This window comes from Diadema antillarum, unplaced genomic scaffold (assembly GCF_040938485.1).
Source record: "Diadema antillarum isolate AM-2024a unplaced genomic scaffold, OU_Dant_1.0 seq00000945_RagTag, whole genome shotgun sequence".
Lineage (NCBI taxonomy): Eukaryota > Metazoa > Echinodermata > Echinoidea > Diadematoida > Diadematidae > Diadema > Diadema antillarum.
The window spans coordinates 92,400-164,488 of record NW_027271794.1 but is presented as its reverse complement, the minus strand read 5'-3'; the positions used below and the strand labels follow the sequence as shown (position 1 = coordinate 164,488).

At 38.9% G+C, this 72,089-nt stretch overlaps 3 protein-coding genes across 3 annotated transcripts in view; 1 reads left to right on the top strand and 2 right to left on the bottom strand.

Moving 5' to 3' along the window:
• Window positions 1-6,206, bottom strand: part of LOC139741680 (omega-amidase NIT2-like) — an 18,273-nt gene extending 12,067 nt beyond the window's left edge. The window contains exons 1-3 of the mRNA XM_071652259.1: window positions 6,191-6,206; window positions 2,739-2,857; window positions 54-174 (exon numbers count right to left, since the gene is read on the bottom strand). Coding sequence (XP_071508360.1) covers window positions 54-174; window positions 2,739-2,857; window positions 6,191-6,206 — 256 coding nt within the window. The remainder of the gene's footprint in view (window positions 1-53; window positions 175-2,738; window positions 2,858-6,190) is intronic.
• Window positions 6,207-12,880: 6,674 nt separating this feature from the next.
• LOC139741679 (transmembrane protein 98-like) lies at window positions 12,881-22,278 on the bottom strand. Its single transcript, XM_071652258.1, has 6 exons — window positions 22,145-22,278; window positions 21,094-21,228; window positions 20,239-20,388; window positions 18,677-18,736; window positions 15,525-15,645; window positions 12,881-14,767 (listed from the first exon to the last, which is right to left on the bottom strand). The coding sequence occupies exons 1-6, from the start codon at window positions 22,276-22,278 to the stop codon at window positions 14,639-14,641; spliced, it is 729 nt and encodes a 242-aa protein (XP_071508359.1). The 3' UTR covers window positions 12,881-14,638.
• A 37,995-nt stretch (window positions 22,279-60,273) lies between these two features.
• On the top strand, window positions 60,274-61,644 carry LOC139741672 (uncharacterized). The gene has a single exon (XM_071652252.1). The coding sequence runs from the start codon at window positions 60,274-60,276 to the stop codon at window positions 61,642-61,644; it is 1,371 nt and encodes a 456-aa protein (XP_071508353.1).
• The last annotated feature ends 10,445 nt before the right edge of the window (window positions 61,645-72,089 follow it).

The window sequence follows — 72,089 nt, the reverse complement described above, 5'->3', positions numbered from 1 at the left end:
CTTAGTGTTTTTTTCAAAGTCAAGTGTTCTGAAGACTTTCATACATAACTTGCCTCCAACTACAAATACACCATTCTCCTTGGCAGCTGCTGCTAGTGTCTGGGTGGAATTCCCTGGAATAGGCTCCGCATACTGCTTGAAGTACTGTGTGCCATACGGGCAGTTGAAGCACTCCTGTTAGATATATACACGTACAATCGTATAAAGTCATTTTGTAATTGACAGGGTTGCCTTTCACACAAAATATTCTCAAAATTATGAAAGGAGTCACCACACCAACAATATTACAAATTAATACAATGGATGCTTCAGCACATATAAAGAAGAAGAAGAAGAATGTATTTACCCGTTGAGGACGAGTCCCGAGTATACTCGGGCAGGTGTCTATGGGAAATGTGTGCTGTAGCAAAATCAGTCCCTCCTCAACGGGTTAAACTGAAGTTCTAGTGCAGATAAAACACTTGTCACTCTGTCACACTTGCAAAGTGTTACAGACAATGCAGTATGAGGATTCATGGGTGACCCGGTTTATTCCCTGCCCATTGGGGTGCATTTAAAAACCAGAAATAGGTCTGGTCAGTAAATATGTGCATCCCAGCATACACTCGGGTCTAGGGCATTTACCCCATGGACAATCACCCCAGACCGTTCCCCTGACCCTAATCCCAAATCCTAATTAAATCCTGAACCTAACCCTAACCCAAACTCTAACCCTAAACCTAATCTTTACTCTAACCTTATCACTAACCAGTACCGGTATTTAGCTGAGGGGGTAATTGCCCTGATATGCATACACTCATTGCTAAAGGTCGACTCCAGTCAAGATTCTTTGGCTGTGAGTGTACATTTAGTCATGACTGCACACTGACCCAATTTTTCTACTACCCTGTACTTTCATAGTCTGACCTGTCCGTCAGAGGGAGAGGTACAATTGCATGTGGTACCCAGCTTCTGCATTCTTTACTGGTCCATTCATGAAAAAGTTACTGGTCAGACAGCGATTTTTACTGGTCAGGGACCGTCCGGCCAGCGCCAATGTGCAGCGTTGGATTAGTGATAAAGCTGTGCACTTGTTTTCGTTAAGGGGATTATTATCAAATAATATTATATCCAAACTGGGCTAGCCTTCCCACTCTAGGGATTAGTGATAAAGCTGTGCACTTGTTTTCGTTAAGGGGATTCTCAAATATCATATCCAAACTGGGCTAGCCTTCCCACTCTACGTATAGTATCCCCACACTACTGGGCCTTTCACCTGTTGAGGATGAGCTGGTTTTGCTCTTACTACAAAGCCCAACACACATTTCCCCATCGAGACATCTGCCTGACTTTACTCAGGACCAGTCGTCAATGGGTTAAGTGTTGTATCAGGGGCAGATCCAGGAATTCCGTAAAGGGGGGAGGGGCGCAAACAATATTTCTGGTGCTACTTCCGGGTTTCATCTCATTTTTTTCTGTTTATTTCTTTTGTTTTAACAAAAAATAAAAAAGGGGGTATGCGCTTGGTGTGCCCCCCTCTGGATCCGCCACTGGTTGCCTATAGACTCAGTCAGAATTACATTCAATGTGGCTCAAGCCACTGACTGCTGTTTTCATTCAAATATTATGAGTATGATTGTGGGAAGACAAGCTACATGTGTACGTACAGTGTTTACTTACAGTCTCACAATAAACTGCATACTGTACAGTGAGGATTAAATGTTATACATTGCCTTTAAAAAAGCACCAATAATAAAGCCAATTGCTAGAAACACGCACCCATAGTATCCACTTGGGCAGTCTGATGACATTGAAAAACTCTTCATATGTAGCTTATCAAACAGCTTACAATGTATCTCCTTCAAATTCAACTAAACCTTCCAACACTCTGGAATAATCATACCCTTAGCAAATAATTTGTGTAGTGATATAATTTAGTACAATTAATAGTACCATGTGATAAGGGGGATGGCCTTTCTCTATGTTGACACTACGCACCTGGAGAGATTTCGTCTTGTAGCAACTGACAGGGTTTCTGGGATGAACACTGAACTAGGGCTTTCTATAGCTCACTTGGTAGAGCAACAGGCTAGCAATCCGGAGGTCTCGGGTTCGAATCCCGATGGAAGATCATTTTCTTTGCTCATTTTTCCACTAATTGATAAATATTCTAATACAAAGCTGGTCAACATGAGATGAAACAGCAAAGAAGACAAAAATACAAACACATTTTTGTTTTTTCTTTTCTCTTTCTCAACACCAAATCAGAAAATTTTTGCTAAATTTCTGCTCTTCTCAGGAACATGCTAATACCCTTAAAAGAAGCTTGGCGACAACTGGTACAATGTAGTTGGGGGTGAGGAGAGAGGGGGTGCATGGGAAGTGTTGTAGATACATGTGCAGACCATAAATCCCATATCCAATGTGAGGGCAAATACTGGTGACTCCCATTCTAATGAAGCATTCAGGACCATCAGTTTTCTTCCATCATATCGAAATTTCGTTACTGCCGAACAGAAAAGTATTTATAGAGATACATGATAATATGGGGGCCTGACTTTTCACTTCATAGCAACGAGAATTTCATTATAAGTGTAGCTGTGTTTGTTATGATGAAAGTGCACTGTATATATGAAGAGACATTGAGTACATGTAAGAGGGGGATGATGCCTTCACACACGAAACACAAGTTTGAAAAGTTATACGTGTACTGTACTTCATGTCAGATACATGATGATGCCACAGAGAAGTTTGCTTACTGGTAGACCGATGATGCTTGCCCCAGCCCGAGCTGCTTCACCTATCAATTTAACGGCCCGACTGAGGTTCTCCGCCTTGTTCCCAGACACGGCCATTTGGATAGACGCAAGCTTGAACACTGCAGTTTGAAAAGGGGGGGGGGGAGAATTCAAAACACATTACAAAAACACATGATTGATGGCCAACACCCATTTTCAAACTGAACAATATGCAGATAAGGCAGAGCTGCCAACATTGGAAACTAGTTTAGAGTGAGACTCCCATATAGGCCAATGCTACTTGTATATTAATTCAAGAGTCAAAATAAGTCAAGTGAGATCAATAGAAATGCATGCAAATGAAATAAAGTTTTGGAGTGAGAAAGGACCAAAATGAGTGAGTGTCTCACTCTCAGTGAGTGATGAGAGTTGGCAGCCCTGGATAAGGTCTCTTGAAACTTCAAGCACATGGTACTAGGTGTTTCAAAAAACATTTCCCACTTTTGATTCTTAATAATTCAAAAACTATATATCAGATAACACTGCCATTGATATGAGTGATAGCTGAATAGTGTACAATTTGGTTGAAGGTGGTTTAAATATGAAAGCATAAATAAGTTTCATGAAATCCATGATTAATTTCACAGTTAGGTTCCAGACTTTGCTCTATTTTCAACCCTCTGTACAAAATTTCACTTTGCACAGGGGTCAATGGGTGTGTATGGGAGTGTGTGGTTAACACCCCGACAATGGTCCTGAACAATGGCCAGGGTTTGAATGCTTCATTATTCATTCATGAGAAATTCCACTATCACAGCTAGTCTTTATTCAGCCTCTGGCAGTATCTGTGTAAAGTCAAACGCCTGTCGATACTGTCGTAGAGTCGCGTCAGTGCTCTCCCTACTTCTGAAAAACAAAATTACAATGAATACCTTCTGTTGTATCGTAAACGTGGTGACGGGAAGTAAAGAAAATCAATTAGAGTATATATATACACTTGTGTATATGGAGCCTTAAATAAATGTACTCTGAAACAAATCGCCCCAATGATAAATGCTGCTGAACTCTTTACCAAAAATGATCTCTTTTTATCGAAAAAGTGAAAAATTTGTCAGACTATTTAATTAGTAGACAGTTGTATTAAAATGAGGAACTTTAGATCATTCATGCTTATTTATGTCCCAAATTTAGTGATATGTCAGAAGCAAAATTTGAAAATGATTGCCAGCTGGAATGAAATGTGGTGTTTGCAAGCACTCTACCGTGCATGAATTCAGACTAGCAGTGCCCAGGGCAATCCACATGAATTATTGATTAAGCATTCATGTGCCAGGGAGCGCCAGACTGACGCCTAGTCAACAGGTAGTTCAGGCATGTCCATTGTTCAGGGCCATTGTCAGCACACACTCACATACACATCATTGGTTCCTGTGCGAAGTTCAATTTTTGTACAGAGGGTTAAAATTTGACCAAAATCTGAAACCTTACTTCAAAATCAATCTTAGATTTAATGAAACTGATTTATGATTTCACGTGCAAATTACCTTCAACCAAATTGTACACTATCCAGCTATTACTCATATCAATGACAGTTTTATCGAATGAAAAGTTTTTGAAATATTTATGATCAAAAGTGGGAAATGTTTTTTGAAACACCTAGTACTAGTACAAACCACTTACCCCATCATCCATGCCAACTCAGTTCGGGAAACCCACTCACAAGGGGGGCCCCTCCTTATAAGTAACCCGTCCCCCTTATAAGTAACCCCGTCCCCCTTCTTATAAGTAACCCCCGGGGCACCCCTTATAAGGAGTCTCCACGCTTTTTTGCAATGCAACGCGAAAATGAAAGGACTGCGGCAATTCGCTTGATTATGTCCATAAAGCTTCACAAGTTTCCTAGTTACTCACGAAATTTGAGCAAAATTTCCTAGCAAAGTTTCCTAGCTATAAAGCCACCTGAATGAACGAAAGTCTCCGTACTCAGTCGCCACGTCTGCACTCAAGCATTGCCGCGCCGCCGCGCCTGGCGACACTCACGCCAGTAATCGCTCGCATTTCAGCATTCGCATGGGTCGTTTGACATCGCATTTAAATCCATGATTTTAGATATGATGCCTCGAACCGATTTTGCTCAAATTTCGTAACTAGGAAACTTGTGAAGCTTTATGGACATAATCAAGCGAATTGCCGCAGTCCTTTCATTTTCGCGTTGCATTGCAAAAAAGCGCGGAGACTCCTTATAAGGGGTGCCCCCGGGGTTACTTATAAGGGGGACGGAGTTACTTATAAGGGGGACAGGTTACTTACAGAGGGGCCCCCCTTGTGAGTGGGTTTCCCGAACTGAACTAGAAGCAGTTACACACAACATAGAAATTAGAAATCATTATTGGAAATGAAGACTGGAGTGATGATTGTAATCCACACCACAGTCTGAATTGGACTTGGCCTCTATGGCAGCTACAGTATGCATCAACCCGCAGCATGTAACTATTTTAGTATTGAAACGTGTAGGTCTGGCACAAGGCTTACCTCTGCCAAGCCAAGGCCAAGGGAGGAGTTTATGTTTCCGTATACCATTTGTTTTTGTTTGTTCGTGTGCAAAATAATACCGGTAAAATCACAAAGTTAGTTGTGTACAGATCTAATAGGTTTGTAGATGAATTGAAAGTTGCAGGAAAGGTTGAGAATACATTTAACATATTTCTAGGTATTCTGGTAGGTAATCAACGGCCCTAAAAGTGAATGACTGCCTTTTGGTTAACCGCACCAGCGACAGACCCCAACACGTACCGTGTCTCTCATAGCGCCCCGTGCCACGCCGGGGTTAGAGGGTAATTGCCCTGGGCTCGGGGCCCGGGGTATTTGCCCCGAAATAAGTAGGGCCTACGGTAACCCCGTCGCGGGGCGCTGTAACACGGTACGTATTTGTCCGTATGGGGTCGCTGCTGCGGTTAGGCTAGCCCCGGAGACCGCGCCGCCAGGCGCGGTCCTGGCGGCTTCCCCGCAGTTTCGCTTATGTTATAGTTCAAGTATTCTGTGCGCTTGTGCAAGTGATTGTGAATTCTGTGAACATCGGTGAGCTGCTTATAAGACATCATTTTGTGCATCACAAGCAATGAAATGCATCAAACAGTCGCCGATGATAGTCATTTAGGTTTCATCGACCCATGTAAGTATTCCTAGTAGTTTCTGTTGAAAAATTAAGGAAATATAGCGCCGCAAAGGCACCCGTTTGTTCAACATGAAGATCTTTTATGGGAGCACGGCGCAGCCGCCACACTGTGGCGGCTGTCGCAGTTACGGTTAGGCCTACGGATGATGAGTCTATTCGGGTAGCTATCCTCCGTGAACTAAATGACGATCATGCGTTCATCTCATGCACTGATTTTACACATAATTTTGCATGGAGGTACAAAGCATGTAACAACAAGGTGGCATACGCAAATCTCACCGTATAACATTGTTATTACCTGATTTTGACGCCATTTTCGTGACTTCATCCGACTTGATTCCCACGTCGTAGCGGTGTACAGCAGAGCGAACGATCGATCAGCGTGTGTACCGTGTTATGGTGCACATACACATTTGTAACACATTTATCTGCAGCCTGTTTCGTTTAACGTGTGTGTATTGGTCCGTGATGGACTCATACACTGTATAAAATTATTTGTGTCAGTAGGTGCGTGTCAATTTTTTTTTTTTTTTTGGGGGGGGGGGGGGGGGGGGGGGCAACGCTCTTTGTGCAGTATGATGATTTTTACCTCGTTATTTTTAGACACAGCGTTTTTCCTTTCTTTATAAAAGTAAACCAATCAAACAAATAAAGACAAAAGAATAGCAACATCGTCAACTGTAGGTGAAATTAGCAAGCATATGATGAAATGGTTATTTCGGTGAATGAATGGTTATTCGCCTTGTAAGCTATCATGGTCCCCCCCCCCCCCAAGTTTAGCCAAAAACTAAAGAAAGACTTATACTTGCTGGATGAAAAATAGGCATATCTGTGTCCGGTATTGTTCTGCTGAGTGAACTATGAATATACTCAGCTTACGCCCTACTTTGCTCCTACTACATTGCACTTTTCATGTGCTATATGATTAGTGATCCATGTGGATTGAGGAGTGAGTGTAGTTCTGCTGCAACAAAGGAATTTCCCCCCTCTGTGGTATTCTTTTCATTCTACATAACATTGTTACAAATTGATTTTCTAAAGAAAAAAAAAAAATTTGAAGTATAAATAGCGATAATGTGCTAGCATCTCCATACTGCTGAATGTGTCTCATTGGCATCAAGGGGGCAGTGTTATATACAATCCCACGTAGGTTAGGATAAGTGAAGTAAATCATATTCGAGTAGTATTACTTCCTGAGAATTCAGTATATTGTCTTCCAGAATTGAAGACAGATCAAATGCCCCCCCCCCCCCAAAAAAAAAAAAAAAAAAAAATATATATATATATATATGTATATATTTATATTGGAATTTTCCACGTGTTGGACTTCGAATGTTGTAATTATTAGAAGAAAGAGTCTCAAGTACGCCATGGATCCAACGATTACAAAAACTTTTATTACAAAATTTTGGGTCTGCCTCAGACCTTCGTCAGTGCAAAGAAAATGCATTGACATTGTCAATGACATTGTCTTTGCACTGACGAAGGTCTGAGGCAGACCGAAAATTTTGTAATAAAAATTTTTGTAATCGTTGGATCCATGGCGTACTTGAGACTCTTTCTTTTTATATATTTATATATATATATATATATCATCTTGCCATAAAATGTCTAGGAAGCTGGCAACTTATAAATAATTCAAACTTGCAGAAATCATCTTTGTCAATTTCTTTACCGCACTCATCTGACAGACAGTACCAGTACTTCATTTGATTCTTCAACTCCAAGCAATCATGCATACAGTAAAACTTTCTGCATGTATGGATAGCAATGCAACACACAAATGAGAGCAAATTTTACCAAGTGAAGTGAAAGAGTTTTATTTCCATGAAGCCACTAAAAGGCAAAGTTGATAAAGACACTTGAACCACACAAAACATTAAGTACTGACTTGCATTGAACTTCTTTTTCCACCTTAAAAATACTTCCGTTCCAATATACTCTACTTTGCAGAGTGAGTGAAAAGATTGACATTGAGACCTTCTTTCTTAAAGATAACACATGACATTATGCATTCATCTACCAACAGAAAACATAACAAAACAAAGCAAAAGGAATCTGAGCAAATTTTGTAAAGGCGACTCTAAATGTTAGCTTTCCAATTTATTGTTAAATTTCTGAGTCAAACCTGTGCATCATATGAAATCAATTACCCAATACCATCACCACCACCACACTGCATGCATGCATTCTCTGTGACAGTCTGAGATTGTGAACCTCACAGGCCTAATTCGTCTCACTGTGAACTTGTCTTCATCTCTGCAGCATGACCTATGCTGTAGAACATTTTATCAGCCTACACATTTCCACGTTTCTTTCATCCTAGTAGGAGAAACTTGAATTCCCACTTCTCTTCAGTGACCTTTTGATAATTATTGCATTTACAAACAATTTAGTGCGCATTTTGAAATGCGTACAAGCAATGGACCTTTTGGAATAAATTTTAAGCCAAATCTTGTACTCCACCAATATGGTGAAACAGTAGATTATCCCTGCAGATAGGAAAATACAGCACTTTCAAATAATTATGTATCTGATTTTACAAATTAGAAGTTTTCTACCTATTCTCCTGAGTTAAACTCTTGTACACTACAAAAATATAGGATATCATCTGAGTGTTTTTGCTGTTACTGTCCAACTCCAGAAAGATATTGCATCAAACCTGGATCCATTTTGCACCAATACGGATTCTGCCCTTTCCACTTGCAGGTGTAAGTGCATGCACTGTATGTACAGAAGTTATGAATGTTTACCACACAAAATACACTGTCCCCACTACCCCATACAGTACAACAGGCTCATAATGTAAAAATTTAAAGGCCATATTCAAAGGCTTGTATTCACATTCTTGCCACACCACAATAACCCTTTGTGTGATAACACACAACGCAATGTTGTATGTATAGTTCTCATCACTTTTAAGTTCTTGAAAGATCACGAACAGATTAACATGATTTCATTTTTTTTTTCTTTTTTAACACAGAAATCAATGTACAGAATCATAACTGAGCAATACAGAGAACCAGGAAAGTAATGCTACACACTGTAGGCCTAGTAAGAAGTGCCAACATACCTTACCAACAGTACAGAAATAGAGACTGTGGAATGTAGGCATACAAAGAATAAAGACTATATTCAAATAAAGACTATTCAAATATATAGTGATACATTTTTACAAAGATGCCATTATCATGGACTACATAATCAAAATTCAGTGATAACAGTACAGTGTATGTTTTCAGAGTGATGTTGAACATCATGCACATTATACAATAACATTCATGTTTGCAATCACATCCACAAGACTTGTGGAAATGTGACTTTAAAAAAATTCAAATATTCATTTTTTGTCCCTGGGTCATCTCCTCCTGCTTTTTCTTCTCCTTTGAACATACTTTAGAAGTAACTTCTCAGCTGGAAAAAAAAAGTGTGAAACTAGTGGTATTCTGTGTCTAACGGAAGAGACTCTTATTTACTGTAAGTTTTACAAGGCATGCTGAAATCACATTACCTTCTATTATTATTTGCACATTGCCAATTACAGTTATTGTACCATGGATTTTCAATCGTGCTTGATTTCCCTTCAAACAGTGGTAACTTGCTTTGTTTATATTTCAAATGTTGCAATGAGTACTGTAAATTCAAGAGAATATTTAGTTCTTTGTCAAATGATGATCATCAAAAATAGTTAACAACAGCCAAATTACTCTTTGAATTGAACATAATCTAAGCTCCATTCTAGTATATATACATTAGTAAATTAGTGGCTCAGTTTATCACTAGCAAAATTTATCATTCAATGTAATGATCAACTTGTAATCAACATCTTATAATCTATGATATGATGAAATCTATCTTTTAAGTAGTGCTTTAAAGAGTGAGAACGGAATGTAAGAATATCGAATCAATACTGCTACTGAAGGTCATTTCCCACATGAATTCTCTACATGTATTTACAAAAGAAAGAAAGAAAAAAAGATAAGAAAAGAGCACATTTCAGTGGAAAATTGATCATTCTAATGACTTCCAATACCATCTCGCAAAAGATTGTAAAATAGTGCAGGGTAGAGTACATCATGAAACATTTCCAAGTGTTCATAAGATTATGTCCACGTTGTAACTCAGATCTCATGGAGATAGGTGGTACTTATCAACCAGAAAGCAGTGAAAGTATATTAAAGTGAATATGCATATACCAACATCCAACTGCTGCAAAAAAGAAAATAAAATCCTTTTCTCAATGCCTTTTACAAAGAATAATCTAGGATATATATAAATCTGTCTCTTCTCCAACAATAACTTCTCTTCATATAAAGTACTGTCAAATACATCAAGATTTTGCAGAAAAAATAGAAAACAAAACAAGAACAGAAAACAAAACAAAACAAACATGCCAACAAAACAAAAACATTGTACATTGGAAATGATATTCATTGAGTACTGGTGAGAATTAGTGTTGTTCTTGTGATACAGACATTCTCAACAGTTAGCAGCCAATATCAGAGAGCCACCTAAGCTAAAAGTGTCATCTATCAATTTTACTCATCTTCTGGTACATCCTCATCGTCCATCTACAAATTGTACACTTCATAGACATGCTCCCACAAGCCCAAGATATGTCTTGAAACTTATAATTCTAAAAATATTGGTACTTTTTCTTCTCCCTTTGAAATACTGCATGAAGGTATATCTATTCATGGCCATGATCATAACATCATTACCACTACCAATCCCATTAATGCCTGAGTAAGGATTGAATGTTTTCATTTCTAATACAAAAACTAATACAGTACTCACAACACCTTGCTAGAACAGGACTTTGACAACACAAAGTGTTTGAATGCAATTACCCACTTGAAAAATATTTGAATTATTTGTACTTCAAAGGGTTCAATGGGAATTCATGAAAGAAAGATATTAATCACTTTTAGCAAAAGCCAATGACGAATTGAAGGAACTAAAATAATAGGAATTATGCTAACCATCAACCAAACTTTACAGATGGACGACTTCAAAATAATCCTGTATTTACTCTTACTCATTTTGTGAATATACGTGTACAAGCTTTACCTTTGTGCAACATGAGCATGAATCTGAATAAGTTTTTGTTCTGACTAAAATGTTAAAAAAAAAGAAAAGGGAAAAAGCTTACAATACAGGACAAGAACGGTGTTGCGAAAACACACTAACACAAATGATACTGCTGAAATGGTACTTACTTTCTTACTTTGGAAGGGGAAAAAAGGGTGCTGAAAACTTATAACAATGAATTTGGCATACGTCTTTATAAAGATGAGTTTATGTATCATGGTAAAATGAAATATATTACACTTGTGCTTAAGAAGTGTTATTGGCACAATACATGTACAATGTACATAATGAAGATGTCTGAAAATAGACTACAATATTTTCATCGCTATGAAACTGACACAATGAAAGGACATCACTTTGCTCTTCATCAAATTACTGATTTAATTTTGGAAAATTGAAGCAGAGACTTGAAAAGAATATCATGGTGAAACAAATTAGACTTCTTTAAAAATGTCCTCTTTTTTTAGTCTCCTTATATATCACAATTGAAAAAGTTTGGACATCTCCTGACACCCAAAAAGTGATCATGATATGCAACCAAAGAAATGAAAAAAAAAAGGGAGGGGGGATTATTTGTTCAACAAGCAAACAACAGTGGCATGCAACTATCTTTCTCTGATGACCTATCTCCTCCCCATATGATATATATACATGATTTATAAAGATGTTGCTCCCCCACTCTGAAGGCAATATACAATCACCAATAGACACAGAACATGGAAAAATGATGAACAGCAAAATATCCCATACCAGTATTGAGAATAACATTTCATTCAATATCATTGCTCCAAACTAGAGAATATTAAAGGCAATCTTACCACAAAGTCTACTTGAACTCAAATCCTACATTATGAAGAACTCACAGGTGTATAAGCTTTCCCAAAGGGATGCTAAATGAAGGGTTAAACTGACTGACCCATAGACAGAGAGTTGTAACAAGGGGGGGGGGGGGGAGGTCACTTTATAAAAACGTTTATACTTGGCTGGTGCTGTAGCTGTATAAAGGTTATGTGCAATGTGTATTGCTCATTCTTATCATCATGTTTACAATGTAGATCTCTGATACAAACAAGGTCAATTCAGCAAAACAGAGGAACAGAGAGAGGCTAGGTTTCCAGCTGCCATCTCCATGGTCCTCCATATTTGCCTAAACGAGGAAAGTAAGAAGTACAAATCTACGGTAACACATCACAAGTGTTGCGAGCCATTTCACAGACCTTCTTTACAGCTATTTTGATCACTTTCACTCCTGATACTGCTAGTCCAAGATAGGAAAGTAAGAAGTAATCCTCCCCCCAGGTAAAGACTAATGCATCACAAGTGATTATGAGCCATTTCAAGGACCTTCTTTACAGCTATTTTGATCACTTTCAATCCTGATGCTGCTAGTTCAAGCCAGGAAATGCAAATTCATGTACTTTTAATTGTAAGTGTAGTTTGTTTTTTTCTTCCTTCACACAGGTGGAGTAGAGCTCTTGAGCAAAGTGCCACATTATACTTTGCACATTCAACTGACTGGTGAGAAAGAAAAGAAACGAAAGTGAAAATAAATGTGCTTGGAAAAGGGACACTTGGGCAGTGAAAGTTAATGCAACAGCATAATTGCATTGCATGCATTGCATGCGTCACATCTCCAGTATTAAGTACAAGATGGCAGTTCTCTTTGTTCAAATAGATATAATCTTTATAGAACATGTTGTTCTAGTTGTATTTCCTCCTTCACCCTTCTCCAAAAAATCCTCAGTTCAAGGGACTGCTTCAAGCTTTAATTAAGTGGTTTCTTCATGGCCTTACAGGGCTGCCAACAGGCACACATTACAAATCATGGAGGTTCAAATGAACTTTCAGGGAGAAACTTGTGTTGTACATGTATCTAATTCGCTATTTAACACACCTGGGTAAATTTCAAAATTCAAAACTCCAATGCTTGTGCCTGTTGGCATAGATTTGACATGTGCTTTTCAGAAAACCACATGCACTTTTCGCCTAGTCTGTGGATGGGCCTGCTGTGGGATGTTCCTGCATCTTGAGTTTCACCAGAAAATACAAGCAGGCATTCTAAATCCACTCCCTGTCAAAACTGACAAGATGGTTTCAACACACACTCAATGAAGAAAGAGGCTCCACAGCTCAAGAGTGTATGACAAAGGCAAATTTTGTTGCTGTTGCAGCGAAACAAGCATCATGTTTATCACACACTATGAATGCATTCCCTCTCATGTGAGTCTTGCACTGTGAGTTTTGCTCTCAAGAACTGGAGGGCATTGTAAAACACTTTACAAGGATTGACTCAACTGTCAAAAGATGGGCAAATGAAGTACATAATTGTACTTGTATTAAAGTATTAACTTCCCTTAGAAAATATCAAGGCACACTCTAGACTTTGGTCGTCCCTTCAACTATAATTCACTCATTATCAAAATCCATGCTTCTCAACTTCTTTTTTTTTTTTAAACCAGAGGACCACTTTGGCTCTTGCCATTTTTTTTTTTTTGAGGCCCAGTTAGATCAAATACAAATAATTTTTATTACATTTTTGGCCGACATCACGGCACACCTGAGAGAGCTTCAGTGGGTTGCAGCCCACCTGTTGAGAAGCACTGATCTAAATTACTGACAGAGAGAGAGAGAGAGTAGCACAACAAAAGAAATCAGGAAAACTCTTTCCCATTCCCAACTCTTAAAGCCAAAACATAGTTCTTGGAAGGGCTCAAAATTTATTTTCCACCATTTTGCTTGCCAACGTCTTGCTTGCAATGCATTGAAAGGGTCTACCAAGAAACTTTAAAACCTGGCTGACACGACTGGCCAGGATGATGAGTTGTGTTGGAGTATTTTGAGATCAAAAGTGCAGAGTAATTTTGATTGTTCATGACTTTTATTCCAGAAGGGCCCTCCCCGTTCAGCATTGTGGGGAGGTAAAATGTCACATGATGATCGATCATGCCCTCGCAATCGCAATCTGCATGTGATTCACTCTTGAGCGTGGAAGATCGCTGGATATTGCTGTGGCCCCATTTGCTGATTATTAATAATTATGACAAATAAAGTGCAGTAGCAACCACGATTGGGTAAGTTCTGAGATTGTCGGTCCAGCAAGCCTTATTTGCTGATACACATATTTCACATTTTCGTCACTACACAATCAAATTGTGTGGTAATATTACCGCATCACTTTACACATTTCTGATGCATGCAATTTGTATGTGTACATTTTGGAGCAATAATAAACATTTCTGCAGCCATACAAGAACAATGTTCTGGCTTTAAGTGCTGGCTACCTGTTACACCACTGACCTACAACCAAAACCTTGGAACTCCACAGATCAGAAAAATCCTGAAACACACATCAAGAATATGGACCAGAGGAGTCAAACAAGAGGGTGACCAGAACATTTGGTGTCTATGTTTATGCATTGGAAGACTCAAGGAATAGATGATGCAGTTCCACTTTTGTGGAAAACACACACCCCAACACATACAACTCAGTATGAATCTATGAATATGCAGGATAAAAATTGCCCCAACATCACTTGTTCCTATATGCACTGGTGTCGTGTTGATCCCTATGAGCATGTCTCTCCCCCATCTCCCTTCCCAACACTCCTCTAAGATGAAGATTGGACGAGGGAGAAGGATGCCTTTGACTGCCCAGTCAGACGTTGGAAGAAGAGAGGGGGGCGACATGTGGGGCGGGGCCGACCGCTCCGAGGATGACCGCCTGCAGTTGGTTCTCTGAGGATGACGTGGTCATTTCCCATGTGATGGACGCATCTCTTAACACCTGCAAAGAACCAAATGACCAGATGGATATTAAAGTGTGTGTGTGTGTGTGTGTGTGTGTGCTCTTGTGTATGTGTATGTACATGATGTAGATGGCTTGGAAGAACTGTCTTGTTACAGATCGAAATGTACTTCCATTTTTTTTTTTGGGTGGGTACAACATAATTGGCTGTACTATTGTCTTTCCATGTCAAATGAAATGTATGCCTCACATGCTACCTAAAAGAATTAGTTAATTGATGCATCAATACCATCTCAGTAAATTGATATAATTTCTCTTGTCATATGAATGAAAGCCAATATATATTGTTGAAAGAGAAATGTATAGTCTGTATGTACTTGCATATAATATTGACATAAATACAATGAAAATTTTGATAGTAAGATTTCAATGACAGCCTGATAAAGGACAGAGATTACATACCAGATAAAGAGATACAGAAAGAGAGAGAGAAAGACAGACAGACAGACAGTCAGACAGATACACAGACAGACATGCAATGAGTGCAAGGAAAGAGACAGACTGACACATATACATATGTACATGTACAGATGGGGTGTTTAACCTGGTGAAGTGGTCCCGCCTCATATCCAATTGGACCCCATGGAAGACCAGCTTTAATAGGCATAGCATAGCTGAATATGGGCTATCCAGCCATCTTCTCAGATGGAAAATGAACAAACAAACAAACAAACAGAATGACAGACAGAAATTGATGGGGGGGGGGGGGGGGGGAGAGAGAAGGGGAAGAGCTGACCTGCAGGTGAGATTCCATGCGCTGGATGGCCCCGTCGATCCACTCCACGTAGCTGGACATCTGGCATGCCTGCTTGGTTACCAAGACCAGATGTTGTAGGGACAGGAGAAGGGCAGCAGACCTGGACCAATCACACGCATTTATTGAAAACCAACTTTAGTGACATCATCTTGTCGATGCTCCTCCCCCAAACACTACAATGAATATGCAGATTGACGACTACTACTGATACAGGCAACTTCCATTACAATTAAGTCCTCAGGACCGGCATTTTTTTCTTTCATTACATCAAGATTCCAATTTAGCTCAAACAATCAAAAAGTACATATGAAGGAATAATGTTGGGACCCTAATGTTTACTCCCTTTTTTTCAATGAAATTTTGTTACTTTACAACTGTGTTTGTCATAGCAGGAGCGCACCGAATTACCATACCTACTAATAACAATGACAATTTGAAATGAAACAACTGTGATAAAAATACTGTTTACGATATAAAAAAAGGATAAAAAAATAACAATAAGGATAGGTTCGTAGACAATGAGGGGGATGGACATGATCATCACCATCATCAGTGGCAGATCCAGGCAGGGGGAGCACTGGGTGTGCCCCCCCCCTTTAATTTTGTAAAGGTGCCTCCCTTTACGGAATTCCTGTATCTACCCCTGATCATCTGCATCATTTTGATCACAACGTCTCACCAAAATTTCCTGTATCTGTCTTGAAACAGCTCAAAGTGCATGGTTTCTGGCAAGAATATCTACAGCAGTACACTTTTTCTTTTCATTCATTCTAAACAAAGATATGATTTTCATTGCTCAGACATGTCCATTTTAAATTGTGGGTATTTATTATGAAATGCACACTCAGAGCAGGTCTTGTAAAAAAATATGAAACAAAAAGAATATTCCATGGCTATACAAAGTCCAGGTACCCTAAATGTCCAAGTACAGCAATCCAATCTGTGTGAGAATGCAAGTTGTACTTGGAAGGACGTGGTGGGCATGATACCACATGCACAAGCTCTGAACGGATATTTCTGGCTTGTCGTAAAATATGGGGGCAAACTTTGAACTGTGTGGAGGACAAGGTTAACTCGTAAAATGAACTTGCACAACATGCATGTTCATACAAACAGGCTGCCTGAGACTTTGGAATCAAACAAATCATATATATCCACTAAAACTGATGAGTAAGCATGATTGAAAGAGTACAGTAACAGAAAAGGCTATAAGATTGTATGCCTAGTCTACGAAAAGTAACATAAACTCTGACTGCGTGACATACAAATACACTCTGACTGACTCATATGACTGAGAACAGGAGCAAAATGAGAGAAATAACATTTATTTCCAATCAAGTTCTGGTTGTTCATTACTGCAAACTAATTGAAAAATTACCCGTCATCAATGTAAATGAGCACCAATCATTCAGTGTTTTTATGGTGTAATCATTATACTACAACACTGAACAATTAGCACTTATTTACGTCGATGAAGGGCAATTGTGACCCGCTACAACAAAATGATCCTAAAGTCGGGCGAGGTCGATTATTTGAAAATTGCATGACACAATTACCTAATTTTTCTGCTTTAAATTGATATATAACACATCTTATAAAAAATAATCGGCTGCGGAGATATCGATGTTTAAAAGAGAGCATGTCAAGACGTCTGGGAAATCACAGTTTCGAGAAAAGCGCCCTAAAAGTTCTCCTTGCGACGGAATCACGATCACGTTACACGCAGTCAGTATTCACCTCCGGACAATAGAAGGTAAGCCCTAGCAACCCCCGAAATGCTTATTCCAACACAGCGTCGGCGGTCTCCTCACCGACCAATCAGTGACCAGGATGCCAGGAGAAGCGGCTGGGCCGGCTGGGCATACTGCGCACCCCGCCAGCACGCACCAGTCGACTGGGCAGTGTGCGAGCTTCACGCTTCGGTTAGCGGCAAGCGGCAAACTGACCAATGAGATCACGCTGGTCGTTGTTAGGGGTGGAGCCTTTGTGTGGCGCTCAATCCAAATGTTCGAACCAGTTTCTGCTTCGTTGAAACGCCAAAAAACATGGCCCAGAAAAAAGCTATTTTTTGGTCTTTCCTTTCATCATTTTGCTTCAAAATTTCGATAGAGGATAGAAGACATGTCAGACTCTAATGATATGTCAAATTCAGAAAATCGTAAGTTTTGACTAATTTTGATGCTCTGACTTCAAACTTGATTTTCACGGCTTCGACCGTGCGCGACTTTAGGACCATTTTGTTGTAGCGGGTCACAATTTGTCAATCAGTTGCAATAAGAACAACTCGACCCAAGAATTCATTAATTGAAAATGATGTTTCTTGTGAAAATATGTGAATGACAGCACTTTAATACAAGCACAGTGTCCTAACTTTTCACACAGGAAAGTCCATGAAAATGCAATTCTGCAAAAGCTATGTTGTCCTACAAGATAGTGTAGGACAAGACCGCAATGTCTTGGGCATCTTGACTAATGACGGAAATGCTTCCTAAGGGCGCCTTGTTAATAACCATATATGCTTGGGCATTTAGCTTAATTTGCGAAGTTTCTCTCATCAGCATTCAGCAGTCCATCAAAACTTAGCCTAGTTGTAAAGTTAGCAAGCCCACTTAAGTGCAGCAATGTGCTTCACTCCAAACCAGAACACCATGGTGACACAATAGGGATTAGGGAGATTAGGTAATCCCCATTCATTGACAATTACAAATAAAGTTTCCAGACATTTTAATAGGACAATTGATTTTGACAGCACTCCAGCATGCGTGACAACTGGCATTCAAGGCAAAAAGTAAGGGCTGAAAAGGCAAATACCATTTGCAGTATATCGCTGTCAAATTTGACAAGCAAGCCATTTTGAGGTGCCAGTGCAGTAGCTTATCACATGATTATAGTAGTGGTCAAGAAAACTCTTGATATTTGCCCCACTTTACATCTGTCTGCTGCCATGATTGGCAACCATTTGTCTGTTTGTAACCCATTGAGGACGGACTGATTTTGGTACAACATGCATTTCCCATAGACACCTGCCCGAGTATACTCGGGACTCGTCCTCAACGGGTTAAAGGTATACATCTACTTTCTATATTTCAGGAAATTTTTACTGAAATGTACTTAAGGAAAAGTACTCTTACCTTGCTTCAAGAAGGCGTGGGTCTATTGGTGGATACATACATTTTACCACATCATCCACTCTGCAAGGCAAAGATATAAACCACTATAATAAGCACACACAGACAACTGTTTACTCTGTGGGCAAAGAAACTTTCAGAATTGATTGAAACATCACTTTTCATGATACAATAAAATGAAACTATTTAAATAACATTCAATTCAAGCACTACTTTGTTTATTCTGTTGAAAGAAAACATGAAAATAAAGTTTGAATTTAAATTTGAATATTGAAAAAAGGATATACTGAAACATTATAGTTTTTCCCAGGTTTATGAGTTTAAAATGTATAGTGAAACATATCAATGCAACAAAAGAGAGAAGTTGTTATTCAACAACTAGTTCTCCCCTCCGTCCCCTAGAAAAAAAAAAACACAAGAAAATAATAATTATCACTGCTCTGCAATACAATACAATACCACACAATACAATATGTGACCGTGCACCTCAAAACGAACATAAAGTCGCTCACACTGATTTTGTGTGAGGACTGATAATAAGTGAAATGGGTCAACCTAGCCGAACTTGACTTTTTCATATTTTCTGAAAGAGCGGGTCTCCTTTTACATTATGCTAAAATTTGGTATCATAAAACAGGCAGGAAAGTGTGTTTTTTTAGCAGTTTATCTCGAACATTTTTGGTAGAATAGTGTGATTAGGTGTGTCTTTAGAATCCCTTTTTCATTTCTGAAAAACCTTGTCCACACTCTTCACTTTCAACTCTAATAACTTTTGAAAGGATAGTGCTACTGCTTTGAAAGTTGGCATTAATTATGGACGGAATGTGTTAATGAGCCATGTATAATTTCAGTTTAATCTGATAATCTCTTCATTGTTGTTACTCTGGTGGTTTACTTCCTGTTTTTTGTCCCATTCATCGCACAGCCAGCACGGTTTGATAAAGATTAAGCGCTTGAATAGACACTGTAACTTCAGAGCCTCTTTTCTCATTTCACACTTTTCCTGAGTTTGTGCTTTCTTTCCAATATTTAGATAGGTTAGGAGAGTCCATTTGATTTGAGTTATACATCATTTTAAAGCTTAAAGTCTGCTCTTTCAGAATATGGTCTTAACTAAAAATTCATGTCTGGCGACTTTTTGTTTGTTTTGAGGTGCAGGGTCACATATACTGTAAAACCAGACATTGTTACATATGCATTCTAATTTTACGAATTTTGCCACAACCTCAATTTGGGAATTAACTGAAATGCATGCAAAAGTTCTCTTCTACATTATATGCATTTAATGCCAGTGGAAATTACTATTAAAGAATGGCTTCAATTTGTGTAAAATTTTATGCCCAGATATATTGCTTTATACAGAAGGTACTTTAAACATAGCTCTCTTACAAGTGAATACATATTTATGCATCACAGCACTCCAAATAACGACATCAACTCACACTATTCAAAAGGGCATAGGGAAAAACACAAATGAAAAGTACAAAATAAACATACATACACTAAATTCATCAATCAATTATTGAAATGGAAAGTCTTCAAGGATTTTTTTTTTCCTGTCTCACCGCGGATTTATCCTCTTGGCAACCACCACAATATCAGACACGCTCTCTGAGGATTTGAGGTGATGGGGGTTCCCCATCGTCATGGCAACCAGCTTCTCAGTGAGCTCGTGGCAGGTTCTCAGGATGGCGATACAGTGAGGCATGAGACCCCTGGAGTTGGGTGAAGAGACAGGGGGAATATTGAGAATGAAGGAACACAGAATGGCTGTCAAACATCTCTTGAACCAGGAGAAGAATGTGTACATCTGATAGAGTTGTAGACATAATTGGTTAGGTAAAACAAAAAGGGTAAACTGATTTGGATGCAGAAACATGAAATGTGGTTTTTGATTCAAATCAAAAGTTAGAGACCTTTTTATTTTACCTTCTGTTTTACATGTGGGAATATTACAAATTCTGTGTGAACTACATTTGTACAAGAGTGAAGCATTCTTTGCAAACACTCCATGTTATCAAAAAATTTCATCTGATGTTACTATGTATCTGACCAGTATACAATTTTACATTAACATGTTTGAGACTACTCTCAGAAAAGAAGTGCAAATGTTGCACAAATACAGAATTACTGTAGAAATGCCGAACATTTTGCAAGGTTTTTATTTTAACAAATTTCATGAAATGAAAGACACAGAAAAATAATGACTCTGATCCCAATATGAATGTGACAGACACGTACACATTTCTCTGTTCAGTACAGTACTCCGCGATCGTGAATTTAACCACTCCCAAAATCACTGGGAATTCCCGTTTTGCGAAAACTTAGACTTGCTACATATATGCCATATAATAGCAATGACAGAACCTCCGTAAATAACAGTATATCAGTCTTAGTGAAGGTAAGATTCTGCGACTTACGAGGCATCATCCACCCACGCCTCATCCTCCAAAATCTTATCAAGGTTGTTGTTGCTGCACACGTCCCGTAGCTCTACCTCGTAGTCCTCATGTGGCATCTCAGCATCGTCAACCAGGGCTAAGTTCAGGCGACCACTGAAAAGCCAAGGTTTATTAGACGGTCAATGTGAATAATACTATGCCATAAGCAACTTTCATATACAATACATTGTATGTAACACACACATACAATGTAGGTCTATGCTTTTGATGTGACAGTCACGGAGTCTTGAAGTACACGTAGCTCTTCCACTGCGGGTAAATGGGGATGAAAACTGTATGAATTTGAGCAGTTTACAAAGACACTTCCGCTGCTTAGGAAAATGTATTTTTAGATGCACAGTTTGCCTTGCTGAGAATTTGAATGAGACTGAAATTCATTTCTTGATGAAATAAATCCTTTGAGAAGACAAAATAACTGCTAGTACAAGTATAGAACATTCTGCATGCACTAGTTTGATAGTTGGGGACATTCAAACTTCTTGGTATAAGATGAAGAGATATGAATGACTGCTTTCCGGTATCTCTATAATTCTTATCTTTATATCAATAACAAGGCTATATTAAAATTGCATCCCTCTCTCTTTCAATTCAATATTCATGGAATGATACAATCCAAGAGTAAACGATTTTACAGTCAGGTCTTTAAAAACATGGAAAATAACATCTGGTGCTAGCCATACTAACAGACATACACTTTGTTTGCAGACTAAATACATGTAGATCATTTTGGTAATGCATTTAAATTCATATGGCTTGTACTTTTTCACAAGATTGCCCAACAACCACAAAGCTTTCTGGAGCTTCGCCCTCCATAGCAACAAGAGATAAATACTCACTAAATTCCTGCCCTAGAAACTTAATTGGAGGGGGTAGATGACTAAAAATTAATGCCTCACTATAGTTGCCCGTGTAGGAAAAGGAACATCCATGAATATGAACGCATACAGAAACGGCCATTTCTTGTTTGTTGGCTGGTTGGTTTGATCCCAAACGAGTTACCACCACTCACCTTTGGTTCATAGACTCCTTCAGGTTGATATCCAAAAGTCGGCATCTGTGACGGCACGCAACCACTAGTCCAATGAAGGAAGCCACAAAAAGGATACCCAGAATTGCTATGGCAACGATTACTACGGTGTCCATGGCTCCTCTGCTGTTTGGTTATGTCACGCCGTAGAGTAAATGAGATCCTTTGGCTGTGCCTTAGACTGTCAGAGAGGCATGACTTGGACATTCACTCATTTTCACGAGTCAAGAGCCATTAACCTGAGAAAGACTGGAAACAAAAAAAATAAATAAACAAAAATGAAAGTGAACGAAGTGTACAGTTTGTACACAAACAAATATCATTGAAATCCAGGTCTCTTGTTGAAAATTTACATGTACCAGCCAAAACCCCTCCCCACATATAAAAAGTAATTTTACTAGTAGTTGCAGAGCATATGTACAGATATGTAAACTACAATGTATGTTATACTTGTACCACAAGACTTCAATTACAACATGTGAAGGACACATCACTTTGTTTTTTCTGATTTTATGTCAAAAAGGGAAAAGTAAAGATCTCTGCACAGCTCAGAAAAAAAGCTTGTGAAATGATGACATTAGGTGTCTGGTACCCTGTTTATAGTGAGCAAAAAGGGGGTTCTGAAGCCTCCTAAATATAGCAGCTTCAAGCAGCCTTTCAGCTCAGAATAAACAGACAAAAGAACTATCAGATCAGGTCAGATTCTGAAACCTCTTACAGGGGGTGGTTTCAGAGCCTGCTACAGCAGCCTTTGCTACAGTATAAATGCTAGAGGGTTGGAGAAGCTGCTTTTTAGCCGACCCGGAAGTTATCGCTGAAGGTCATCGCCCGCTTACATTATAAACAACCCTGGAGCCATCTCGACCAATCCCTGCTGAAGAAAGCCTTTCAACTTATACACTTTCCCACAAAAGCCCGCGCCATGAATCAGACGGGAGGAGCTGGTTGGGCCTGCTAGGGCCTGCTAGGGTCTGCTTTTGGTGAGTAGTATAAACAAACTGCCAAACTGGTCAGAGGCTGCTTTTCCAGAGTGGGCTTTCAGAACCTCCACAAGGAGGCTCTGAAACCCCCTAGCAGTATAAACGGGGTATGTGTTTAACAACTCACTTTTGGTGCAAAATTCAGGATTCTGTACAACTTTCAGGGAGATTTTGGCAGATGATAAACACAAAGCTGTTCTGATTATGGGGTGAGAAATTCCTTGAGACAGCGAAAAGAGTGTGATTGTAAACGCGTTTGAGTCAGAAATACATTTCTGCGGTCAAATACCCTGGGTAATGAATGAACACTGAAAATTGGAACTTGTTTTTCAACTGAATGACCTGATATTAACTAGAAAAGATAACTAAAAACAAGTTTCATCAAACACTTCAGCATTTTATACCCTTTCTAGACTTAGTGATAAATGTGTTGAAAATGAAATAATCGAATTGAACTTTGGAAACAAAACGTGCAATGTACAACATGTAGGCTATGTACAGTCAGTTGTACAGACTGTATGTTACATCAACAAAATGTAATACAGTTGTACATTTCTGCCCCCCCCCCCCCCCCGTTATTATTTGTAATTGTCGGTCCATGTCACGTACTGTAAGTTCACCACAGTCTAAAAGTGGTATAAAACACAGTGTTCACATGAATTTAAGGGCAAATTGTTACATTGTTAATTTTTACAAAGTGTATACAGTGCCGACCGCGGGAAACGTCACGCTTTTCCGAGATCTGGACGAGGCCACTGACGCGTATCCCCGCGGGTACCCGCGGGTATACGCGTTCAGTGGACGAGTCCATCCGCCCGCACGGATAATCCATCCTCGGGACTTTGCGTCTCGATTGACGCGGGTTGGACGAGGGTGGACGAGGGTGGACGAGGGTATTCAAGGGCACATTCCCGTTAAGCTTTATTTTGACCGCTCAATCAAAATACATTTCATGGAGTTCCGACTTTGCCCATTTTCATCAAATTCCGATTTCAGGGGCTTCTTTTCGATTTAATCACACTCTGATGTCCACTGCCTTGATTGTTCGCTACTTTCTAAAGAAGTACACCTGCGGAAGTTGTGCACATGCGTTCATCACTCAAGTATCAATAATTATTAGAACATATCGACATCGGTTACGATCATCTCGCTATTCACGACTTTTAACGACCTGCGCCACCAAAATTTCATTGCTGAAAATTCGGTGGCCCAATCGGGCTACAAAAAAAGTCGGATGTTTGCCTTTACTTTTGAAAATGAACAGCGGTAACAGTCGGCTCCGTAAGACGCAAAAATGAATGTCGCATGTTTACTTTTGATTTTAGAAATGAATCACGGTGACATTTGACTCCGTATGATACTGGAATAAATACCGAATGTTTGCTTTGGCGTTCGGAAGTGAATGATAATATTCAACTCCGTAAGACGATAAGATAAATGCCGGATGTTTGCTCTTACGTTCGAAAGTAAATAGCAATAACATTCAGCTCCGGAAGATGCTTGAGTAGGCTATATGTCGAATGATCCCTTTGACGTTCGGAAATGAATAACAAAAATATTCAACTCCGTACGATGATAAAATAAAAGACGGATATTTGCTTTTACTTTCGAAAATAAATAGCAATAACATTCGGCTTCGGAAAATACTAACATAAATGTCAGATGATTGCTTTTACGTTCGGAAGTGAATAGCAGTAATATTCTGCTCCATACGATGCTAAAATAACTGTTGGATGTTTGCTTTTAGATTTCGAAATGAATAACAGTAACATTCAGGTGCGTTCGGTGGTAAAATTAATGTTCAATGATTGCTTTGATGTTCGGAAATGAATAACAATGACATTCAACTCCGTATATACGTTTATAAAATATACAATGTATATCTGATGTTTGCTTTTACGTTCGGAAGTAAATAGCAATAACATTCAGCTCCCGAAGATGCTAAAGTAAATGTCGAATGATCCCTTTGACGTTCGGAAATAAATAACAAAAATATTCAACTTCTTACGATAATAAAATGAATGACGGATGATTGCCTGTACTTTCGAAAGTAAATAGCAATAGCATTCGGCTCCGGAAGATGACAAAATAGATGTCAGATGATTGCTTTTACGTTCGGAAGTGAATAGCAGTAATATTCTGCTCCATACGATGCTAAAATAACTGTCGGATGTTCGCTTTTAAATTTCGAAATGAATAACAGTAACATTCACCTGCGTTCGATGGTTCGGAAATGAACACAATAATATTCAACTCCGTGTATACGATGATAACATAAATGTCTGATGTTTGCCTTTATGTTCAAGAGTAAATGGCAATAACATTCAGCTCCGGAAGATGCTAAAATAAATGTCGAATGTTTGCTGTGACGTTCGGAAATTAATAACAAAAATATTCAACTCCGTATATACGATTTTGCGTTCGGAATTGAATAGCAGTAATGTTCTGCTCCATACGATGCTAAAATAACTGTCGGATGTTCGCTTTTAAATTTCGAAATGAATAACAGTATACATTCAGCTGCGTTCGATGGTTCGGAAATGAACACAATGATATTCAACTCCGTGTATATGATAACATAAATGTCTGATGTTTGCTTTTATGTTCAAGAGTAAATAGCAATAACATTCAGCTCCGGAAGATGCTAAAATAAATAACGCATGTTTGTTGTGACGTTCGGAAATGAATAACCAAAATAACTCCGTATATACGATGATAAAATAAATGTCTGATATTCGGTTTTACGTTCGAAATATAACAATAACAATCAGCTCCCTTCGACTTTCGGAAATGAATGATAATAATATTCAACTCCGTACGATGTTTAAATAAATGTCGGATGCTTGCTTATAATTTATATTGCTATGTACTTTCGCAAATAAATAGCAATAACATTCGGCTCCGGAAGATGCCAAAATGATTAATGTCACATGATTGCTTTTACGTTTGGAAGTGAATAGCAGTTACATTCTGTTCCGTACTATGCTAAAATAAATGTCGGATATTTGCTACATGTGTATTACATTTCGAAATGAATAGTAACATTTGGCTGCGTTTGATGGTAAAAAACAAAACAAAAACAAAACAAAAACAAAACAAAACAAAACACACACACACACACAAAACTGTCTGATGTCTGCCTTGACGTTCAAAATTCGGCCCCGTACGATATGATGAAATAATTGTCAGATGACTCATTTCACTTTCGCAAGTGGACAACAGTGACATTCGGCTCCGTACGATGATAAAATAGATGTCGGATGTTTGCTTTTATATTTGGAAATGACTAAGTGTTAAATTCTGCTCCGTATACGACAGAGCTGCCAACCTTTCGAAGCACAAATTAGTACTCAGCAGCTCCAAAATTCGTATTTTCCACCAGAATTCGTATTTTTTTCAATCTCCCTCTTTTTGCTATGAGGCCTACAGGCTCTAAACATAACGTTATGACACATGCCGAAGCATCCAGCTGGTCACCAGCACGATAAAGATTCTAAACTACGCAATGTTCAGCGTTGATTGATTGCTTTCTCGCAATGTGTACAAGTGCAAGTTTGTACCTCCAAAATCTTTCTGGGCTGATTATGGAAGCTTCCATTTTCTAGCAGGGGACGGGGAATGCTTGATCTTCTCAAGAGAGCTTCTGTGTGAGCGGATGCAAAACTCTGTTCTGTGTTTCCAATTATGTACTATCAAAACATAATCATGCGTTGTTTTCAGGCTTTTTTCATTTTATTGGATTTTAAACATCAGTATTTTTCGAAGTATTCCAATTCCTTTTCCCCTGACTGGAATCGGAAAGTCTGCTATAACGATGATCGCAAAATGTCGCGCTGTGTGTGGAAGCGCCGATGTGGTGCAAACACGTGGCTTCATTTTCAAGTTTAAATGAATGCGCCATGTGCTCCTGCCTATAAGAGGTTACTGCAAGTTCGATGGATCGAATGCGCCATAGCTGAGCTGAGCTGAATGGCTTGTTTACGGTAAACATGCAATTTACGTTCGATATGAAGAAATCATTACGTCTTTCACGAGGGAAAAACACACAAAACAAACAAACAAACAAACAAAATACACCCACGAACGAATGTTGATAGCCAAAACTTTGAAAAGTAATAAGCAGTTTTGATGCGCGTGAACTGAAATTAATTGTCATTACACGTTGTATTTTGCTGTCTAACCAGGGGGGCGTTTCATCAACGAGTTCGTCGGAGGTTTTCACCGACAAATTTGCTATCAGCCAATCAGACGCAAGGATTTCATTAGCTTTTAACAGTTGTCAGTGTAAATCCTTGCGTATGATTGGCTGATAGCAAATTCGTCGGTGAAAACTCCGACGAACTCGTTGATGAAACGCCCCCCAGGTGATGACTGCATCTCATTGGACCTTCTCGTAGTGACTTTGTCTGGGCATACGAGACCTTTCATGTATTTCTGTGATTGCATTTTTAATTGACTAAATAATCAATCCTTTTGTTATTGTTCAGGGAACATTAGATATTCGATCAAGTACACTATAATCGACTCTTCGATGTTCCCTACTATGCGCCAAAAGAAAGGCTATAGACATAGAACCATGATATCTTTGGAATTTTTATTCAACTAATGAGCTGGTTCTTCGATCGATATTTCCAGGATACTTACACGCTGTTTATTCCAATGCGCGCATTCTTTCGTCTGGCACGCACCTGGGTGTGGCACCTGCTTTTGTGGAAATTTCCACAAGGGAGAGGGGTGGGGTGTCAAGTTTCTACGAGCCGAAGATACTGCATACACAATCTCTTCGCTTTTATTTATTGTCATTCGTGTTTTCGCCTTATTCTTTGCTGATATTGAACATTTAGATTTAACTTTACGAAAGTTGCTATAGCACATGGTTCGTTTTGTTGTGAGGTGTACGTAATTTCTTTTTTTTAAATCATTCTTGAGAGGGGAAAGAAGAGTAAGGGGGAAAGAAGACTAGAGGGAAAGGGAAATAAAACAAACGTCACGTACGCTGAGCATTCACAGGAAGCCGTCTTTTTACACCAGTCACCAGCATAGTTATCATCACTATCAGACATCACTCAAGATCATTTTAGCCTCTTCCTATGATCAACATTAAGAAACACGCATAATCCCTCGAGATAAATACCTAGGAAACTCAATAATAAATACAAAAGTATCAACACCTCCCAACAACACAAACATTTAGAAAAAACAGCAAATAGCACATCGAAGCGACTGGGATCAAACTCCGTCGCTTCGATTGCAGCGAAGCGGAGAAATCGCCGTTACGAAAATAACAGTGCGAGACACTAAGAGAATTACGTTTAAATACTTCAAAGTATAAAGGGAACAGATAAAGTGATATAAAATGTAAGAAATCGTACTAAACGAGGTGTGAGAAACGACGGAAATAAAACGAAGTTTAGTAGTAAGCTTAGGCCCTAGCAAGTTTTGCAGCACCGAAAGCTACGCGAAAATAAACACACATATAAAACTCGGTATTGCGACGAGATCCTATGGGATCAAGTCAATAAACGATACAAAACAAAGGAAATTGATTCATTTTGACGGGAAAATAGTTTGTTATAAGTATTCTGTTATATGAGATCTCCTTTAATAGGCCTAGAAATAATCGAGTTTCCACGATACTCTGGAAAGAAAGTTCGAACGCTTTTCACCTGCACATATACTGCAGAGGGCAGTGCACATCAGTCATCAATACACGAACAGAAACTCACCTCTACAACTTCCTCGCAGAAAATGATGCAATAGCGTTATAAAAAAAAAACAGACAACACTCTAAAAATCATTTCGTACTTGGGAGGCAAGGGACAAGAGGATGAAAAGAAGAGAAAAAGAAGCAGACATTGCACAACGGGACGCTTTCACCCCGCCTCATACGGTACTATAGTGGCAGCTGGCTAATTGGGATACCACGGCGATCCATGTAAACATCCAGGGTCCGTAGGCGACAGGGATTCACGCGCGCGAAGTTCTGTTCGGTGTACACAGTACGCAAGCAGCGATATGCGTGTGCGCACATTTTTCTATTCAGCGCTTTCCACATACGGTGCGTACGCGTTGCATCGATATCCCAGCTGAATACAGATAACATGGCACATGCGACGTGCGTTTGCTATATTTTTACCCATTATTTTGCCCCACTGTGAATTCGTACTTTCTAAGGACGTTTTCATATTGTCGTATTCCCTTCGATTTTTCGTATACGAATTTTTCGGAACGGTTGGCAGCTCTGGTACAATGCTAACATAAATAACAGATTATTGCTTTCACATTTGAAAATGATTAATGGTATACATAGGCTCAGTATGATACTTAAATAAATAGAGGATGTTTGCTTCACATTCGGAAATCAATAAGGGTAACATTCAGCTCCATAAGATGCTAAAATGAATGTCGGTTGTTTGCTTTTATACAGTGTATTTGAAAATGATTAACGGTAATATTCGGCTCCGTAAGGTTCTAACATACTATAGTAAATGTTGGATGATTGCTTTTACAATCAGAAATGAATAGCGGTAACTTTCGGCTCTTTACAATGCTAAAACAAACAATCTGGAAATGCTCCCACTTTCTCATCCCAAAAGTAAGCTATGACCACCTAATAGCATAGGCATCAACTTTTATAATTATCTATAAGCCTATTTGCTAAATCTTAGAATTCAGAATAATGGTGATTGAGATGATCTACTTTTGTATTCATTTATTTTAGACATGGGTACCTGTCACGTCAGTAATGCTTAATAATTGTTTTTAGTAGGACCGATTTAGTTTTTCCTATGTTTTTCTTGATTTTTTTGGCCACCAAAAAAAAAAAAATAGAAATCAATGATTTTGGTGGTCAAAAATAAAAATTAGTTTGGAGCCCTGCGATATCATTGGGCTCATCATTACTTAATCTTTCCCATGATACGCTAATATTTATATCATCAATCTGCCGACGTCATCCGACAATTCATGATTCAAACCTTTTTTTTTTTTTTCATCGTCCGTAACCCAACTTTGAACACAGACAGGGTATTCTTTCTCATTCTAGAGTAATGAAGGAGCGCACTTTCGGCTGTGATCTAAGTCCTATTATCATCATGAGTTCATGTCGCCGTTTAGTGATCTAAACTTCAGCTTTGCTGAACTGTTCAATGTCTTGAGCAGGAAGCGAAAACAATGGCTGGACTAAGGAACCTTCGTTTTTAAAAGGGGGAAATAAACAACACTGAAACCGAACAAGCCGGCCGAGCATTGTTTAGGTTAACCACGCGTGGTGATAATCGCGCCCATTGATCGCTCTGTCCAGCTGGCTTAACCCTATTCTAACTGGGAGGAGTTTTTACTGGGGGTGACCCCCCCCCCCCCCCCCCCCTTCAGATCTCGGCCACCGATCGCGCGATCGCTGCGAAATTTTTCCTGAAGATAGAGCTGGATGTCAACTACAAGATTACATGGTCATACAATAGAAAAATATTGCCTTTCTATTTTTAATAAATTGATTATGCAAAGTTGTGCATGAAATCATATTTTCACCTATAACTCCATAAAAAAGACTGAAGTATTGCTAAATTTTTGTGTCAAAATTCCTCAAGACATATAAACCAATTTTCATTTAAAAATAAAGCACAGTCAAAACCAATTTCTTTTGTTTTTTATTGTTTTGTTAATTTCTTATGTATTTTATTGATTGTTCGACCTTGTGTTTTCTGTTGTTTTTCAAAATTTGTTGCAGGCACTTTTTCAGGCTTATCTACACTATATAGAATTGATTAATTTCAATGGTTCAAAGATGAAATACTATAATTTATATCAATTTAACCCCAAAAACACAATTTACATTCAATTTGCACACGATATCATGAATTTGAGCTGTTTTCCGGTTGACATGCATTTGCATAACATTACGTAACTTCAGAACGGTGTACTCAGACGTCGCAAATTTGGTCTCAAAATATGCGGAAGACTTCAATGAAAAAAGTTGTGAAACGACGCGGCAAAATCTTTGCGCGTTGCAGAATCGTGACGCGAAACGTGGGGGGGGGGTCAATTTGACCCATTTGACCCCCCCCCCCCCCCCACCCAGTTAGAATAGGGTTAAGAGTATGCATATTGACCAAAAATAGTCAGAGGGATGCTAATTTACTCTTACAAGCTATCGCTACTATTTAAGTTGAAAACTGGAACTTTCTGAAAGGTTAAAGATGATCGTAAAATCAGTTCTGGCTACAGGATTTTATAATAATTATAATAGCATACAACATGTACCAAGTTTTCATCGTTTACCTGTCTTATCACTCCAAAGCAGTTCAGCTTAACTGTTGGCTTATAGAAGTGATCATCAATCGGTAAGGATTAGTCAGATGAATTCATGAATTCACTTTATGCATCACGGCTAATCGAACTATTCAACATCGTTGAAGTAACCATACTTTTTTATTTTCATAGTTCAAACTATTTCTTAACATTTATATGCAAAACGAAAGTACTCTACACGTTTTTCAAAATGCTCAGATGTAATGAGTCAATTCCACAAAGATTGCATTACAGCAACCTTTACTGACCTAAACAAGTTTTCTATAGAGCTATCAGTTCTATTATAATGGCATTCTGATAACTTCGACTGCGTTTTGAACTCGTACCGAGCACAGCATTCAAAACAACGGGTTCCTCAGGTCCTCTTTAGGTACTGGTATACTTGCTAAAAGAATTCTCTTTAGCTTCCATTGACAACAACATGCCATGGGAGGAGAATGGAAGCGATCAACTTTCTCGGTAAATGAGGCTTTTGGTATATAGCACACATTGCGTGCCTCTTTCTTTTTTTCTGTTTCTGTTGTTTCAAACTACACTGCAGCCGACACACAACACAAACACACCAAAGTTTACATTCAGGCAACCGTATTTTGGTATTGGTTAGAATCGAATTATATCTGTCTTGTGATTGGCTAATTATCTGTAGCAAAAACAAAACAAAACAAAACAAAACAAAAACAAAACAAACAATCACAAAAATGCTGAAAACTGCTTATCGAATATCAGTGGCGTGCCAAAGGAGTAAAATGGAGTCTATACTCTAAAGGGGCCTGAGCTTTTGATTCCAGAAGAATCTTTGTCAGAGGCAAAATGATAATCAGGCAGGGAAAGCAATCACATTATAAAGAAGTTCACACAACACGAACAGTCAGGGACAGGCTAGGGACACGGAACAAAGAAAACAAAAGGAGAGGATGGGAGGTCATGGGCAAGGAGGCCAACAGGTGAAGGGAGGGGGATTAAAGCAGGAGGGTGGATAGACAAAAGGCATAGGAGGGTCAGTGATAATCCTGAGTGCCATGGGGGTGCATCCATTTAAGAATGAATTTTCTCACACACCCAAGCTGTCGCCATTTATGTGTGTGCGATGAAGCGTTAACGCCGTCGCTAAGCAGGACTGTTGCATCAGGGGGGGGGGGGGGGGGGGGGGGGAACGGGTTGTGAGCTTGAACATAACCTGAACTTTAAGGGCGATTTTCTTTTTTTTTTTTTCTTTTATGACTTCTAGGGATGCGGAAAGGGGTTGTTTTATATATTATTGTAAAGATAAAACTATACAATGTATGTAGAATTCAAGTATTTATATATACATGTGTAGACATGCCTAAAATTTCGTTTACTGCGACATACGCATTTCGACCGAGCGCATCACGACCTGTATGGACTACGCACATGTATTCTTTTATCTTGCGCTCTGCTTTTGTGGGAATTTCTTCAAGCATAGGTGTCAGGTTTTCCTACGTTACGTCTGCGGTCATTAATTCCATATTTGTTAGTTTGTCTGCTTTCTTATTCTGTGTTTTATGCATTTTACTTGAACTTAAAGGTCTAGACATTTCGTTTGCTAAATGCACGCGAGTCACGTTGCATTGTATGATGTATTCTGTTTCGTTGACCATTCATGAGAAGCGTTTCTTTGAGCAAACTCTCTTTTCACACCAAAATCACTTATAGAAGGTAGTCATCCACATTGGTTATCAAAATAATAATTCCGTCATTTTCCTTTCGTTCAGAAACAGGAATCAGAATTCTCAACACGTCATCCACATTGGTTATCAAAACAATTCCGTCATTTTCCTTTCGTTCAGAAACAAAAATCTGTTATTCTCAACACGTTATTACAAAAATTACATCTCACAGCGATAATAGGGCCTACTAGAACCAACTCATCGCAGCAAAATGACACATTACGGTTACGAGGACATACACAATGCTTGAACAAATTACTTTGCTTCAAAATGTAGAAACAGATGAAGTGACATAACAAGAGAAAGGGCGCACCGAAAGAGGTACACTGTATCAAGATCAACTAAGATAAACTCTAACAAAAAAGAAGAAGGAGGAAACTATTCCCCCCCCCCCCCCCCCCACACACACACACACGCACACACATACACACAAACGAGTAGATACACAAAGGTCATATGTTTACCTTTGGGAGCAGTGATTTAAAAGATGTTTTAGATATCACATGTGATGCATAATAGGTCCGTTGTGCAAAGCATCCTACATAATTTTTTGTAATAAAGCCTAGAATATAAGGAGATATCAGTATTTCTCTTATAGATTGTAAAGAACCTTCGGAATTAGGACCTTTGTTTCATTTTCGGATTAACGAACCTTCGGCATAACGAACCTTATTTCATTTTTTGATAAATGAACCTTTGGAATAACAAGTTACAAACCTCATATTATTTTCGGATTAACGAACCTTCGGAATAGCAAACTGTAACCGTTCACATAGTGTACTGTATTTTCGATCATACGGATTCATTTTTTTTTTCCAGCGGTTGTTTCTATCCCTATAACTCACATTTCAGAACTATGGGGGTTTTGTTTCATGTACGTGGTGAATTAATACGCCTTTAACGCAAGAGCAAAAACATGGGAAAGTTTGAATGCTTTTCACGTGCACATCGTCACATAAAGAGAATCAGGTGCTGACGGACCATAGAAGTGTCTCAAAATCAATACTGCCATGCAGCTTGCACCAAAATCACAATTCTGATAGGTATTATCCCGTAACAGGGGCGGATCCAGGAATTCCGTAAAGTGGGGGCGCGTTTACAAAATTAAAGGGGGGCGCACGCACCCCTCCCCCATTTTTTTTTTTTTTTTACATTTCTTTTGTTTCAACAACAACAAAAAAAAAATAAAGGGGGGGGGGGGCGGGCGCCGGTTGCGGTCCTCCCTGGATCCGCCCCTGCGTAACCAAGTAAGTTTGAGAGAGAAAAGTTTGAGCCAAAAACACAGCGTTGACAAGTACTACCACAAATTGCATTTTAAATATGGTATATAGTACACAGTACGAGAAAGTATACAGCACGAGATCTCTAGTTTGATTTTCATTTCGCTTCGAATTGTAGACGAGCAGTGACAATCCGTCAAAGTGCAAACTACAGCTAGGGCCTAGCGGCACAGTTTACAGGTCTACCTTCTGTTCACTGCATGGTACACATAAACAAGAACAAAAGCGTTTTCTTCTTTTGCATGTTAGCATGGGGACGATAGTGAATTAAGTTCACCAAGATTCAATGTTTGTAAACAAGAAAGCAGCGCGTAGCAAAGACCTCAGATCGTTGTTATAGCACACGTGCATCTATTGTGGTAACATTTTAATCAACGCACTAACACCATCTGAACATACTGAACGATCATGCCACACAATCACTGTGAAGGGGAAATGTTCAGCAACAACAAGAGCACGAGTATGTAGCCTACCATATATACTGTACGCGCATTCATTCCGTGAGTGCCAAATACAAGCTAGAAACACACGCAATAAAGAAACATTGCAAGTTCATGAACTGAGGGACCTTTTTTTTTTTGTCTTATATCTTAACAAGATAAAGACGTTGTGATTTCGGGTGCTGTTCGTTATTCCGAAGGTTCGTTATTCCGAAGGTTCGTTTATCCGAAACACATAAATTCCCTAAACCATAGAGGTTCGTTAATCCGAAAACGAAAAAAGGTTCGTTAATTCGAACATTTGCGGCGTTATTTCGAAGGTTCGTTAATCCAAAAATGACATAGGGTTCGTCATTCCGAAGGTTCGTTAATCCGAAAATGAAATAGGGTTCGTTATCTCGAAGGTTCGTTGATCCGAAATGATATAGGATCCGAAATGATATAGGGTCCGTAACGAACCTTCGAAGTAAGTCGAGCTTTGTTTCATTTTCGGATTAACGAACCTTCGGAATAACGAACCTTATTTCATTTTCGGATTAACAAACCTTCGGACTAAAGAACCTTACTAACGAACCTTCGGAATAACGAGCTGTAACCGTGATTTCATATCCAATTTGTTTAATTGGACCTTTTAAAAGCTATGATTGTATCGAATCATTGAAATGAAATTTAACGGCCTTCTGTCCGCCGTATCAAAAGTGTGATGATAAAGGGGATGTGCGCATTGTCATTCGAAATACATGTAACTACATGTAACTCTACATTTAAGTAATTAGTCTGATTATTATATAGCAACTGATTTTGGGATTGATAGTCACTACTGACAGTTTTTATTCTCGTAAACGGCACCTGTCAATCTCACAGGCGTCAAGTCGAAGCACTCACACGTCAACGTAAAAACGACAGAACTCTACACACAAGAGTTCTGTGATAAAAACACGCTGGGCACACAAGATGAGTATGTTGGAACCGCATGGCGCACTCACTGCTGGCAGGGCAAGCACGTGCTTTGCTCATCGAACTGATCGTTTTTATAGCGATCATAATATCGCTGCACAGCAGAGATTCGTATTCCAATGCACAGTAGGCCTACTCTCTCTCTCTCTCTCTCTTTCTCTAAAAAAAAAATGAAAACATTCACACTTGAAGGGGTGGATACATTTAAAACGGAGTCAATTTAGAGTGAAATTGGAGTGAATTTTGAGTGAAAATGTTCATTTTCACTCGGAGTGACCTCCGGGATCACTCGAAGATTTTGGAGTGCTATTGATGTAGCGCGATTCCGCTGCTTAAATGCATTCAGTTTTGCTCATAATCATTAATTTCATCCTTCTTTTTTTTCTTGGAAAGCAAGCACTCCTTAAAGAGGGAAAACCCCGATTGGACAAATTGCGACGTAAACATGCATTGACATAGTTATGTGATACGTATAAACAATTTATCATGAAAGGAGAGAAGGGTACCTACAGTACATGTATCCAAGATAAACATTATGCATGCACGTGTAGTACCACTTCTCGGGGACTCGAGTGAAGTTAAACGCAGCTTTGTTGATTACATAATGCCGCTCTGGTGGTTTCGCCATACCCTTCTCTCTCTCCTACGTTTTCTTTGTTTTCTCCCTCTCTTTGTCTTTTTTTTCCCCTACAAATCGTGTACTTTAAGAATAGACAGACGGTGTTAAACTTCAACTCAAGTGGCTTCTTAAGATCTGCGCCTCTTTCATCCATCTTAGGGACCGTGACACTATTGTGAATGACACAATTAAAAGCATCACACAAGGACTTTCACGCCTCGTTAGACCTTTAAGACTCAGATCTTTTTCTTTCTTTTTATGTGTGTGTGTGTAGACGTGGACGCCATTGGGAAATATCAAGCTCGAGACAATAAGTGGCCACTTACAATATAATGACCGACCGATGTTGAAGGTAGATTAAATCAGTAACTAAGTCAGAAATTGGGAAACCAGTAAATAAATAGGCAGCGATCGACACTTCGACGGTTTGCCAATCTAATGTGCAGCGATCGACGTCGAAAGTGTCAATCAAATACGTTATTTACGGTCGACGTCGAAGGTTGATAAAATCAGTAAGCAGCGATCGATGTCGAAGGTTGATAATCGGATGGGTGCTGTTCGTAATATTCCGAAGGTTCGTAATTCCGAAGGGTCGTTAAATTCGAAACACACAAATTCCCTAAACCTACAGGTTCGTTAATTCGAACGTTTGTGGCGTTATTCCGAAGGTTCGTTATTCTGAAGATTCATGAATCCGAAAATGAAATTAACGGAACAATATACCTTCTGAATAACGAATCTTCGGACTAGAGAGCCTTCGGAATAACGAACATCGGAATAATAGCTACCGATGTGTAAGGTTGATGAAATTATTAAATAGCGACCAATGTCCAAAGTTGATTAGGTCATACCGTCCGACGTTAGTGATCGAGAAAACTATAAAGTAGCGGCTGATGTCGAAAGTTGATAAAATAAGGACAATTAAATCAAATAGGTATAGCGTCCATAATGTCGAGATCAAATAAAATTGAGCACCAACGAAGTGTCGAAGGTTTATGCAATCAACTTGGTATCGCACGACGTCGAATGTTAAGCAAAATTATCTGATTTATCCGACATTTGTTTTAGCATTGTAAAGAGGCTAAAGTTACCGTTATTCATTTCTGATCGCAAAAGCAATCATCCAACATTTACTAGTATTTTGACACCTTACGGAGCCGAATGTTACCGTTAATCATTTTCAAATGTTAAAGCAAACAACCGACATTCATTTTAGCATCTTACGGAGCTGAATGTTATCCTTTTTCATATCCAAACGTGAAAGCAAACATCCGCTATTTATTTTAGCATCTAACTGAGCCGATTGATACCGTTAATCAGTTCCAAATGTAAAAGCAACAATCTGTTATTTATTTTAGCATCGTTCGGAGCAGAACATTACCGTTATTCATTTCCAAATTTAAAAGCAAACATCCGACAATCATTTTAGCATCGTACGGAGCCGAATGTTACTGTTTTTTCATTTTGAACGTCAAGGCAGACATCAGACATTTACTTTACCATCAAACGCAGCTGAATGTTACTGTTCTTCATTTCGAAATGTAATAGCAAATATCCGACATTTATTTCATTATATGGAGCAGACTGTTACTGCTATTTAAATCCAAACGTAAAAAGCAATCATCTGCCATTTTCTGGGCATCTTCCGGAGCCAAATGTTATTGCTATTTACTTTCGAAAGTAAAAGCAAACACCCGACATCTGTTTAATCATCATACGGAGTTGAATATTAGTGTTATTAATTTCCGAACATCAAAGGGATCATTCGACATTTATTTTAGCATCTTCCGGAGCTGAATGTTATTGTTATTTACTTTTGAACGTAAAAGCAAACATCCGGCATTTATTTTTATCATCGTACAGAGTTGAATATTATTGTTATTCATTTCCGAACGTCAAAGCAAAGATCCGACATTTATTTTAGCATCTTCCGGAGCTGAATGTTATTGTTATTTACTTTTGAACGTAAAAGCAAACATCCGGCATTTATTTTTATCATCGTACAGAGTTGAATATTATTGTTATTCATTTCCGAACGTCAAAGCAAAGATCCGACATTTATTTTAGCATCTTCCGGAGCTGAATGTTATTGTTATTTACTTTTGAACGTAAAAGCAAACATCCGGCATTTATTTTTATCATCGTACAGAGTTGAATATTATTGTTATTCATTTCCGAACGTCAAAGCAAAGATCCGACATTTATTTTAGCATCTTCCGGAGATGAATGTTATTGCTATTTACTTCCGAAAGTAAAAGCAAACATCCGACATTTATTTAATCATCGTACGGAGTATTATTGTTATTCATTTCCAAACGTCAAAGGGATCATTCGACATTTGCTTTAGCATATTCGGGAGCTGAATGTTATGGTTATTATTTTACTTTCGAACGTAAAAGCAAACATCCGGCAAATTACTGATACTTTTCAAAAGATTTTCGCGGATCGATTTCAGCTAATTTCCTTCATGTAGCCGATGGTTGACGGGAGAGTTTGATTTTCATATCATTAATTCCGCGCTGGAGCGCTCGGGCAAATGCGGGTGTTTAGACGAGCGTGAAAGTGCGGGCGACTTCCCTCGTCTGTACGCGTCCAAACGCCCGCGTATTACCTAGTACGCCCGGACGAAAGGGCTTCCCGCATTTGCCCTAGGGGTTTTCGTGACGTTTCCCGCGGTCGGCACTGTAGCAAGGTGCCCGCACCTCGTCAGGGGCCCGAATACCGTCACCCCGCTTAAAATCGTTTTGAGCGCACTGAACAAAAATGTATGCCCGGGACTGTGTTCTGTACGCTTGAAACTTGGCAGGACTACCACAACCAAACAAATTGTGGTGAAAACCGAACAGTTTTTCGTGAAAATCTGAAATTTTAATAGGGCTATAGGAATACGTGTTATACAGATGTATGTCACCCGCACGCATCTTTTACGTGTATGTCTATGGGAACATCACGGTCACCCGCACACGTCTTTTACGTGCTAAGTCTATGGGAGAGCGGGTGACGAGTTGCGGCCCCTTCCTTAGCGTGCAACTTTTTCGCATCGTTCGCCTTTGACGACGATAGCTGCAAATTTTCAATATCGATCAGTGAACTTGTGATTCCATTGGAATTTTCAGCATTTTTCCTGTATGCGAGTTGGATTTCAAAGAATTTCAGTGGCGAAATGTGATTCAATTATGGGCAAACATTAGCTATGACGAGGTGTGGGTCACCCAAGTATACATTCTATATCTACATGTATCTATTACAATCATATAAAAGAACATTGTAATTTGTCACAATTGGTAAAACTTGGAAGAAAGACGTCACCCAGTAAAGGCAAGTCTTAGAAATTCTAGGGCTCTTTAAGATGTACATTTGTACTGTATGTGTTGCCAGTCTTTGAGATTTACAACTACTTATTGTACACCTGTAGTTCAGGCTTTTATCTGTGTGCTTTTTTTTTTTCATGTAAACTTGTGCTTCTGGCGCATTCATGATCAATGCCACAGTGTATAGACTACAAGTGTACATGATGCTAACATTGAATGCCAAATTGTTTCCTACAAGTCAGTGCATTCATTGTAATGTTGTGCTGGTATAATGATTTAATGTTCTAACATTAAATCTGACCTGGAAACCCCACATCAATAACATGTGCAAGAGAAGCAACAGCACTCTTGGTTTCCTCAGACGCAACCTAAGGAAATGCCCGCCACACATAAAGACGTTGGCTTTAAAAAATATAAGACCTATGTAAGACCTACTCTTGAATACTCCTCCACAGTCTGGGACCCTCCCACCAAGGAACTCATCAACCAAATAGAGATGGTACATCGACGTGCAGCCCGTTTTGTTACCGCAAACTACGCACAACAAAGCAGTGTTGCCCTCATGCTTCAACAACTGCAGTGGAGATCCTTCTTTGAGTGACGAGCCCAAAACAAAGTTCTGATGCTCTACAAGATCATGAACGGTTTTGTATGTAGCCATTCCAGCTGCACCTCCTTACATGTATCCTGCATCGGGTACCAGAGGTCATGATCTCAAACCGAGACAGCACCACTGCCGGATCCAAACCTACCAGCATAGCTTTTTCCCCAAGTGTGGTCCCGCTACGGAACAGCCTACCAGCTGCAGCAGTAACGGCTCCCTCTGTTGAAGCCTTCAAGAGCTGCCTCACTTCCATCAGTAGTATCAGTTTACGATAGTCCACCAGAATATTGTTTTTTTTTACTTGCACGTTAGTTAAGTTTCATGTTAATTTCTGCACCTCCACATGCGTGTTTCTGTGACGGCACTACCCTTTTTATACTCAAGTGCGACAATACTCTGCAAGAGGGATGCACTAACTTGGAAGAAGAAAAAGACGATTACCAGTATACAGGTGCAGTTGTATACCGCACCACTGCCACTGCTTGCACTGGCCACCAGCGACCCCAACCCGTGACTGGTTACTGCGCCCCGCGCCGAGGTTACATTACCAGCCTTTTTCCTTGCTGAATATGTTGGGTGACCAATCTATCGACTTCAGAGAAAAAAGGGGTAGCAAAATATCAGCATGTATAATAACACGGCATTGTCAAATCAAGTGATTAAAGTGTGGTTGAGAAACGGAAGGCCAAACAAACGCCACAACAAACACCGTTTTAAATGCTCGGGACTACAAATTGTGGAAAACTATACTTTCCCTTGCAAACACAGCTGCGGACTACCATTACCAACGCAAGACGAATCATGTACATGTACTTTACTTTCTTTTTCGTGTACATAAATTCACAAAAAAATCTATTATTTTTCTTACGTGAAAAGCCAAGTTATTTACACAGCCGAAAATAAGCGCAATATTCCTGTTACGGCACAAGGTAGAATAGAAAGGTCGGCAAGATCACCATCCACTTCACCAACTTACACTTCTCACAAGTCAACTGCACGTACAAATTGTACATTGTACAGCATCAATGCATACAACACATTCTATGGAGATTTCACACAAAGAATAGGCCCTACACCCACACACACAACACACACATAATTACATGTTGATTGTAGCCTCCACCTCCTCATAAACGACTCGGAAAAGCTTCTTTGAACAAAAAGTGACAGCAAAAACAAAATGCAAGTTCTGTGCATATTTATATTTATGAATTATATTTATGATTATAATTATATCATTATAAATACATTTATAACTTATATCATAATTATAAATTATATTCATATTTATATTTATATATTATTTTAAATATATGATATCTCTTCATTTTTGAAGCGCCATGAACACTGAAAAGTGTACCTGTGCGCTGTACAAGTAGCCACTATTATCGTTATTATTATTATTATTATTATTTAAGCCTATTGGTTGAAGTCAGACACAATTAAGATACGTCATGACGAAATAATGTACATAGAAATATGTTTTTTGTTTTTTTTATAATTAAGTTAGTTAGTTTGTTGTTGTTGTTGTTGTCTTTTTTGGGGGAGGGGGTGGGGCTGGTGCGGAGGGGGCTAATTAGCAGATATGAGTTCCCCATATGCATGCTAAGCTTTTATTAAATAGATATAATTGCCCTACTTTCTTACGAAATGTAAACAAATGAATGAATAAAAGGTGAATGAATGAATCAATGATTTTAAAATTGGTGAATAGAATGAATAAATAAACAGACAAATAAATAAATAAATAAACAATTAAAAAAATAAATAGATAGATAAAGTAAGTTGTAAAACTGTATATTGCCAAAGTCAATTTTACACACATTCTTCCTGTTATGATATCCCAGTTACTAGTATTATGGATAATGTGAATAATACAAATAGCTGGATTTTATGCAGCGCATTTCACACTTGTTACGTATCACAATTAACAGCCTATTGTGATGACGCACCACATACCATTAAATGGCTTGATGTCCCAGTGTATCACGGTGAGGCCAAGAAACAAGAGTTTCAAATCAAAAATAGCGGTGATCTGGATTGTATGAAAGGAATAGTAGGGCCTATATAGGAACTAGAACGTTTCTACTAAACTTCAACTCGAGATTAAGAGAGTAAAAGCCTTTCGGAATCTCGTTTAAATCTGTTCTGAATAGTCCACTTTACTGATTCTACAGCTTGGAACCACTTATGAGAGTTTTACAAATTTGATAAAGAGCATACCACAAGAAAGAGATATCATTCAGAGGGGTGAAGGTTCAGGTGTGAGTTTCTCCAATTAATTTTGTCTCCCTCTACATACAAAATTTAAAATTTAAATATTCCACATGTCTATTCCTTTCGTTGAAACGATTCCATCTAACCTTGGACAAGCCATTTCGGAGTTAGCTCATGAGATGGGCACATTGTATTGGTACAAATGACCATTCTATCTTCTCGGTTGGTTAGGGGCACTTTACTCGTTTTCAGAGCGACATAACGCAAACGCTGTATGTGACAATTTATGGATTCATCAATCCTGTTCAAACAAAGAGTAAACCTACGTACAGATGAGCAGAATGGTCCAACACTTGCGAAAGTACTAAACACTTTTTGCATTGAATGTATTGACAATCTCTTTCTATTGATATTGCCTAATACCACTTTTGCTTTCAGGTGGATATGCTGGCAAGCAGCATTTATAAGGATTACATGAATAGGCCTAATCATGTCATCACATATGCTTATCCTAGTAAATTTAGAAACCAACATTCCTGTTGGTCCGAATGACCTTTTCTGCTCATGCTCAAAGTGGCGTATTGTTATGGTCGATTTCACTGTGGTGCTCTAGATTTAATGATTATTACGAATGGAAACTCTTAATCAAGCTTTGGAAGATTTATCTATTTCAATTCACTATTAAAGTCCGCCTTGGATTCATTTGTGTGAACTTTGACCGTAGCAAATCATTCAATTCAATGTAATCATCTTTCCATAAAGGTGCAAGGTGGCGCTTCTACTGCAATAAACTAGATCCGATTTTGATATGTTTCATAGATTGGCAACGAACAACCACATGAATAAAACACAATCATGGAATCACAAGAACGGCGAAATTGACCTGTAGCCATGGTAGCTATACGCCTGCTGGCACTGTTTAAGCTTGTAAGTTTGTATTCATTAACTATGAGGTTGACAATTATCATTAATTCAGACTTCATTCATTTTCAACAACACAAACATTAAATTTCCTATAAACATGATGAAAATAGTATTTGTGAACATGAAATCTGTGGACAGGTCAATGGCGGATTTGTCTGGCGACAGCTTCAAATTTCAAATTTGAAACATGTCATAACTTTTTCGACTTAACCTGCTGAGGACGGACTGATTTTGCTACCACACGCATTTTCCATCGACACCTGCCCGAGTGTACGTGTTTACTCGGGACTCGTCCTCAACGGGCAACATTAGTTTCTGTTTTCATATAACAAGTGGAAAAACAGTAATGACAGAATGAGAAATCATTGAGATGGGAATTCTTCCCACCTCCCTGATGGAGAAATGAAGTGGACACTTCCTATTCCATGAATTCCCACATTATGTTTGTTTAATGGATTTCATGAAGTTTCACAGGGTCCACTAATGTGCGACGCAAGTAAAAACTCGAATACAACAGATCCGAATAGACTCGAATGCCTTTAAGTTCTTCTTCAGATTTTGTAATACATTATTCTTCCAAACATATTGGCGTATTAAAAATGATAATGTATACCTCTTTTCGGTAATAGCAGTGTGACAGTAGTGTGACAAAATCATTTTGGGCCACTTCCTCCATTTACTCGAAAGGTGTAACATCACGCTTAGACTCGCACGTTCAGATTCTACTTCGGCGTTCATACCAGGAAGTACTTCGAGGCATACCGATAGTTCATATATTTTTATAATCGAATCTCCCACCGTCGTCAGTTGTGTTTGTCATGTCAGTCAATGACTTGGAGAAGTCAGATGAAAGTGACATTAGCCGCGAGGACGTTGATTCATAGAGGTGAAACGTCACAATAATGCCTAGCCTATTGTTGATAAGAACGAATCATAATGATCACCAGCCATAAAGGAGGCAGTTGTTCACTGCAGTAATTGTGAAGAGGAATGCTGTGATCGGATGTACTGGAACATTGTGATTGTGCTTCTTTGATATTTCTCGAAACATGTTATCCTTTTGCATACACTGAGGTGGGGAAAACACGTGACAACTGTCTTGATTCATTCCTTAACAAAATGCCTTACCAATGGATGCTCAATCTATATTTGATCGACTTCAAAACTGGAATGACTATGCCGTCTTCTCGTATGTGTATTTCAAGTTCTCTCTCGGGCCGATGGCTTCGCGTTATTCCCATATTGATACATATTATATTGTCTGTGAGAAGCCAAGAAGTTTCCATTACCAGAGACTACGGTGTTGGAGCAAATATGACTCTGTTGTGTCTTTTTCCAAGTCACTGGTACGACCTGATGTATTGGATAAGACATCAAGACAACGCATCGACTTCTTTACTAATTCTTAATCCGCGACTTGGCAAAGCCCAAAACAAAATTGATGACATCCGGATTTCATACGAGTATCGGAAGAATTATTCAGAAGACATGAGTTCTTTTGAGCTTCATATCATCAATACAGCCAGAGCTGACTATGGAAAGTATACTTGCAATAGGCTTCAGTATAATGGCACAGCGCCCGAATACCCGGTTCTTAAATCGTATGATGTCCAAATAATTGGCTGTTATTGCTTGTTACCAGCTGATAAAAACTACAGACAAATGTATGCGAACATCTCATGTGTACTTGACGGCTGGCAAAGACCCAACGGAGGAAAAGAAGTGGTTCTTGTTGGCGGCGAAAACACGACAGGATATATAGACAATGGGACGCTTAATTTGTTTCAAATAGATATGTCTGAGACAAACGGAAGGATTAAAATAGAATTCCAAACATCGAATAACAGTCAATTTGTTCGGTGTAATACTGACCGAAGCAATGCATCCTATACGACGGTCACAGACGATTCCACCACCATGACCACGCATCGAGCTGTTAGCACAATTTCTTCATCCACTCATCAATCAGAAACACCTCCTGCGAAAAGCAGTGGAACTACAGGCCTACATGAGCAAGTAATGACAACAGAGTCCGTTAGTGAATCTACCGCTGCAGTTGCAACGACAGTTCCTATGATGACCACGAATGATTCCACCACGCAACGAGGAGGAACAAACACTCCGGACCAATTCCCTGGCATTACAGCAGCATCGACCACCTCTGTGGCAGGGAGCGCGGCAACAGGAAGCACCCTTAGAAAAGAAACAGAAAAGATGACACCAGTGATGACAACTACTGAAATTTCAGAGGGTGTGAGTTTACGATTTGTGCTCATCATCTCAATCTCAGTAGGCGGTGGTCTTGGTGGAGTGCTGCTCATTGCCATAGCGATATGCGCTCGTCCACGTCGGCGAGGGCCATTTTATCTTCGACAGCGTCATCGCTGGAGACAACGATTAAGTCTACTGAGAAATGCACGGGATAGCTTGCATTCTACCAAGCCGCAAGCATGCACCAGCAGTGTTCCGGCTCATCAGTCATGTGGGAAGTCAGTCAACGACGACATTGGCCCTGATGGCGATGAGAAACGTTCCCTTAGTAACGATTCATTCGATAATCCCTTCAATGAGTTTGGGATCAGAGAAGAGACCCATACCGCTTCCAGAGACCTTGTTCTCTCATCTACTACGGTTAAACTTGGACAGGCTAAAAGCTTTGGTACCCCATCGTGTGAGTCTTCAGGAACGACCCTGATACAAAAGACGCCGTTGGAGGAAGACCGTCAAAGGCACAGTCAGGAAGGGGTGACAGGTGAGAAGGGGGCAGAGGGGGCAGATGAAACGACCTTTTACTTTGTCTTGAACAAAGATGACAGTTCGGAGGAAGAGAACAAAGAGGACACTTCGGAGGAAGGAACCTATTACACTACACCACCTGTTTCTAGTGATTTTTACACAGCAGTCTATTCTACCATCGTTTAAGCCTTTGTATGAAATTTAGAGTGAAAAAAAAAAAAACTCATCTTGGTCAACATCCACAAAGCTGTAGCACTTTTTTTTTTCGGAAACCGACTATTTAATTTATTAAGATGTCACATGCATTTCTATAAAAAGAAAAACGTATAGAAATCCATTACCTACACAACAAAAAATGAATAAATCGTATATTTCGATTACATCATCAATAACAGATTACAAGCTTGAACACTCAGTCATCGCGTTTGCGTGACATGTCAAACATTGTATAAGATATTATGAAATAGATTATCGGTATTTTTGAAGTTTACAAGTAAAAAGCACTGAAAGTTCAAAATCCGTGGAAAATATTGAAACGTTGAAAAACGTCAGTCTTGTACCATTTTCGCGTCTACTCTAAATGCTTGACCCGAGCTATAATCACTTGTCACTAATGTATCGTCGTTTAATCTTTATCCTTTTTCTTTTGCTATGGTTTCAATCCTCTCGGCAAGCATGATTGATGTCTCTGTTCATGTATGTTCACTGTATATATGAATGTATTATCGTCTGGTTTACGTATTGCATTATGTGCATATTCTTTACATTATCGTATATTATTACATATTAGATATGCAAGTATAAATTAGCAATCGAATAAGGTATACACAGTATTTATCTCTGTAATGTACAGTACTGGTTGAGGTGAGGATTCAGCTTGTAACATTTTGCAAGATATTTAGAAATCACTCTATGAAAGTTAAAGAGCATACAATTCTAAGGGGAATCAAACTTTTTTTTTTGATGAAAATCGGTTTTGAAATTAGTGAGATATCTAAAAACAATGTAAATCAAAGAAATCATAGCAAAAGTGGCCTGTCAATTTTATAAGAATCGCTTTTTATACCTCAGCCAATTCAATGCCAATTTTCATCAAATAAACGTTGAATCCTTCTTAAAATTACACGGTCTTTCAAATTTCACAGGGGGTTTCTCATTATAAGAGGTTTCTCATTATCTCACCAAACGCTGTTATAAACTTGAATCTTCACCTCAACCAGTACTATACAGTCCCTTTAAACTAGGTCTACATTCAAATCCAAATCAGATCAAAAATATGTGTTTATAAATTGTAGTAATACATATATTTTTTTCTTCTTTTAACAGCATCACATTGCCCCTTATTAAATAAACAGTAGTCCTGGAGGCACAGGTACACCCTCTATGGGCTACTTTAAAAAAAAATAGAACCGTCAAGATGAACGTAACAAATTGCAAAGAAAAAGGCTTTTGAAACTTTGATGGAATCAGATATATATTTTCTTTCACACACAAAAAGGTCCCTTATGATTTTTCACTTTCAGACATTTTCTCCATTTTCCATTTATCTTTACAAATAATGCAAATGTAAATATACACAGATTGTTTCAGTAAATGCACTGGCATATCCTTAACAGACATCATTCTGTTCAAGCAGACTCTTCGAATGTTTATTTGTATACTATGTCATTAAGAAAGAAGAATGTATCATGACCGCTGGTAATTAGTTATGGAATCGGTTCTCGGCTATTCATTCTCAAAGTATTGCAGGCGAGTACTTAATTCCTTTTTGTTCTCGTAACATTTATATTTATAGGGGCCTATATTTCTTTTCTCTTCTGTATGCCAGTCTTCATATCTTTCTTCTCTATCTTGTTTACTTGCTCTGTTAAGGATCCTATACGGATTCCTTTGATCTATTAAAATATTTTGAAATTAAGGGGAGTTTTGACTTTTTAACATAATAATGGGTTTCAGCTATCATTAACTATAATGAGCGATATCTGGTAGTTTTCGAAACCTTTTGTCATCTACGTACATTCAAGTAAACATATAGGCCTACTATTTTATGTAATAGCGAGGTCACACCAAAGTGATTGTAATGATTTGTTTTATTATGTGTAAATCATACGCAAACTATACTTTTGTAGCATTTCGTGATTACGTTGGTTATTCTATAAAAGTTCGGAGATCATTTTATCACTGGGATTCGTCTTCGTGAGAAATTGTTGCTCCGCAGTTACGTTGCTTTCAATTTTGAATATCTTAAGCTTGATGTAAAAGAAATGCTCTTGGAGTTTGATATCACTAAGGTATATATGATCCACATTGTCCCTATCATTGCGATTGCCATTTCAAATGTGTTTACATAAATGTTTCGTCTCACAGAATGTATACTACGAATAGAAGTTGAACGTAGATATTTGTCACATACACTAACACAATATACATACAAAGCAAAAAAATATCAGTTAGGGGTTGTTTGGTTAACTGGCATAGTTTTAAAATTTTTGACACTCTTAACGACCTTCCGCTAATCGTATCCTATTATACTATTCAGAATAATATGGCACCTAAAAGAAAATAAAATAAGAGCATCGCTAGCATACATTGCGTATCAAAAAGAGAAGAAGAAAACAATCCAACCTTGGAGGGCTACTATTTCATAATTGTCAACAATAGAGAGGGCAATGTTGGTTGTGAAGAATTAAGGGAAAATCTTCTTTCCATCGAAACTTAATTATGTTAACAAATGTCATGTATGAGTGCGCACATAAACTTTGATGACAATAATGACAATTACACTTTTTCCAAGTTTGAGTGTTTTCCTGAAGGAACAATAAATGTCTTACTGTATGGATGAGATCTGTCAATGAAAGTGGTAAAATGAACAGGCCAGTCTGCACGACTGCAGGTTTGTGTTTTTAGAGTTTCTTGCAACCTTTTATGGTCCACAACCTGCCACATGGCCACGTTGTCGATAACTTGGTCACTCCCACAAAGGCTAACCCATTATCCATTTTCTGTCTCAATATTCAAGACATGGTTTGTCGCTGTGAGCTTTGTGTTGAATATGGACTGTATGCGTTGGTATTTGTGGGAGTGACCAATTAGTTATCGGACAGGTGGCCATGTTAAAGGCTATGGATCATAAAATGTTAGAAGAAAACTACTAACACAAACCCTAAGCACAATTTGCAGTCGTGTAAACTAACCTATATATTGGCCCCTTTCATAATCAAATCTCATCCATTCAGTGAGACGTTCATTGTTTTTTCATGTGACACTCAAATTTTGAAAAAGTGTTATTTGTCGTTGTTGTCTTTCAAATTCACGTGGTCAGTCATTCATGACATTAATTTTGTCAAAATAATAAGTATCAATAAACAGCGGAAGAGCTCTTCTTTCCTCACAACTAACATTGCGCTCTCCATAGCTGAAAATTATGAAATAATAGCCCTCCAAATTTGGATTTAGATCTGTTGTTTTGATAGGCAATGTACAATGTAAACATAGGCAAATCGATGGTCTTTAAATTATCGAGTGCTGTTCACCAGCTGTCTGCGTATATAACGGTTTTACTTTCGAAATGATGCACTATGAAATCCACCATTGTCAGGCCTGATGAATAATGTGTCAAGTTTCTAACGCTGTTAATATCATTGTTTGACAAGTTTATAAGGAGCCGCATCTTGTTTATTGTCTAAGCATAATGATATGACGTAGACCCTCAATAAACATTATATATGGCATAATGATAAATGCAATTGTGTGATATGAATTATGTTGTTTATACAGGGTAACCCTTACAGTGTAAGCACACTGTTCTTCCAGAAAGTCCTGTTAACTATCAAGGCCTGTGGGTCATTTTATGACATTGCCACATAATCATTTCAGGTGTAACATACGGCCTGTCCCACAAAAAAAAACAACAATAATGATAATGCTAATGACATCTAGATGGTTGTAATATTTAAATTACAACACTATATTGTTTAAATCTTTACACCCGTAAGCTACACCATATTTTTATACAACTGGATGAAATTTTATGATATGGTCCAATAATCACAAAGATATAAGCATTTTTCATAACATATCAGGAACCCTCTCCATCCAAATTTTGTATTAAGTAGTATGTGTAGTCAGTTTCAGCTAACAAGATTTGTTATCTATTCAAGTAGGGGAAATTATATATATTCACGTTCCATCACGGGCGTAAATCTGCAAGAGTTTTCTTTTGTTCAGGATTTGGGGATGATCTATACATTCATCCTTCTCTGATGAAAAAAAAAAAATCTTGCATATTTACGCCCATATGTTGAGCAAAACATGACGAAGTCTGATCGAAATCTGAACAGGGTACAAGATGAATTCGAGGCAGAATTCAATCAACGAGGACCATGCAAGGCGACAATACTCAGAAATGTACTCGAATACATGGAAACGGGTACAAGCAATAACCTTAACAAGAGCAGATCGAGGAGAAGAGTAACAGTTCGAACACAAGAAAACGTTGACGTGGACCACAAAGCCTCATTCAAGAACCCCGACAAAGTTGCAGGAGAAACAACGTTCCACACAAAATTGGACTACGTGCTTTATTCAAACGAAGCTTTGATTGAGAAGTTTTCTGATTAGTGCAGAAAGAATGTTCATACAAATGTATCTCTGTGTTTAATGGACCATATCGCATAGAATTTAAACCAGTTGTTTAAAATAAATTTCTTATTTACGATTATAAAATGATATACAATATGATTTGGTAATTTTTAAATTATACACATTTAGAATGCCATTAGCATTTTTTTTTTATGGGACACGCTATAATTGTGGTAGTGATGTTGTGTCATCAAATACATTATGCCACGGTCACAACTCAGAGCGGCGACCGACCGATTTGTAACCTGCTCAGTTGCCGCTGAAATTTTGGCACCGCCCAGCAGTTTTTGGAGATGTCGAACAGGCTGTAAGACCAAAGAGGTGATTGAGCGATGCCCTGTCGATTTCCTGTCTTTCACCGGTCGATTTTAGGTTAAAAATGTGCGAAATCTGGGGATCATCTCATCGCAGAGGCTGAGCAGTCACCGAGCAATGCCTCATTGGCAACTGGACTATCCACCGGCAACCGGCCGATTTTACGAAATCGCTCAGCGACCGACGGGTGATTGATAGGTCATCGACCGCTGTCTCTTCGGGGTACCGGCAGCCGCCCGCCGGTCTTTGCCGAAAATTTCTAACATGCTACCTGGGCTTACTCATGTATGTGATTTATGATGTGATAATCTATTAATCAAGATAATACTCGAAGCTAAAGATTTATGAGTTACCAACTACAAAACCTCTGCTATTTGAAACAACCACAGATAACTAGAAATTAGGAAATCAAACAAAGGGGAGGAAAACCAAAGATGGAAAAAAAATTGAATAGAGTAGAATTTCTCAAAATATCTATGTTTGCTTCTAAACATTTCTATTCCCATTTAATATCTATTTTCATTTCCCAATCTCTTGTCATTCATGATTTCTTCATTCAATAGGCCTTTAACAAATGATAAGGTAACCAAACCATAATATTACTAAGTCTACTTACACTAACTTCTAGCTTTCATCTATTTTGCCTCAAAGTGGTTGTCCCTGTCTTCCATGTCCTTCATGTTGGTTGCCGAGATGTTGAGATCCATTCCTTTGTTTCCTGCAGTGCTTCTGTCATTTTTATCTTTATCATTTTTAGTGCCTAAATCGGTCGACAGCGACCACTCGATCTTTTAATTTTGGTTTTCTTCTGTGCTTTTGTCATTTTTGTCTCTGTTATGTTTGTTCCCTAAATCGCTCGGGGGCGACCGCTTTAATCGGTCAGTACCTGGGCGGTTGCCCTTCAGACACCGAGCGTATTTTGGGCAGGAAGCGAAAACTGGCTGGTCGCCGCTGAAATTTTAACTCCTCGTTAAAACTTCAGGGTCGACCGACGGATGTCCTGAAAAAATCAGGGTGCCTGGCTGGTCACTGGTCGATCATCGGTCGCTGTCCAACCGAAATTGGCTAAAAACTCGCCGACTAGTCGCCGAGCAGGCTGATTTTGGTGGTTGTGTCAGAAGCCTCAAAGGAGCTTTAGATTTTCGTGACGGGAACGTTCAAAGGAAATAAAAAAAACACTTCTTAGCATGCGCAAAGTCGCGTATCAAAGTCGATCTATTTATAGCTTGCGTCGTCTGAGTTTTCATTAACACGTTTTGGGCTATTTTCACGTCCGCTTAATTCACGACGTGGAGAGTTACTTCATGCACCAACCGCCATTTTATCTTTTAAAGTTGCATCCCGACGTATAAATCTAAAGCTCCTTTTCAACACGACGCATGAGTCTAGTTCTGGACCCCTTTTTTAATTGATTCTTTTTTTTTTCGCCGACTATACGAGCCAAGTGATGGCGCGATCCCGAGAACTGTTCTCGGGATCGCGCCATCACTCGGCTTAACGCGTATATAGTTGGCGGAAAAAAAAAAAGAACCGAGAAAAAAGGCCCAGAATTAAACTACGCCTATACGACGTAGAGAGGAAAACGTTCAATGCAATATCCCACACAAGGAAGATTTTGTATTTTCAGACCTGAAATTCAGCGATCTGGTGCACACCTTTGGTGAAATTTTGGATATTTTCCTATCAAAAAACAAGAAAAAGAAATATTCATCTAATTGAATGACTAAATCGTGGTATCTCAGCTCTTGCTCCGCCGCAGTGTGCAACATCACTGTGAAGGCCTACTAAACAGTGGGTCCTATTACCGACGTAGCCAGGATTTCATCCCAGGGGGAGCAGTTAGATGCGAGGGAGCGAAGCGAGCGAAGGGGGGTGGTGTGGGAAGGGGGTTTCCACGGTGAGAACTTTTTGCATTTTGATGTTGTACATGGTGCAATTTGATGCATTTTTTGCGTGTCTTGAAACAGTCCCAAATGTTTAAGATAGCAGTGCATTTCGATGTAGATTATTATTGGACAATTTTGCCTTTAAAATTGTATCATCTATATAAACTTCTTGTATTAGTTGTTACATTGAACAAACATGAATGCGACCGAGCCCGAGCGAGCGGAGGGAGTGAAGAGTGGGGATAGGAGGGGTGTCCTCCCTCAAACGGTTAGAAAATTTTGCATTTTAATGTTAAACATGGTGCATTTATTATGCATGTTTTGGGGCGTTTTATCGACTTGAAACAGTCCCACATGTTTAAGATAACAGTAAATTGTGATGTAGATTATTATTAACTCAATTTTGCCTATATAAAATTGTATCATTTAGATAAACCTTTTGTATTAATTATTACACTGAAAATCATGAACGCGACCGAGCCCGAGCGAGCGGATGGAGCGAGAGTTGGTACTCCCACGGTGAGAACTTTTTGCATTTTGATGTTGAACATGGTGCAATTAGATGCATGTTTTTGCGCGTTTTGTCAACTTGAAACAGTCCCACTTGTTTAAGGTATATCAGTACATTTTCATGTAGTTTATCATTGAACAATTTCGTCTCTAAAAATGTATCATTTGAATAAACTTCTCTTGCAGACCGCAGGCTAAATTGCAGATATTTTACATGAATAAATGTGAGAACACAGGAATATGGATAAAAAATACAAGATACAATGAACAAAAAATATCAGGGATACAATATTGCACTTGGAAATTGAACTTCATAAAAATGGTCATGCTGTCATGTACCTCTACACGTGTATCTATTAAAAAAAGAAAAATCTTACCATACTTGATTACGAAAACATGCAAAAAACAAACAAATCAAATCAAACCAACGCCAGTACTGAAATCAGATGCATAACAATTTTGCTCACTGTATATAATGCACGTAAAACCCTTGAAAGTTGCAGGGCCTAGTGTGAAGTTGGAGAAAAGAGAGATAGAGAGAAAGAGAAAGAGAGGAAAGGGAGAGGGAAGGGATGGAGAAAGGAAAACGTTTCATTGCACGTTTCGAATCTGTTAATTGAGGCGTAACACAAACTTCCGAATTAAATTCAGAATTGTATACATGTCAATAATTCAATTCAATTCAATTCAATTCAATGAAGGTTTATTGAAAATAAAAAAGGACATGCAGCTCAATAGCTGAAATTGTTCATTTTACAATTAAAACAGAAATACAACATTGTAAAAAATAGATATATATATTTGTTGAAATTGGCTATCGATATGAATATGAATATGACGGGAACACTGTACAAACAGAATGATAAAACATTAATATTTCAGCCCGACCTCAAATCCCTGAATTTTGACCCAAGACCCTAAAATTCCCAATGGAAATTATCGACAAACAGTACATGCATAAATATTTTCTTTTTCGCTGATTAAAACCCTTGACCTCTTTACCCTAAATAAAAATGCATGTATTAAAATGATCAATAATGGTGTACAAATACTGAAAAAATATTGCACATTTGTGATTAATTCATTATCACACTCAGAATAATATTATACACTTCATTTACATTTTAAAACAAATTACAATGTTATAATTATATGAATATACATGTATATAAATCTATATATAAAGAAACTATAAAAAAAATTGTGGTTACTGAAAAATAAACTTTCATCGTTTATAATTCAGATTATGTTATATCAACAATACAACCTGTACATCACAATACCATTATGGTCGCTAGGGCGACAAGACCTTGTATCTCAAATTTTGGTGAAAATGACTTCCTCGAACTATTGGCCAGACAATATATACTTATGTCAAGCGATGCCCCGTTCAAGTTTCAGCTGCTCCACCCCAAATATAAGGCCACTACGGCATGCCAAATAATTTTGACATTGCAGATACGAGGTCTTGCCGCCCCAATAACGACATACTTTTATTAAAACATACTACATGTGAAAAAAATCATTGCATTGCTGATTGCGATTACTGCAATGCTTGATAATGATTCCGGAGGCTTACAAAAAAAGAAACTAAAAAAGACCTCTTAAACTCACAAGGAATTAAATTTATATCTAATTTTGCTCATTTCTTGTAGTGGACGTAATGCCCGTGTATGTTATAAAGTATACTGTGTAACTGGAAAAAAGAATGGGAGAGAAAAAGAAAGTGAGTGGATGAGGAAAGGGGAGGAGAGAGAGAGAGGTTTAAGAAGTTACAAAAGGGAGAGAAAATTCAAAACACCTATTAAAAACTGAAACAAGCAAGCTTCAGCTTAAAATTCAGAGCTTATAACTGTCAAAACTATCACACTGACTGCATTATTACCGAAAAACAATTTTTTTTTGTAATATATTCAATCTTCACATTGTGTTATTTGAAATATATCACAATACGGTATAATCGGATATGAAATAATGATGACATGAAATTATTTTAGTATTCAACCTTGCCAACCAGTAACTTATCAGTCTGAAAACATATTCAAACCTCGCAAATATCTCTAAGTTATTTACCATCCCGTGGTGTGAGTTATATGCTGCATATTTGTCAACACAAAACAATAGTAAAAGAACCTGTACAACAAAATTACCCCTTGAAAACTTTAAGCAACCGATCTCAAGGTGAGTTTAGAATCCTTGTCAAATAAGGCATTGCACTGTTCCTGTAACGTTCTGTCCTGCACTTGATCTCCCTGCTATGTCTTAGGGCTCTATAGCTGCTCTGGGTCGGCGGGAACCAGTCTGGAAATCTCGCACAGAGTGAGGCAGCGAACCTCAGACACAACTCATCTCTTCTATCACTGAGTGAGGTAATTATGTTGCACATTACACAGGTCTTCTCATATGATTCTTACCTATTACTCAAGATTGTACGGAGCGCTCTTTTTTGAACCATTTCGATTGCGTTACTTTGTTTATTAGTAATGGATGAGTGCCATACCGGTACACAATACTCTAGGACTGGTCTGATGTACGTTTCATGACGCGGATTACGTAGAGCTTCCTCCCAGCTCGCTTAACAATGTTGTCAACATGTGAATCCCAACGGAGGTTGCTTTGGATAGTAACACCAAGGAGGTTGACCGCGTTCATTTTTTTCCAATACGATGTCGTTCAGCTTGAGCTGGAGGGGTGGGAGTGGTGTTTTGGTGAACGCGACACGCATCATTTTACATTTCGAAGTGTTGAGTTTCATGTCCGCTTCGGCACAGCACCTACTGAGTTCCTTGAGGATGTCCAGGACTACACATGCAGAGTTGATTTTCCTATTCTCAGCAATGGTCATGTCATCTACGTATTTCCAACGCGCTACTAGAGGTGTCTCCTGGAGTGAATCGTTGATCATTGCAAGGAATACTAGTGGGCCAAGACGTGAAGTCTGTCATCACCATCGTCGAGACTGTTCCTGAGCTGTCTGCACTTGTGTGAAGGAATTGCATCACGTTGAGCAAGTAGTGCGTTGTCGACAGTTTTGGACGACTTCCAAATTGTCGGGTGTCGATCTTAGTAGAAATATCGTTCAAGGTGTGTCTGTACGCGAAAACAGTTCAGAAAGCTTTGCGAAGTGGTCTGTGAGTGATGTCGGGCGCAGTTCAGGAAACTTCGATGGAAATCCCTTTGGAGTTGGGAAACTATGGACTTTTTCCACTGAATTGGTACGCAGTTTTCTTCAAACGAAGTGATGATGATATTAGCCAGCGGGGTGCTCAGCTCTAAGGCAAATTCCTTCAAAATCCTGGAAGAAATACCATCAGGGTCATTGCTCTTTCCCGGTTTAACCCTTTCCATCTCATTGTAGACATTCCACGGTTGAACTTTCGGTATATAGCCAGGGAGACGCAGTCGATATGCAGGTAGTGTCCGGTTATCAAGAACTTGGGTGTTGCTCGAAATATTGACAAAAATAATGTTCATTGATAACATTTGCTATCTCTTGATGGTCTGAGAGGTGTATGCCAGGCACCTCGATTGATGTATCTGCCTGGTCATTGGTAGTCGTGACCTTGATGAACTGGTACCACGTACGCGGGTTTTCCTTTTTGAGACGCCGTATGCGGGATTGGTAGTATTCCTTTTTTGCTTTGCACATTTTTCTTTGGACCTTGTTTCTCAAACGTCGCCAGTCTGCAGACTTGCTTTGGAACGCTACCTGTCGGTCTTGGATCAAGCTTTTGACCTTGGATGTTACCCACAACTTATCTCTGCAGTTGATCTTTACTGATTTTAAGGGAAAATGCAAATCTATGACTGCATTGAGTTCATCATAAAATTTATCACATTTCCTTTGGACGCCGCTTTCTTCGATAACTCTCGACCAATTGTTACTGGTGATCCAGCGACCGAGCTGCCTGATATCAGAGTCACGCATAGGACGTACGACCTTTCGTCTTGTTTTATTGGCATGTTTCCTGGGGGTACAGTTGGGTTCCCATAGAATCCCGTTATGATCATTGCGACCCAGTGGAGTTATCAGTTTGACAGGGATAGAGGTCCGGAATATTTGTGAGGATCTTATCCAGAATGGCATAATTCCTTGTTGCCTTGTCAACGACTTGGCGCAGGTTTTGTCCATTTAAAAGTGAAGTGAGATTAAGGTAATTCACATCGCCCAGTATGGCAATTCCGGCGTCTGGATGGCTTGCTAGAATAGTGTCTATACTTTCAACCAGCTGAGTGATGAAGGAATCGCCATATTGCCCGTTTGGGGGAAGTACACACTTGCGAGGAATATGGACAAGACAGATCGTGGAAGACGACGGGGGCGTATCTGGGCCCAAAGAATCTCTAGTTCATCCGGAACAACTATGTCAGTAACAGATGTTATAGGGTGTAGGTCATTATCGAGGAAAAGCGCTACACCACCTCCACGTTGCAATGTTCTGTTTTTCAAGAAGCTGGTGTAACCGGAAATGACGTGCTGTTCGTAAGGCATGCTGTCAGTGAACCATGTTTCACTTACAGCGATAACATCTACTCCAAGTTGCTTCACACTGACATCAAATTCATCGAACTTATTGTTAAGGGATTGAGCGTTCGTCATGAAGAAAGATGGTAGCACGAAAGGTTGTTTTGAGACGCTCACGGGGCTTATTGTTCGTTTTGGTCTTTTGAGTATTGGGTGATTTTTGTTTTCTCATTTTGTCATTCTCACAAGAATTCTCCTGTGGATGTGTGAACCACCACGACGTCCTCTTTGTTTATTCAGAATGCCACATTCTTTCACTACGTTGAGATTATATCAGGTCTGAGTGGAGATCGCTGGTTACGTAATGCCATTAGCTCTTGCTTCGAGTACCGGAAGCACCCGTGCGTAGCAGTCATCTTTAACCATTTCGCTGCCAAGATCTCGTATGTCAGCTTGTCCTTTGGTGCAGGGCTCTCAACACCTGTCACGCATGCCGTTACCAGCCCACTCGCAACCAGCAGCAATACACACGCGTTAACAATTCGGACATACGACATGGCGGTAACAACGAAACACCTCCGAAAAAGGCAAAAATTAACCAACTGATATTCGTCAATACTCACTCAGGCTTGCTCAGTAGAAGTTGTCGAACATGTCTGCGATGAAATCAAACAACACCAAATTATTAAAAGTGATGAAATTACGTAAAAACCAGGACGTCTAAAATCACTCCTCCGGGCATCAGCTTTACAGCGTCCTCAGCTTTACAGCGCCCTCATACTCGTAAACGGCTCGGGAAATCTTCTTTGACATTTTATTTGTTCTTCCTGAGCAAAAATTCAATTCAATTCATTTTATTGAAAACCAAACCAAACATAGTCCCCAAGAAGCACAACTTGTGAGCGGGGCCTACCATAACAGAACAGTGTATAACATACACATTTATAGACGTAAAATATACCATTTATAATAAACATTTGTAACATTCACGAAATTTATAACATTATTATTTTATAATTCAGTTATAACATTTAAAATCTTTATAACATAAAAACAAGTTTATGTAAGTGCACACTCAAAATAAGCCTATTTGATAAAGGTAGACACAAGAAACGTCATGACGAAATACATAGCAATGTGTTTTGTTTTGTTTTGTTTTGTTTTGTTTTGTTTTTTGGGATTCAAGTTATTGTTGTTGTTGTTGTTGTCATTTTGGGGGATGGGGGTGGGGAGGAGGGGTTGATGAACAGGTATGAATCCCCTGATGCATGTTTAGCTCTAAATATATGCAAAATGGACTACCTTCTTACAAGCGTAAGAGTGTGCAGTGGCGCCATAGGTTGCACTGCAGCAGAGCTCTTCCAAAGGAAGTTATTTTCGTCCTGAATTGCTTCTGTTTTACAGCAAATTTGGTAACATCCTCTCTGGCTATACTCAGAGTCCTCGCTAGACAACTTTCAGGTCATTCCAATATGGGAATGAGCGGTAATGCCAGTAGACATTTTCAGAAATTTCTGCAAGCAAAGAGACCTACTCAATGGAAGGAGGCCATTGCTACAGTACATGCCTTTGTGTTTCATCTACTTCAGTGATTTTCTTCAGTCATTGGTAAAGCAGTGATGGCCATCAATACAAAGCTTGCCTTTGTTATAGTGCTCTGGTCCTTCCTCACTACAATGCCTGGTATTTCTTACTCTAGAGAGCAGCTTTTGTCAATAGGAGCCTCATCTCAGCACCATAGAGTTCCACTGGATGTGTACCATACATTGAAATAGCATGGCCTGTGCTCAATTCAACCAACCAAACGTGGAAGGAGAGCTTTTGAGAAGAGTCAGCACCCTATTACAGTGATACCTCCATCCAGGACTTGTACAAAAACAAGTGAATTAACTGCAGAGAGGAGGACATGTGTTGAGAATCTTGTTCCTGTTCCGTGCCACCCAAACACAGAAGTGGAACAAAGTCAGTCTGTAGTAAACTCATCAGTGCCATCTGCCATCTTGTTGAATGCACGATCTCTCTGTAACAAGGCAGATGAACTCCTTGCAACTTCACACACACACTTTCAAGATGTGCATCTGATTGCAGTCACAGAAACTTGGTTTTCCGTCGACAAACCTGCCTCAGCATGTCTTCTTCCTGGATACCAACTGCTACATCGTGATCGCTCTGACGGTCGCATTGGCGGAGGTGTGGCACTGTATGTACGCAATGATATCACCGCCACCATGGTATTTGAAGCCAACACCCCTCCATCCTTGGAAATCGTGTGGGTCAAGCTAAAGTCATCCTCAGATACAGCATGGCGACATGACATAGTTGTCGGTGTTGTGTATTTCCCACCACGCTGTCCCTATGGTGATGAAATGTGCGATCACATCGTTGATGTTGTAGACTTAGTTCGAGCACTGTCCAATAGTACCACACTACTCATAGCAGGAGACTTCAATGATCTTGATACCCAGCCCATCGAGCTGCACACATTGCTTCGGCAGGTCGTTCTGGAGCCAACGAGAGGCAATTCCATCCTTGATAAGATCTTCACTGACATGGGGAGTGACTACAGAGAGCCTACTACGTGTGCTCCCCTAGGTAAGAGTGACCACCTGATCGTATCACTCCAACCTTTGACTCGACAGGCTCCACGCCAAAATGTCAATTTCTCGGTTCGACCTCATCGTGATTCATCCGTGCGCTCCTTTGGTCAATGGATAACACATGCCAACTGGTCGGATGTTGATGAACAGCCCGATGCATCCTTGCAAGCAGAGCGGCTCCAGGAAATCCTTACTGCTCGCTATCATTCTCATTTTGATGAGGTGTCCATCAAACGTCGAGTGAATGACAAGGTGTGGATGAACAACCGCATTAGACGACTCATAACCACCCGAAATGACCATCATGACAGGGGTGATATGCAATCTTATAAGCAGGCTCGTAACGTTGTTCAGAGAGAGATTTCTCAGGCAAAAAAGAACTTTGGAGCTCGAAAAGTACATCACCTTAGGCGGACTGAACCTGGAAAATGGCACCAACAAATCAAGGGCCTTACAGGGATGCGCAAGTCTTCTGTCTCTAAGCTGGCTTCTGATAAAATGCCGGCTGAATTTGCCCATGAACTCAACTGCCATTTTGCCAGTATTTGCAACCGACTTCCTAGCCTTGATGTATCTGCCTTGCCCGCATATCTACCTTCCCTACCTCCTCCAAAGATCAATCGACATGAAGTCTACAAGCGTCTCAAGAAGTTGAATGCATCCAAGGCTGGACATCCTGGAGACATACCTATTCGCCTCATCAAAGAATTCGCATATGAAATCTCTGAACCCTTGACCACCATCTTCAACAACTGCTTACAGACAGGACACTTCCCATCCTGCTGGAAAACTGCATCTGTATGTCCAGTCCCCAAAACAACACCCGTTGTCGATTTCAGTCAGCTGAGACCTCTTTCAATTACTCCTATCCTTGCCCGTGTTTTTGAGGGTTTCCTAGCAGAATGGATGATGGCAGATGTCAAGCCGATGATTCGACCCACAGCAATTTGGGAATATGAGGGGCAGTTCTGTGAGCCACTATCTTGTGAGCCTTCTCGATGAGGTATATCGATGTCTTGAGAGACCAGGATACGAGGCCACTCTCTGCACTATTGACTTCCTAAAAGCATTCGACTTAATTGATCACTCTATAGCACTTTGCAAGATGATGGAGCATGGTGTCCGCCCAGCTATCATTCCTGTTATTTCAAGCTTCTTGTCTTGTCGCACTCAAACAGTGAAGTATTGTGGCACATCTTCGACCGAGCAGAAGCTCACGTGTGGAGTTCCTCAGGGGACCAAGTTGGGGCCCATAATCTTCCTCATCATGATCAACGATGCTGCAATGAGCACCGAGAGGAGATGGAAGTATGTTGATGATCTGTCACTTGTAGACATACGACACAAATCTCATGCTGGTCAGCTCCAGTTGCAGGTGGACACCTTGTCACAGTGGTGTTCCGTCAATGGTATGACGCCCAAACCTGAGAAATGCAAGATCATACATGTTAGCTTCCTACGCAATGCTCCAGCTCCGCCTGTTATCATGCTTGAAAGCACAGCACTGGAAGCAGTACCTGCCCTTCGTCTACTTGGTGTGATTATACAAGCCAACCTGAAGTGGGATGCTCAGGTTGATCACATGATCTCACAAGCATCTCGCCGCCTGTACATTCTTACCATGTTGAAATCATTCGGAGTTTCTCGTGGTGATTTGGTGTTCGTCTACACAACTTACATTCGCCCCTTGATGGAATTCTGTGCTCCAGTCTGGGGAAGCAGCATCACAGCACATCAGTCCACCAGAATCGAGAGAGTTCAAAAGCGGGCTCTTCGCATGATCTCCTCTCCTGAGAAATATCATTATGATGAACTCTTAGTGTTGTATGACATCCCAACCCTGGAGTCTCGTCGAACAGACCTCATCCTGAGCTTTGGAAAATCTCTGTTGCTCTCTGACAGACATAGAGGTCTGCTTCCCTCAAGTAGACAATCTGTATCTCGAACAGGACTCCGAAATGGTCACAAATTAACACTGCCAAAAATCAGAACGAAAAGGTACGCACAATCAAGCATCCCAGCAATTGTGAACCTCTTGAATTCTCTGTAATTGTATATACATCACTCAACTATAATTAGAGCAATAACAAATTTTATTTTGCTTCTTTCATACGTGAATTGATGTATTTGTATTAAGAATAAGATGTGTGCAATCAAGTATTTCAACAATTATGAAATTTTTGAGAAATTTGTTATCTCATCATGTATTTGTATTTGGAATCTCATGATTTATATTTTTTATAGAGTTGGGTAATCAAGTACTCCGGTAATTGTGAAACTTTTGAACATTTTGCAATAACATTACTCGTCGGTAAGTTGAACAGACAAAGCCTCATTGTGCCCAATGCATTTTGTATTAAGAATAAGATGTGTGCAATCAAGTATTTAAACAATTATGAAATTTTTGAGAAATTTGTTATTTCATCATGTATTTGCATTTGGAATCTCATGATTTATATTTTTTATAGAGTTGGGTAATCAAGTACTCCGGTAATTGTGAAACTTTTGAACATTTTGCAATAACATTACTCATTGGTAAGTTGAACAGATATAGCCTCATTGTGCCCAATGCATTTTGTAATTTGATAAACCAAGAAATCAATAGTTACGTCGAATCAATTTTTGGAAATTTGAATTGCAATTTTTATATTTGAATGAAATTTGATTTCAATATCATATATTGTCGAAATTATATCTGTTAGTAATAACGATATAATGAACAAATAGATTGAAACTGGCGTTTCTATCTTTACGCTGTTTATATGTATGTACATGATACATCTGTTTATTATATATAGTTATGAGCGTATATCTGTGTATGGTTATGTTGATGAAGATAACATTTTAGTAAAAGGGGTATGTTTCATTGATTTTTTTTTCTGGACTCATGGTCTTTAAATTTGTTATGATATACACACATGTATTCCCTGTTGTAAGTGTATGTGTACAGTTTACCTACATGGTATGTCCAATTTCATACTCCCACCATGTGAAATATATATTTTTTCTGAAGTGCAGTGCAATAGTAATATGATACTAATGATATATAGTGCTGAAAGGTGATTTGATATCAGTGCAATCTCTGTTTGTTTTATTTTTCAAAGATATGAACTGTTGTATTTTCGTTTTTTTCATATATGGCACTATACATCCGCTGATTTAATTTTGTTGTTTTTTTATTCGTTATGTTGCATTTGGAAATTTATTCTGCTCTAGCCATAGTACATGTATATTGTCTGTTTTTGAATGTCTGCATCTATGTTTACAGCAATATCACCACATGTGTAATTTTGTGTAAATGTAATGTGTAATTATAGGACTGTAAGGAATACGCTTTGTATGATATTGGTATGACTGAATAATTTAATAGGTTTTTTAACTTTTTGATTTTTTCTTGGATTGTGAATGTTCTGTAATCATGCATGTATTTTCATTCTGTACGCATGACACTATTAGTCTGCGGACTAACTGTTATGCTTCTTTTGATTTGAAATAAAACCGAATTGAATTGAATTGAATTGAAAATAGTGTAAAAACAAATCAATAAATGAATGGATGAAGGGTGAATGAATGAATGAATGATTTTAGTATTTAAATGAATTAATGAATGAATAGATAAATAGACAAATAAACAAATGAAGAGACAAGTAAATCGATAAATAAAGTAAGTAAGTTGTAAAATTGTCAAGTTCATATTGCCAAAGTCAGTTTTATACCCATTCTTCCTGTTATGATCTCCGAGTATACAGCGGTATACGGGTAACGTGATACTAGTAACAATATCTGGTTTTTATACACGCGTAGCGCATTAAATGGAAAAATCGCATGAACGCAACGCAACTAAACACGTTAACGCAATTCTAGTTTCGCATGAACGCAGCTAATATGTCTAGTATACAAATATACTTGGCCTTGAGAGTTTCTTGTTAAAACTATGGGCAGAGGTGACTCCAAACTAGTACTATTCACTTTGGGGCGCAGCCCCGAAGTGAATAGTACTATTTTGGAGTCACCGAGGATCAAAAATTTGAATAAAAAGTGAAAATCATTATAATATAGGCTTAGCCGCACTGCGGCGGCAGCGCAGCGCCTGCAATACGCAACAGCGCGAGAGATCGGAAATTGAAAAACATAGTAGCCGTGACACCGCCAGAGTTGCCCGTCGCATGTATCCAAGCGATCGTATGGCCGCTATAAAACCTGAACACTAGACCGGACGGGTACACTTGATTGTAAAGAAGGGTGATTGTGACATCATTTTGCAAATACAGTGTAGTATGCTATTTGCAAAATGTCGTCATAAAAGTGACGTCATTTTGCAAATAGTACTTCATGGAGTGTCAAACTCACCAACATTCTAAAATAGTTCAAAATACCTATAATCACGTGAAGCTCTTTTAACCAATCAATGGAAGACATATTTTTGATCCAAACTATAATACAGACTATTAAAGATCAGACGCACCACATAATAATAATAATAATGATGGCTTGATGTCCCAGTTTATGACGGTGAGGGCCAAGAAACAGCAGTTGCCATTAAAAGATAGTGGTGATCTGGATTGTATGAAAGGAATATAGGTACTTACTATAAAACATTTCTGTGCTTCCACTCGAGATTAAGAGAGCAAAAACCTTTCAGAATCTCGTTTAAATCTGTTCTGAATGGTTAATTTTGCTGATTGAGTCCACTGCAGCCTGGAAACACTAATAAGAGTTTTACAAATTTGATGAAGAACATATCACATGAAAGAAAGACATCATTCAGAGGGATGAAAGGTCAGGTATGAGTTGTTGTTTTTTTTTTTAAATTTGTCTCCCTCTACATAAAACGTAAAATTCAAACATTCCACATGTCAACTGATTGCATTATCTGTATACATTAAAGTTACATTTCGTTGAAACGATGCCATCTAACCTTGAATAAGCCAGTTCGGAGTTAGCTCATGGGCACATTGGTACGAATGACCATTCTTTTTTTTTTTTCTCAGTCGGTTAGGGGCATTTCACTCGTTTTCAGGGCGCCATAAACGCAAATCTAAGCTTCACGTATAATTTATGGATTCAATCCTGTTCAAACAAAGAATAAGCTTGCATAGACCACATGAGCAGAATGGTCCATCAATAAAAGGGGGAATTCCAAACGATTTTGGAACGATCATCAACGATCATGTAGTACATAAATTAAAAGTTCCATTTAAAGATTTGTGGAATTTATTGTAGTTCTTTAGCAGAGAAACAATACTTTCAAAAACCTTAAACAAATTACACTTGCTTTGCGAGTTCACCTGTTTATAACATATGCATGCGTTCTTCTTTTGTTTTGCTTCATTCAGCCCCAACTCATGCATTCTTACAGTAACTCTGAAATGTCATCATCCTTGTTCATTGCAATTTGTTATAAATTTCGAAAATATTCTTATTCTCCGTTCCAATTATCATAAATTCTGAAACTCTGTCCTCAGTATAAGTAAGTTATAGTTGTTCAAATGAAAACAAAAATCTGAAAATCACCCGGAGGTCTCCTTTAATGCTTGGGAAAGCACTTAACACTTTTTTTCTCATTGAATGTATTGACAATCTCTTTCTTGTGCTTACTGATATTGCCAATTTTGCTGTCAGGTGGATGTGCTGGCAAGCAGCATTTATAAGGATTACATGAATAATCATTTCATCACAGACGCTTATTTCAGTGAATTTGACTACCAACATGCCTGCTGGTCCGAATGACCTTAATTGTTTCTGCTCATGCTCAAAGTGGAACTCCGAACTTGCTTATTGTTATGGTTAATATCACTGTAATGCTCTAAATTTAATGATTTTATTACGGATGGAAACTGATTGTAGAGCAAACTCTTATATAAGAAGCTTTGGAGGATTTATCTATTTCAATTCACTTAGACCGCCTTTCATTCATTTGTGTGAATTTGACCGTTACAAATCATTCAATTCAATCAATTATCATTCCATAAAGGTGCAAGGTGGTGCGTCTATACTGACTTGACATGATGATAAAAATGGTCATTCTATGACTTCATTTAATTCCAACACCTCCAATAATAAATTCCCTAAATACTAATTTTTTTGAACATGAAATTTGTGGGCAGATCAATGGCGGATTTTTCTGGCGACAGTTTCAAATGTCAAATTTGAAAATTCAGTTGTGACCTGCTACAACAAAAGGATCCGAAAATCGGGGTAAGATAATTTTCTGAAAATGGCATGACGTAATTCCCGTACTCTTCTGCTCTAATTTCAAGTATAACACATCTTATAAAAGTATTCGGTTGTGGAGATATCTATGATTTCATTAGCGCATGTCAAGTGGTCGAGGAAATCAGAGTTTGGAGAAAAACGACTTCAAAGTTTTGCTTCCTACGCTATCATCATGATCAAGGGGAGGCCAGACAGTTTTCACCGCTCGACAATAGAAGGTATGCTCCTAGCGACCTCCGCGATGTTCATTCAAAATTAGCGCCAGCGGTTTACGCACGACCAATCAGTATTCAGGATGCCATGCCACCAATAAGATCACCTCCTCGTTGCTAGGGGCGGAGTCTAGCTGCGGCGCTAAATCCAAATTTTCGGACACGTTTCTGTTACGTTGAAAGTCGGGTGCCAGGTAAAAATGGCAGAGGTAAAAATGGCAGGGGTAAAAATGGCAGGGGTAAAAATGGCAGAGGTAAAAATGGCAGAGGTAAAAATGGCAGAGGTAAAAACGGCAGAGGTAAAAATGGCAGAGGTAAAAATGGCAGAAGTAAAATGTCAGAAGTAATGAGAGCGATTTCGTCGGGTGCTGTTCGTTATTCCGAAGGTTCGCTATTCCGAAGGTTCGTTATTCCGAAGGGTCGTTAATCCGAAACACACAAATTCCCTATACCTAGAGGTTCGTTAATCCGAAAATGAAAAAGGGTTCGTTAATCCGAATATTTGTGGCGTTATTCCGAAGGTTCGTTATTCCGAAGAATCGTTAATCCGAAAATGAAATTCGGAACAATGAACCTTCGGAATAACAAATCTTCGGACTAAAGAGCCTTCGGAATAAAGAACCTTCGGAATAACGAGCTGTTACCATTTCGTCAGATATAAACGTATGAAGAGGTCTTGAATAATATCCTAGTCAGAGCAAACTGTATTTCTCGAATTAACAAATCCAAATTGCAGATTTGAAGAATATTGATTTAATTATGTTTTAAAAAGATTAGAGCACTCTCATTATTCTGAGTTTGATTCAAGTGCAGTGGCGTAATCTGTCTGTGTGCAGAGAAATAATAAACGAGCTAAGAGCCTAGTAGGCCTATGGGAAATTATTTTCATTATTCAGTATTATTATTATGATTATGATTATGATTATTTATCATTATATGGGGGTTCCAACAATGCTGCAAAGCCCCTAAACAGTATAATCCTACGTTGTTTCGCCCAATGAAGTTATCACACACACACACACACACACACACACACACGAACCCACAGGCTAGTATATTGTCATTACTGTCCATTTTTTAAACTGTTTAGTGTAAAAAAGTGAAGGAGACATAGTCGAAGCAAACCGCTAATTTTTCACCTGTTCAATATCATTTTCTCACATTCAGGTTTCGTAGGAGCCTATTTATCTCACAAGGCCTGATCACGACATAATGTAGAAGTAAAAATACAAAACACAAAAAATAAACTACAGCAGATGTATCGGCAGACATAAGCAAGCTCTTGCAAAATATTCTATTACATTGTTCAAGTATCACATGGCGCAAAAACAAATAAGCTCTTGCAAAATATTTTATCACATTGTTCAAGTATCACACGACGCAAAAACAAATATCTCGAAGTTTAATGAACACTTTGTAGTCACTTTTCAAACTTATGCCTATTAAAACTGGAGACGAACTTTAGCAATAAACTGTTCTAGTGAGAGTAAAAACTGATAGTTTGCCATGGGATTTCTTTCAATCATTGTTGAATGAATCCGCAGGCGAAAAAAAAATGTAAATGTTTGATGCCTTTCAAACTTAGCTGTTGCTCCAAAGTCAGATTCCATTATGTTATCAACATGGTGTGTTGCTAAAGATTGGTAGATTCAGCCACCGAAAATGACGTTGTTCCCTCGTTATACAACAACAGTAAGAAAATCCAATCCAACCCCATCCAGGTAGATTGAAATCACCGCCTATGATCGCGATTCAATTTACACCGGGATCGCTGAAGCTCTGCAAGACTCTCTTTACATGTGCCGCGGGGAGAAATGTAACACTGCCCTTTTAAATTTCTCCCAGTGGTAACAGAAACAGTAAAAGATCCCTGCCAATTTTTCATACCTGCATGTCTGTTATCAAGCAATTTTATTTTCAGAAGTTTGCACACTTTTTAAAATACTTATTAACAAAGTATAGGACCTACCAGATCTAAAGTAAGTTTGATATTTTACTGACAAGATACCTGTAGAGCTGTATAATGGTTGATATGTCCATTTTTAGGTGTACCGAGGCTCATCTTTTTACTGATATAATTGGATTGTTGACTGGCCGAGCATTTTTCAAGTTATGAGTGTCCCATATTTCTCCCCGGTCTCCCCCGTGCTTTATTTCAGGAGAAGGCACGAAAAGCGCGTATTGCGAGAAAGGTGTCAGAAACATGAAGAAAAAGAAATCTCTGTCACTTTTACCTCGTCCTCTTGCATTTCAACGACTAGATTTTTATCAATGGTATTTTTTATCTCTAGCATTTTGACCACTGACATTTCGACCACTGACAATTTTACCTCTGCCATTTTTACCGCTGCCATTTTTACCTCTGCCATTTTTACCTCTGCCGTTTTTACCTCTGCCATTTTTACCCCTGCCATTTTTACCTCTGCCGTTTTTACCTCTGCCATTTTTACCTCTGCCATTTTTACCTCTGCCATTTTTACCCCTGCCATTTTTACCCCTGCCATTTTTACCTCTGCCATTTTTACCTCTGCCATTTTTACCTCTGCCATTTTTACCTCTGCCATTTTTACCCCTGCCATTTTTACCCCTGCCATTTTTACCTCTGCCATTTTTACACCGAACCGAAAGTCGGACAATCAAGGCCAAGAAAAACGATGATTTCTTGCCTTTCGTTAAGCTTCGAAATTTCGGCAGATGATAAACAAAACATTAGACTACGAAGTTATGCCAAAAAATAGAAATCCGATGGTTTTGACCGATTTTGACGATGTGACATCAAACTTCAATTTTTTTTCTTCAATTCTGAACAGAGTGTAAGGTAAAGATGAGGAGCACGGATGCAACGTAGGACCAAAATAAAGAAGAACAAAAATGAAAGGCCAAAATACCCTGGGTAATAACAGAATATTCTCAATACAAATAGTAATATACAGACAACCACATTCTGCAGATGTAGGAACAGTTGATTTCGCAACGTTGACTATAGTGTAATAATATGATTTGAATAATGCTGAAAAAAAAAGAACAACTCGACATGCGAGTCCTCGGAATAGAAACGGGAAGCCTAAAGAGTGAACATCAAGTACTAACATTCAAAGAAGAATTAGAATTAGAATTACCAGCCAGTATAGCACTGAGATGAATAAAACAAGCCAGCTGTTCAAGCGTTCCGAAGTCTTAAGGGCTTTTTACACTTGTAAATTTTTGCTTAGTCCCGTACCAACGGTGGGGCTAAGGAGCGGGACTATCCTTAGCCCACTTTCTGTTTAAAATCGTTTTTGCCAAAGTGGGCTAGCCCTATCGATAATCCGGTACTATCTGGCCCTGCAAAATAGCAGGGTTAGCACCGCAATTGCGGTGACAAGCAAGTGAGTGTAAACAGAACGAAAAAAAAAAATCCTGGGCTAAGCGACGAAGACGAAGTCCGACCCTCACTGACCAATCAGAAACGAGGTAATCAAGTGCTGCCGGTGCGTGCGGGTACGTGTACAGTACACAGCGTAATCATGAATATTCATGTGGTTTGGAAAGTCCGGGGCTAAGAAATACGAGTGTAAAAAGGTCAGTTTTCTCCTTAGCCCCGGACAAGAGATAGTACGGGACTAATTGGCCAGTGTAAAAAGCTGAAAAAATTGGTACGGGACTAACGATAGTCCTGGGTCAGAGAAAGTCCGGGGTTAAGAAACACAAGTGTAAAAAGGGCTTTAGGGTACGAAAAGGGTACTGGTGCGCAAACAGAGAGGCTTAACTGATTTGATTGACAACAACCAACACAGCAGGAAAAGGCACATAAACAAGATAAAAGGAAATAATCAGTTATGCGTCATAACTTTCTCAACTTAAGCTCCTTTAATTTCTGTTTTCATAAAACAAGTGGAAAAACAGTGATGAGAAATCATTGAGGTGGGAATTCTTCCCACCTCCCTGATGGAGAAATAAAGTGGACACTTCCTATTCCATGCGTTCCCACCTTATGTTTGTTTTTATGGATTCCATGAAGTTTCACAGGGTCCACATAAGATGCGGCACAAGGCAAAAATCGAACAGAACAGACCCGAATAAACCCGAATACCTTTAAGTTCTACTTCAGATTTTCTAATAGCACATTCTCCCTGTAACTGAAATAATAATGTATACCTCTTGTCAGCAATAGCAGTGTGACAGTATAGTGACAAAATCATTTTCGGCCACTTCCTCCGTTTACTCGAAAGGTGTAACATCACGCTTAGACTTGCACGTTCAGATTCTACTTCGGCGTTCATACCAGGAATCCTTCGGGGAACCGTTAGTTCATATATTTTTATAATCGAATCTCCCACCGTCGTCAGTTGTGTTTGTCATGGCAGACAATGACTTTGAGAAGTCAGGTGAAAGTGACATTAGCCACGAGGACATTGATTTATTGAAGTAAAACGCAAAAATGATGCCTAGCCTATTGTTGACATGAACGGATCATAATGATCGCCAGCCATGAAGGAGACAGTTTTCAGTAATTTTGAGGAGGTACGCTGCGTGATCAGATGTACTGGAACATTGTGATGATGCTTCTTTGATATTTCTCGAAACATTTGTCATTTTGCATCCACTGAGGAGGGGAAAACGTTTTAAAACTGTCTTGATTCGTTCCTTCACGAAATGCTTGACCAAGGGATACTCGGGCTATATTTGATCTCTATCAAAACCGGAGTGACTATGCCGTCTTCTCGTGTGTGTATTTCAATTCTTTATCGGGTCTATGGCTTCGTGTTATTCCCATATTGATACTTATATCGTCTGTGAGAAGCCAGGAAGTTTCCATTACCAGAGACTACGGGGTTGGAGCAAATATGACTCTGTTGTGTCTTTTTCCAAATCACTGGTACGAACTGATGTATTGGATAAGACATCAAGACAATGCATCAACTACTTTAGTATTTCTTAATCAGCGACTTGGCAGAGCCCAAGAAAAAATTGATGACATCCGGATTTCATATGTGTATCGGAAGAATTATTCAGAAGACATGAGTTCTTTTGAGCTTC

Coding starts and splice junctions, on each gene's coding strand:
- LOC139741679 (XM_071652258.1), bottom strand. CDS start 22,278: ATGGACACCGTAGTAATCGTTGCCATAGCAATTCTGGGTATCCTTTTT. Junction 20,389..21,093: donor GCGTGGGTGGATGATGCCTC/GTAAGTCGCAGA, acceptor ACCCAACTCCAG/GGGTCTCATGCCTCACTGTA. Junction 14,768..15,524: donor GCATGGAATCTCACCTGCAG/GTCAGCTCTTCC, acceptor GGTTCTTTGCAG/GTGTTAAGAGATGCGTCCAT.
- LOC139741672 (XM_071652252.1), top strand. CDS start 60,274: ATGGTATTTGAAGCCAACACCCCTCCATCCTTGGAAATCGTGTGGGTC.